Raw genomic sequence first — 72,089 nt, 5'->3', positions numbered from 1 at the left:
GAGTCTAAGATTGGTGATCCATCATTGCTTGTTACCTGCCCTACAAAAGGGGGGGGTGGTGATGGACGGAGCATCTGAACCAATTAAACACTCACACCCAGTCAAAAGATCTGGCTTTGATCCATCAACGTTCTTTAGCCCACTCTGCCACCCCAGTTCAGACACCCCTTCTGTACCTCTTTGTTACCTGCCCTGGCATTGGATGAAATGGACGAGCCACCTCTTGAGCTTTTTGAACCATATTTTCTCCCACTGACAGTAACAAGCTATTCTCCTCTTCTTCCAGGGGCGCAGAGATAGCTAGGCTTCTATTGTCCGCCCAGTCAAGATCCACACTTTCGCTCCGAGACGATGGAGACATCTGACATGGAATAAAATTTCCCCCCTGACCCGCAGAAGTCCACCTCAATCGCTACTTCTGCTGAGGGGTTCTGATTATCAGTTACACCTTCAACTCTAGAATATAGAGGAGCTACAATCTCCGTGACAGGGTCTGGGGAATCTGAACCGTGAGCATGGTTTCTGCTATTTTCACACAGTGCATTCACTTGGTCACTAGGGGGTAAAGCTAAGGGGGAAATCTCCAAAGAGTTAGTTACCATTCTTGGTACACCAGAGATAGTGCTGTTGCTGTTGCTGTTACTACTTAGAGCAGGTGGGATTGGCGCTTGATCTAACTTAGTTTCAGAAACAGTTTTTTTTAACAAAAAATCCCTGGAATTGTTATCTTTGACCCTACAAGGTCCGCGGGATCAGGGGCCAGAACAGCGCCTGTATGTACCTTAGCAGTAGAGTCCCGTGTTTCTGTGGCTCCTAACTCGAACACTGTGTGGTTTCCATTCTAAACATTTGGGGCGTTCTGTGGGCAACCGCTGGAAGCCTGCGCCCGAGAGATCTGTACTGGTGTGGGCGGGGTACTCGCAGCAGCCGCTGCACGTTTCTTCGGTCCCTTGGCAGTCACACTGGAACTGGGGTTCTTGGGCCCCATCCTGGCTGAACCAGCACTCCGCCCCGGAGTTTCCAGGTAGCTCCAACACCGCAGACTGATGGCCTCAGCCCCTTTCTCCTCCTCCGGCTGCCGAAGCACTTCCAACTGTCGAAACCTGGTTCCAAAGCCACTGCAGGCGGCTGGATGACAGCCACAGATCCCCGCGGTAAGTAAGGAAAGCCGGCGTTTGTGGCGAGGTTTTGATAGAAACAACAACAAACTCAGCATGCTGGACTCTCGTTTGATTACGCTTTGCTTTGCTTTACTTCTCGGGTCAACTAGAACGCATTCTAGAGCCCCTTAGCTTCCTCTCAGCATCAGCAGACAGGGGTGAGCAGGGGGTGAAATCGAGAAGCGCACCCACGTCCTGCTTCCCTCGGTCACGCCCGTATCCGCCATCTTGCCGACTGGCCTACAATACCATTATGTTTCAAAATAAATAAGGCAATACTGACGTGAGTCTTTTTGTATCCAAGGGCTAAACATTCAAGAAATGTTAAGTGAGCTGCACATTCATGCCATGCAATTGAACCGGTTGCAAAAGGGAATGCTACCTTACACAACATGGACACGATGGAATTGAGCAAGCTACCTTGATGCCCTTAACACGTTGATTAGGTCACTTTTTTTTCCTAAATGGATTATGCACCAAACATTGCCATTTTACGCAAAGCATGCATATTTTGTAGCCATATTAAAGAGTGCCTGCACAATTTGCTTGAAACTCCTTTCTGCCAATTACATTTTAATTTAGATACAGGTGAAAGGGAACCTTTAGTTTAGTATTTCTTTAACCTCTGACCATTTTAGTCTCTCCAGCTTTATAACTCCTCTCGAAGATGAAGGGTAAGTATTAGAGGAATAAATGGAAGAAGACCAATCAGGGAGGAATAAAAGATCTGCTCACTGCTACATTATAGAACCTTCTGGCTTTCTCTGATTACACCACCCTTTTTGTGAAGGAAGTGTAAGGTGAAATGCGGTGAAAAAATGTATGGTATTGGTGACAAAGGTAGTAAATTGATGCAGAATAGGCCGTACCAATGGAATTGTGCAGTCACGCCAGTAGTAAATTCTGCTTAATAATAGATTTGTTGCATGGTGAGTATAATTCACCCTTTGCTGTACAATTTGCAGATTTCATAAAACATTAAGCACTGTTGCTCTTGGCAGTTTGTGAATTTAACAACTCTCTTTTTTTAATTGGTTTATTGCCAATTTGAGGCTTCAAAGAGGTATTGAATCTCTCCAGTATCGTTTTAATATCCATAATGTACTGTAGTTAGCGTGGTGAGATGCTTTCATTCCTTCTTTACCACACAAAGCAAAAACCCTATACATTTGAATGAACTTCATAGTGCCTGGACAGAAGGTACATGCTTTGACATGAATTTGTGTACTGATAAAACACATTTATATTTATATCATAATGTTCTGTGGTGTTTGGGTTTTTCTGCTTTACTATTGTATTTTGTCGGTGCTTTTGTTTTACAGGTCATTTGCAAAATGTTCCATTTTACCTGTGCATGCATTCAATGTATTACTGCAGTTGGAATGTATGGGTGTATTTTATGGCTGTACTAAATTGCAGTGTTTCAGGTGTGGGTCGAATTCTCATGTATCAAACTTTAAGAATTGTCCAGCTGCAGCACAGAAATGCTGGAAGTGCAAAAAGATTGGCCACTATGGCAATGTTTGTAGAAGAGGCACGCGGACGCGCGATTGAAACGAGGGAGTCTTACTACATTGTGTGAGCGTCGCAGCTTATTTTAACGGGAACGTGGGGATACTCTTTTTAAATTTGATATTTTTTAAATTACTGATTGCACTGTGTGAAAATCTGCTTTTTTGCACTAGGCCTACCTTAGATCAGGTTACTCTCTCTGGCCCACCGTGGCTCCTAGTCGTTTGCGTGGAGATTGAATAGCACGACATTCGGTTTTGGGAGGTTGGCGTTCTAGTAGCGGCCCCTACCCCGAAAACACCAGATGTGGGGCCGAACGCGCAGCGGACGCGCGATTGAAACAAGGGCATCTTACTACATTGTGTGAGCGTCGCAACTTATTTTTACGGGAACATAGGGATACTCTTTTTAAATTTGATATTTTAAAAATTACTGATGGTACTGTGTGAAATTCAGCTTTTTTTGCACTAAACTACGTTAGAAGCCTACCTTAGATTAGGCTACTCTCCCCGGTCCACCACGGCTCCTAGCCGTTTGCGTGGAGGGAGAATAGGATGACATCCGGTTTTGGGAAGTTGGCGTTCTAGCGTTCCTACCCCTATAAAACCGGATTTGTGGGGGAACGCGCAGCGGACATGCGCAGCGGGCGCGCCGGACTCTTCAGCGTCCTGAAGGGGGCTGGGGCGAGAAATGCTACAGGTGCCACCATCCCTCACGGTGAGCTTATTACCTACAATAGTGTAGATTTAAGGAGGCATATTCCCTCATTAAAGTGCCACAGTCGTTTTGAGCCAGCTGGGGACAGTATCCTACTGACGTGCAACCATTGTAACTGGACTACATCTACTTGCCCAGTTAGGGTGACCGTGTCCATAGCAAAGGGGAAAGAAACGAGTACACCAATGTCTGGAACTCATAGGCAGGAGAATATAAGAGCCTTCTTACATAACGTACGTTCCTTAAATAAAAATTACAAACACATATTTGACCTTATACTAGAGTCAAGGCTGGACATTTTATTTTTGACTGAGACATGGCTCACAGACACCTCCAACCCCACATTAGCAATAGCTATATCTCCAGGCTATTCAATTTTGAGAAGGGACCGCACCACGGGGAAGGGGGGGGGGGGGGTTTGCAATAATCACCAAAAGTGATATCTCGGTTAAACTAATCCCCATGAATGAAATAGAGGGGCAGAGTGTCTTGGCTTCCACTGTACTATCTCTGCCCATCAATCTTTGGCGGGAGTCTTAATGTATAGATCACCTGGGCATGCAGGGACGTTTTTGCGGAACATTACCAAAGCAATTGCACCGTTAGTCCCGAGATTCAAACATTTCCTGGTCTTAGGAGACTTCAATGTCCATATGGACAATTTAGAGAGTTCAGATACAACCTTACTATGCGAGGCCCTGGAGCTCACTTCTCACCCTCTCTCCATGAGTAGTAAGATCGAGGAGGATGCCGTTAATCTTGAGAATTGGATAAAGCAAGGCATCGGGACTCTTGCCCCGCAGTCCGTATGACCTCAACAGACAACAAGGCTATTCGCGCCTTGGTTTAAAAAAACATTTTGGAAATGCAAGCGTTCTTGTAACCACTTGGAAAGAGGGTGGATACAATTTTTTAGTTAACACAGCAAAGCTTTATACAAAAGGGCGCTAAAAATGTATCACGTTAGAATTTTGGAGGAAAAGAAAATTTTCTTCTCTGCAAAAATTGAGGCATCCGGGCATAAGAATAAGGAAATCTTTAAAATTGTGAAACATTTTACCTCCCCTAAAGCAGCTGTCACTAAACGCATTGTGTCGGACAAATGGACAAACCAGTTGGCTTCTTTTTTCCACGAGAAAATCTCTGGCATTCAAACATCTTTTGCATCCTCCTATGTGATGCCGGCCAACTCTCTCTCTATATTTTGTGCCCCCATCGTGGCATGTAAAGCTTCTATCCTTCAGGTCCCTCCCATTACTTTAGAGCAATCTCTGAAGATAATGAAAAACCTAAAATTTGGATCCCCCTAGGATCCATGACCTCTAAAAATACTCGTGACTGTGGCGGATATTATTAATCCGGAGGTCAATGCAGTTTTGAATCTGTCATTGAGCAGTGGCCAGGTGCCCTCCATCTGGAAGAGGGCCAAAATCCTTCCTTCGTTAAAAAAGCCAACTACGGATCCCACAATAACATCTAACTACAGACCTATTTCCCTCCTGCCTTTTTTTCCCCAAAACTATATAAAAATATGTGAATTCTGTGATCACCGAATTCTACAAAACCAACAACCTTCTCCATATGAGCCAGTCTGGTTTCCGTGCAAACTGTAGTACGGAGACGGCTTTACTTGAGATCTCTGAATCCATCAAAGAGACTCTTGATACAGGTGGGAGAGCGGCTCTGATTTTGTTGGATCTGTCCGCTTCTTTCTACACTGTGCCCCACGACTGACTCCTTCAGAGATTAGGGGAGTGTGGCCTAGGGGACACGGCGTTAGAATGGTTCTCCTCCTTTCTGGAGGAGAGAAGCCAGAAGGATTGGACTCCCCGTTTGCAGCCCATATGCCTCCCATGAAAGTCGGAGTCCCTCAGGGCTCCATCTTAAACCCATTGCTGTTCAATCTGTATATGGCTCCCCTTGCCCCTCTGGCAGAAGCCTGTGGTGCAACAATCATATCATATGCTGACCATACTCAGCTGTTGTTCACCTGTAGAAAGGGTAAGGATTTTGACGGAGAGAGGATTAACAAAGGCATAAGCGAGGTTTTTGCTTGGTTCAACTTAACCAGCTACAATGTAACTCTGAGAAATCCAAAGTGATTCTCTTTGGTTCATTCATCCATAATGCATGGAGATGATGGTGGACAATCGATATGTCTCCCCCTTGGACATCAGCAGGAGTAGTGAGAAATCTAGGGGTAAAAATGGATGACTGTCTTGATATGAAAATACAAGTCCAATCGGTAGTCGGAACTTGCTATGGCATCCTGAAAATGCTCTGGAGATTTCTGCCCCTTCTATTGGTACCCTATAGAAGGACTGTGGTCCAAGCCCTCATTACTTCAAGATTGGACTATACAAATGTCCTATATTTGGGCCTACCGGATAGTCTTCTGAACAAACTCCAGGTCATCCAAAATGTAGCAGCCAGAGCCATTCATTTGTTGATTCCCAGAGAACGGATTTCTCCATATTTAAAGAACTTACACTGGCTTCCCATTCGCAGTAGAATTCATTGTAAGGCCCTTGTGTTGGCCTTTAAAGCCCTTCACGGCACAGGAGCCTACTACATTAGGAAACAGGTGCCCTTCTACACTCATGGTAGAAATTTAAGATCGTCACAACAACATCTGATGACGGTGCCCAATTTTTTCCGCTCCCGAAGAGGTGGCCGTTCCTTCCAAGTACAGGTGGCCCGCCCTTGGAATCAGCCGCCTGTTATACTCAGCCAATCGACTGATGTATCGCTCTTTAGGAAACAACTGAAAACATGGTTATTCCAGAAATATTCCCGCCTAGAGAGCCTGTCCTGTAACAGTTCTTACGCATGTTCTGCCGAGCGCCAAGACAATCTATCGAGCAGCTGTGTGCTTTATAAATACTGAATAACATAACAGGCAAACGTACTCCCGTTCTTTATGTTCAAGACCATACCATGGAAAATGAACATGAGACTTTTGGCTGTTGATTTGTAGATGTTAACAATGTCCACGCTGATAAGACTATCAGTGATCCCTTAGTTCAGATAAAAATTGACAGTGTCGACATTCCTCTTCTTATTGACTGAGGAGCAAGAATTACTATTATTTCCATTGATAAATACAAATAGAACTGGGCATATAAAGTTTTATTGCCTCCTGACGTCACCACAGCATCTGAAGGCAGTAAAATCGACTTGGCAGGATATTTCTGTGGTATCACTTTCGAAACCAAAACCATTCCTGGGAAAATGTATGTAGCCTTTAAAGGTATCAATGTACTCAGTTGGTGGCATCAAGCAGAATTTGTCATGATTATCAAACCAGGCCATAAACATCCTGTGTCTCTTACTAATGCTGTCTCTGTTCATACTTTATGGGAGGAGAAATTTGGAGATGTCTTTTGCTATAAAATTGGTTTGATTAAGAATTTCAATCACACTAATAAAGTTAAGGAAGGTGTCTCTCCAGTGAAGCACAGGTTAAGTAATGTTCCTCATAGTGTAAGAAATTAGCTAACCCAAATGTTAAAAAATATGCAAGAAGATGGAATTATAGAGAAAGTGGATGCCACACTCGGCTTTCTCTCACTGTTCTTGCCAAGAAAATGGCAAGTTACGCTTATGTGTGGACTTGCGTTCACTTAACAACACTATATGGGTGGAGAATTTTCCTCTACCTCGCTTTGATGACTTAATTACAGCTGTGTGCCAGTCCAAATGGTTTTCTAAATTGGATGTACGGGCGGCTTACCATCAGGTGGAACTGGATGAATCATCCAGACATTTAACAGCCTTTGTCACACCCGATGGTACATTTCAATTTCGCAGAATGCCATTTGGACTGGCGTCTGCAGAGTACGTCTTTCAAAGGTTATAAGCAACATATTCCTAGGAGCACCAAATGCTGTTGTTTTTCAAGAAGACATTTTATTCATACTGTGTCAGAGGAGAAACACAACAATGTAATTGAGCACGTTTTAACAATTTTACAAAGTAATCTAGTCATTGTCAGGGAAGATAAATGCATTTTTGCAGTTTATGAAATTGAATATTTGGGCCATGTGCTCTCCAAAGATGGTGTAAAACCTAAACCGAGTATTGTGGATGGTATCATCAATGCGCCGCATCCCAATGATAAGGATCAGGTACGCTCTTTCATTGGTTTGTGCAAATTTTATTCAAAATGTGTAAACACTTTTGCTAGTCTCACTGAATGTTTTAGGAGCCTGTTAAAAAAAAGGAGCTGATTTTGTTTGGACATCCACTTGCCAAGAGCATTTTCAACTCATCAAAGAAAGCATTCTCTCTGCTCCGGATCTTCAAGCATATGTTGAAGGTCGTGATACTTACATCATTGTTGATGCCAGTTCTTATGGTATGGGTGCTGTTTTGTCATAGATGATAGGCATCAATGAGGTTACCATTGGATTTACCTCAAGCAGAATGAAAGATGTGGAGTTAAGGTATTCTGTTATTGAAAAAGAAATGCTTGTGTGTGTGGGGGGAGTAGAGAAATTCAAATCTTATTTGTGGGGGAGAAAGTTTTGGCTTAGAGTGGATCGCAAGCCTTTAGTGGACATCTTGTTTGGCAATAAACTTAAGAAAGCCACCGCCAGATTAGCTAGGCTGGCTACCAAATTTCTGGAATTTAATTTTCCCATACAACACCTAGCTGGAGGTAAGAATGTCAAGGCTGATTTCTTGTCCAGACTTCCCATACAAGATGTTAAGTGTAATGGGAAAGAGGAGGAGTATAATGAAGAATACATTATTGCCACTGTTGATGACACTGTGATGTGTGCCAACCTGGAAGATTGGCGCAAAGCTTTAGAAAATGATACCGTTTTAAAACAGGTGATGAATTTTGTAGTTGAAGGTTGGCCCAAAGAAAGATCTATTGATCTGGTTTTACAACCTTTTTGTAAGGTTGGCAATGAGTTATCTATTGAAAACAATTTGTTAATTATGGAGGGAATATTAATTCCTCCTTCCTGTTTCAGGAGAAGAATTCTGGAAACGGCTCACTCAGGTTATTTAGGTATGACTGCAACCAAACGCAGAATTCGCAATAATTTTTGGTGGCCTTCTGTGGATTGTTGAAGTTTTAGTGAATTAATGAACCCAACGCTTGTACAGCAATAAACATTTATCTACATCCTCTTCGTATTCCAAGCCCTTAGTGTCTCCAAGCAAAGTTTGGCAAAGAGTCACCTTGGATTTTCTAAGACCATTTCATGTTCTTCCCAATTGCATGAAGTATTTCATTGTTTTGATTGATCATCTATCCAGGTGGGTGGAAGTCAGAGGTGGTTCTGAACCTAACAATAAATCTGTGTTGGTTTTCTTCAAGATGTTTACAGTAGAGAGGGTGTCCCTGAAGAACTGTTAACCAACAAAGTGATGCAGTTTACCTCAGTTTGCATGCAATCATTTTTAGCAAAAAGATGGATGTAAAGCATCTTCGCACTCCTCTTTATTTATCCCAAGCCGATGGTACAGTTGAGAGATTCAACAGAGTTTTGGTTGAATGTATACAAAGTGCGATCAAGGCGAGAGTGGATTGTGAGACTGTTGTCAGATATGTTGTGTGGGCGTACAGAACTACTGCTCGTTCTGTTTTGGGTTTTGTACCTTTTGAGCTAATGAGAGGAAGAAAAGTTGTTTCCACTCTTAACCCATTTTGGAAAATGGAGCTTTTGAACAAAGAGTGCAATGGGGTGAAAGAAGCTGTCAAAGCCAAACGTTTGAGTGATGAAGCTAGTCTCCACAGGTATGAAAGGTTCAAACTTCCTGTTCCCATAAGGGAGGTCAAATTTTCCATTGGGGACTGGGTTTGTGTCAAAGATCCCTTTTTGTTACAAAAGTTAACGTTTAGAGATCCTGCATGCATTGTTAGCATTAGAGGTCAAGCTGTGAAACTCGACAATGGCCAGTGGTGGAATGTTGGCCACTTGGCAAAGACCAAAAGAAATGATGTTCGTTCTAGTGAACAAAAGAAAGTTCAAAACTATCCTGTTGTCAGAAGGAGCTCAAGGGCTAAAAGGATCCCCAGTAGATTAAATGATTAATACTTTTTTTTCCTTGCTCTTCTTTTGCTTTGAATTCTTTCTTTTTTCTTGTTAAAGGGGGAGACATGTGATGTTAGGGTTTTTCTGCTTTACTATTGTATTTTGTCATTGCTCTTGTTTTACAGGTCATTTGCGGAATCTTCAATTTTACCCGTGCATGTATTCCATGTATTACTGCAGTTGGAATGTATGGGTGAAGGTCTGGAACACCGTTGTGCCAGTTGGTGCTGCCATCCTGAGCCCTCATTACCCATTTACCTTACTTCTACCTTTATTCGCAATAAAACTCTTAATACAACTGAAGACTCCGGGAAAGTGCTTTGCAACGATTGAAAACTACTGGTGACTACTTGCGAACATTCTACATGTTCTCAAGGAAGAAGGCATTTTAAGAGGGCAGTAGACTTTTTTTTTAACATGTTATTAAAGGGTTTTATTTACCGCTCAGGAACATCACATTGCACATCAACAAGGTCAACATCGCCCTTATTACATAAATATGCAATGCAATCGTCAACATTTCCTCTCCCCAGGTAGAAGTTCCAACAATCCCTCATGCGCCCACCCTCCCCACAAGCACCACAATGGTTAAGTAGCTGATTGAGAGTCAGTATTATTTGATGGCTCCTGGTTCCCTGATATGCTGATGTGGAGACGGGCAGTGAGAATCAAGCAGGTGAGTGCGTAACATGTAGGTACCTTCTCCATCTCTTTACATGTACGTTTGAAACAGCCTTCATATTTTGTCAAATTTTGCTTGTGTGTCATGAATTGAGGGGGAAAGTTTCGCCATTGCCTAAATTCAACAAATTTTGCACCACCGGAGATGTAAGAGTGGTGTTGTTTGTTGTTTCCATGTGCTAAGGGCACTGTGGCAGCCAGAAGGAGCTGTGAGATTAATTTATCCATTGAAGTAGTTAGCTCGAATATACAGTTGTCGCCTGGGCCACCTAAAAGGGACAGCTGGTATCCGTGATATGATGATAATGTCTTAAAGTTTCCCCCAGGATGTCTGTATGTGGGTGCAAGACCACCACATATGAATGAAGGTGCCCCTCTCTCCGCATCCCTTCCAGCAGAGCCCTGAGCTCCAGACAGTGGCGTGGAGTCTAGTTGGAGGCAGATACCATCTTGTCAGCAGTTCATACACATTCTCCTTATGAAACACACTAATGGAGGCTTTTTCTGCCCAGCACCAAAGTTTGACCCAAGTCTCCTCTCCAATCCCCCTCCCCAGGTCTTGCTTCCATTTTGTGTATAGATCCAGAAGGGAACATTGGAGCCAAGTGATGCTTTTTTGTATGATATTGTTTGCGAAAATGTTCTCTAATGGTGTTTATACCCGTCCCTCCCTGGAACCCGCCTAGTGCCGGAGCTGCATTATTCAAAAGGAATCACGCTGATCTAGGTTCTAGTTCTCAATTAGCTCCTCCGTAGTGACCAGAGTTTCCCTCCACAAACCACTCCTCCCGTGTGTGTGGACACTCTTTCTCCCACGCTTTAAACCCCAGCTGGCCCCTTGGGATCTCTGGGTTATGCGTGACTGGGGTCATGGGGGAAGGAAAAGACGTTGGACCCATTTTAGTCACAACCTGGTGCCAGTATTCTAAGAGAATTATTGTGTTTGGAGACGTGGCAGTAATCCTGCGCTCTTGCCCTCGCTGGAAGCCAAAGCAAACAACAGAGGTGGATATCAGAGAAACTTTGATCAACCAGCTTTCACCCCGCCAGATGCCAACATGATTCCAGTCTAATGTGGGGTGTGTCTAGGTCACCTGTATCTATGTTTTCACAGTTGGAAATCCCAGGCCCCCTAGAGTGTCTGGCTTCAAAAGAGTAATCCGTGGGATTCTGGGGAAACGGTTCTTCCCCAAAAAATGCAACCTGTTTTTTTCTGTATAAAAATTATCGTGAAGTCATGCACCCTAAGCGGCAGACACTGTTAAGTCCAGTGTAGAGGAGACGGGCCAAAAAAGTCATTCTACACATCCTTTGTCTGAGCCATGAGATTTTCAGTTTCCCCCACCTCTAGAGATCCTTAAATTGTCTGTGTAGGAACGGGGGAATATTTTAAATGTGCCGATCTCTGTGACAGATAAACCCGCAGAAATTTGAGCAACTCTGGACCTTTGCTGTGTAAGCCCCTTGATGCATACCCACCACGCTTATTCCCTCAGATTTAGATAAATTCATCATAAAACCCTATACGGTAGATAAAGACTCCAGTTCCTTATCAAGGGCAGGGAGGGAGGTAGAGGGATTCATTAAGAAGAAAAGCATATCATCTTCATATAGGGCCAGTTTGAATTGTTGGTTGCCCACCGTTAAACCTTTTATTGCTGTGTTCTTTTGCATTTTTAGTTGTGAGGGGTACCATTGCGAGGGTGAACATAGATGGCGACAGCAGACGGCCCTGTTGTGTGCCCCTAGCCAACCTTAAAATCTGGTATAAATCTATGTTTACTTTTAACTTGGTCTTGGGGAACTTATAATTAGCCATGATCCCTTTAGTCATCTTGGGCCCTAACAGTGTTTTCTGGAAGATCTTAGCCATGAAGGACCAGCAGACTCTATCAAAGGCCTTCTCCACATCGAGCGAAAGAAGAATCATTGGTTGTCACTACTGCTTCGCCACCTCTATCAAGAAGGCAGCAAGCCTGGTATTGTCCCTCGCATGTCAGGCTTTTCTAAACCCACTTTGTTGTTTTGATATTATTTTGGCCAGATTTCTTGAAGTCTGGAGACTATGATGACCATGAAAATGTTAACATATGTTTTCATTTATTTAATGGGTTGATACGAAGAGCATAATAACGTATCCTTGTCTGGCTTCCCAGTCAGCAACAGTCAGAACTTCAACATGGTGGGATGTCAGTAACCCTGAATATATTTTAAAAGACGCCAGGAAACCATCAGGTCCTGGTGCCTTCTGGCCAGGTGCACGTTTTATTGTGTTTAAGACCTCTTCCTCTGAAATCTCGTCCTCCAGATTGAGACAGTCCTATCTCAATTGTTGAAAATGGAAGCTGCCCAAGTAATTATCCTGAGCATCTCAGTTAAAGCCCAGTTCAGTAAACTATAGTATTCCGTAATAGCCGAAAGGATGCCCTCTTTATTAGTATAAGTCACCCCCCCCTCATCTTTTATTGCCTCAATATGGTTTCAAGAGTGGAGTTGCTTCACTTTTTATGCCAAAAACCTGTTGGCCTGATTGCCCTTTTATAGTACTTCTGGTTAGTGTAGAAGAGTTTAGAAGAGTTTCTTTGCCTCCCCCTTGCCTTCCTGAGCACCCCGTGAGTCTTCAGAGTGGTGCCTATTTTGTTTTGAGCCTCAAGACGCCTTATTTCTGTCTCTAGATCCTGTTTTATCTGTTTTTCCAACTGCTCAAATGTTGCTGTGAGAGATTATTACTGTTTTAGCGGCATCCCAGATCATATCCCAGCTTTTCTCAGGTGTAGTATTCTTATGCAAATACTGTGCTATTGTTATGGCCTCCCAAAACCTTTCCTGCACCACCTGGTTTTGAAGTGCCACTTCGCTAGACTGCTACTGTCTAGGCTTCTCCAATAACTAACTGTATAGTGGTAGTTATGTCCGCTTCCACTTGGTCCATCAGAGCCTCGACCTGTTGTGTGCAAGAAGCAATATCTGCTACAGCGCTGCCAACGTCCCATTTCCAAGAGGAGAACTCCCTGCAAAACACTTGTACCAGGGTAAGGATATTTGCTTCCGTGACTGGCGCATGCAGGGATGGGTCATCCTCACATTGAGAGTCCACAGATGGGTGGTCTGAGTACTCCCCTGCCGCACCCCTGTCCCCTCAGTGCCCATGAAGCATGTCCCTCATGTTGGTGGACAATCCGGGTTTCCCTTTAACTCGCGCCTAAATTGGACTCCTGATTGCCAGCTCTTCCGGACCTACCACCTGTGCCTAAGCTCTCCTCCACTCAGGGACACACAGATCGGCTCAGGGGGAGGCCTACTGGCATCCTACTAGCTCACTGTGCCACAAGCTGGCGTCACGTCGTTCCAACCCTGGGTCTGTACTCCTAGGCTCCAGGAAATGGGGAAATGGGGGCAAGGTGAGGCGCTTCACCCCCCTGCTTCCCAGCTATGTGGCGAAGCATACATGTCTTAAAGTCAGCGGGTGTAGATAGGCCCCAGGCTCTAATTGAGTAGGAATGAGTGGGGGAAGTCCAGGCCCCCCACCCCTTAACGCAGTTAGCCTTGTGGCTGATGTTAGCTACCCCAGAGATAATAGGGAGGGGCAGAGCTCCCCAGCATCACTTGCAGATTGCCCCCCCCACGCACCTTCCTCTCACCTCCTTCGATAAGGTTATCCACAGTCCAATACTGGTGAGCGCACTACGAAAAGTCTCCAGGCAGCTCCATGGGAGCCTCGCATGAAGCCTACAAACTCACATGCCTCTTCAGCCTGTCCAACGGGCGGTCTGGTCTCTCCGCTCGCCGGAACCATGCCTACCCATGCAGGAATGTCACCCTTAAATTCTGACCCCTTTTGCTACGCCTTCTAAAGTCCTGCATTTCTTGTATTTTTTCTCCTCCCTCCTTCCCCAGGCAATTAAAGCTTTTTAAGTATTTAGGCATAATATCTATGTCCTGATGATCCGCGAATTTTAAGTCGGATCGAAACGCCGTTGACACTCTGAAACACCTTATACATCACAACCTTGGGTGTACTTAATTGTAAAGGTGTCTGATGTGATTTGTTGCCTTTTGACATTACTTACTTGCCAAGTACAACAAACCGTGAAGCTTTGCCTAAAGCCCCTTGTATGTTGTTTCCCCTACTTGGAAATGTTTTCCATGCGTTAAGTAGGTCACAGGCTTGTGTCCCACTTTTTGTATTGTTCTGAAAAATTTCTTTCTATTGCCAAAAGTAAATATTAGACCTCTGTCCGGCTGAACATGTCACTCCAATATAGTTACGATTGAGTCTATATTCATTGCTCTTAATATTCTCCCTTCTCCTGGGACCACTGTTGCTTATAAGAATTAACTCCCAAGGTCCCTGGTCGATCTTTTTGGCTTCCCTTGTTGCTTTAAAATATAATATGGAACCATGCCCACAGCACTCTCTCCTCACAACCATAGTCCCTGCTTTACATCCATGTCCAAGGCACCCCAGCGTCAGGGCAGATTGCCAACTCCCGGCGAAGGACACTTGGCTATGTCAGCAGATGGCGGTGGGCATTTTGATGAAGGGCTGTGGCGGAGGCCACACCTATCGTTTGCCTCTCGCAGGAGCATGAGCTGCTGCCAGGAACCCAGCAGCCCTGCACTTGTTCTGAAGGTTTCCTGAGGTGGGACAGCAGTCTCCTCTCCCGGGAAGCTGCATTTCAGCCGGTTCAGTTTGAACTCGAAGCAGCAGCTCCGGCGCTTGTGCCACGGCCATGGCCGGCCCCAAGGGCAGTAGACTTTTAGAAATACTGCAACAGTTTTGCATCTCTGCAGTCGGACCCTACGCCCAAACACCCCTGGGAATTAAATCCCTGGGAATTAAATCTCCACTGCATGGTCTTGGATGCCCAACTTGCATTCGCTTTTCTTCTTTTTAAATATAATTTTTCGAGGACTTCAGTACTCCCACGGTACCAGCTACAAACTTTTTCCAAACCATGGCACCTGTGCAGAAGCTTGCATGGTGCCATGGTGTGGAAGTTTGTACAGGAGCTCCTGCAGGAATACCATGCTGCCCCACTGGAGTACTGTGCTGGGTCTCGCAGAAGTACCGTGGTAACAGTGGCCCGAATCCATTTAATAATTTTTTTTATCTCTGTGGGTCTTTCCGGGTCTCTCCACACGTGCCTGGTGGTCAGTGTAATGTTTGGAGACTGCTTGCGCGCAGTCTAGTTGTTGCGCACGTAGCCGTGCGCTAGCGCGGGCGTGATACATCATGCCGCTCGAGCTATATAATAAAGGAGGCGTGGCCCCGGAGTTAGTCCGGACCACGTGGATAGCAACAGCAGTGTCCCGGGTCCCGTTATTGCGCGTTATGCTAATGGCGCTGCGCACTTCGTGGAGAGAGCCCGACAATGGCGACGAGGGTTACTCGAGCCCATGATGTGCCCTGGAGCACTGTTTGACCTGCTCTGCAGCTGCATGTTTTGCACTCCCGGCCCATGCGGGCCCCGCACGCTGCAGCTCGGTACGAGGCCATCGGCCCCAAGTGGGAGTGGCAGCACGTGCCGGAAGACGTCACAGACGGACCCAGCGGCGGCGAGCATATGGCGGGATGAGCATCTGCGGTGGCCAGACCCCTTGAACAAGGTACCTGCGCAGTCATACGCGCACTAGGCCTACCTATGCCCTGCGACTTCATCGGAGTATAAGGGAACATGCCCCTAAGGCCTGCAGCATAGCCTCCACCAGCAGGGCAGAACACAGCATCTCCCAGACGATCCCGGTGGCCATTCATACAGGGAGGAGCACCAAGCCTACTTTGCCCGCCCCTGCGTTCCCACACATCATCGGTTGGCCGTCTCCCTCCACCATGGCGACCATTCCGCCCATTGAACCGTTTGTCGTCGACGGGGCCCCAGCTTCCCTAGCCCCACGATGAAAAGACGGGACGGAGAAGCTGCAGTTTTACTTTGAGTGAGCTGGTACAGCGAGAGAAAGGTGCAGGGCGCTCCTTCTACATCTCGGAGGGAAGGACATTCATCGGATTTATAAGACCCTGGTGGAAGCCACCCCTCATACCTATGTCACGCTTCTCAATGCGCTAAATGCACATTTTGAGCCAATGGCCAGTAAGGACTACGAGCGTTTCATTTTCAGGCAGGCGCAACAGGAGGCGGAAGAATCCCTCGACGCATTCCATGGTCGTCTGAAGGAATTGGCGAGCACATGCGGCTTCCGCGACGAGCAGGAAGAAATTCACAGCCAGATCATTCAAGGCTGCTACTCCTCCAACCTGAGGGTGAAGATCCTCCAAGAGGATGGAAAACCACTAGCGGACATTTTAAAGCTAGGCCGCTCCAAAGAGCTGTCACAGGCGAGAGCGTCGCACATGGAGGCAGCGCTCCACAGACCTGTCAAGACGGAGCAAGTTAATGTGGCCGAGCAAATCAATGGTGTACGGGCAAAGCAACGCCCTTTCGGGAGAGGAAGACCACCAGAACGTCGAAAAGAATGCGGATACTGCGGTGGCGCACCACATCGGGCACAAGACTGCCCAGCGCGCGGGAGAAAATGCGGGTCGTGCGGGTCGTGCGGGCGCATGAACCATTTCGCATCAGTGTGCAGATCCTCCAAGCAAAAGCTCGAAGCAGCCCATGCCGTAAGGGAGGACCCAGATAGTGAAGACATGGACGACGACGCCAACAGCTATCCAGTTCACAATGTGTTTGCCATAGACCAGCCGCTGAGGAAGAAACGGCGGCTCCCGAAGTGCAGAATAATAGTACAACACCAAGAGGTGAGAGCAACAATCGACACAGGAGCCTCGATTGAACTCATGGCGGCAAATGTCTACAACCAATTGCGAGAAAAACCGGCGCTGAAGGCAGCCAAGATCAGAGTCTTTGTCTATGGACAAAAGACACCAATACCGTTAATCGGGTGCTTCCAAACGGAGATACAGCACCAAGACCGGAAGACACCGTCAACCATATACGTCACCAAAGAAGGCAGTGGGATGCTACTCAGCGGCCAAACAGCCGAAGATCTCCACCTGATATCCTTCGCTATGGCGGTGTTGGAGGAAGAACTGGACACGATTCTCGAAGAATTTGAAGACACATTCCAGGGTATTGGATGTCTCCGAGGAAAAGAAGTATCTCTACACATCGACCGGTCCATTCAGCCTGTCGCCCTCCGGCATCGACGGATAGCATTCCACCTAAGGAAAAAGGTGGAACAAGAACTGGAGACCCTGCAGATACAAGGCATAATCGAGAAAGTCAGCGGGCCCACCCCATGGGTGTCGCCGATTGTGGTAGCGCGAAAACCCAAACAGCCAGGACAGGTCCGCATCTGTGTTGACATGCGCCTGCCCAATGCAGCAGTGAAGAGGGAAGGACACTTAACACCCACAATAGACGATATCCCGGGAGAGCTAAACGGAGCAAAGTGGTTCTCCAAAATGGACCTAAGATCAGGGTATCACCAGCTACCCCTACACCCGGACTCCCGATACATTACCACTTTCACCACCCACGTGGGACTCCGGCGCTATCGACGACTTAACTTCAGAATATCGAGCGCCGCAGAAGTCTTCCAAAACACGATTCGGGAGGTCCTGAGCGGGCTCACAGGAGTCTTGAACGTCAGCGACGACCTGCTGATATATACGCTAACACTGTGGAGGAACATCACCAGAGGCTCAGAGACGTGTTGCAGAGGATTAAGGAGTCAGGCCTTACGCTGCATCAGGAAAAATGTCAATTCCTGCAGAACAAAATTAGCTTCTTCGGATACACATTCTCCGACAAGGGAGTGGCCCCAGATCCTGAGAAAGTAAGAGACGTGCAAGCGGCCGCAGCGCCGACCAACACATCGGAGGTGCGGAGCTTCCTTGGGATGGTAAACTTCTGTGGGCGGTTCATCCCAGACCTGTCCAACCTCACCAGACCACTAAGGGAGCTCACCAAGTCCACTACCCCCTGGCAGTGGGGAGAAGAGGAAGAGCTAGCTTTTTAAAACACCAAGGCGGCTCTGTCAGCCTACATGACTCTGTCCTACTTCGACCCTGCCAAAGCAACCAATATAGCCGTGGACGCAAGCCCATACGGATTAGGAGCGGTGCTAACACAGAGCCAGGGCAGAGAGGACTGGGCACCCATTGCCTTCGCCAGCCGGTCGCTGACTGAAACCGAACAACGGTATTCTCAGATCGAGAGGGAGGCGATCGCAATCCACTGGGCCTGCAGACACTTCCATGTATACGTCTATGGGCATCCATTCACCGTCTCTACCGATCACAAGCCTCTACTTCCACTATTCAAGGGATCAGTATCCAAACCTCCACCCAGAATAGAGAAATGGATCCTTCAACTTCAAGAGTATGATTACAAGCTGGAATTCAAGCCCGGTGCAACAAACCCGGCAGACTACCTCTCCAGGCATCCCAGGGAGGCAACTAACCAGGAGAAAGAAGATGCCGAGTAAACAGAGGAATACGTGAGAATAATCCTGGAGCGATCACGACCACCACCCATGAGCATCGACATGATTGTGGAGGCGACTCGCAGTGATGAGGTTCTCCAACTAGTAGCAAACGCTCTACGACAAAACGACTGGAAGACACTTCAAACATCACTAAACAAGAGGACACCTGAAGCGAAGCGTGCTCTGGAAACCATCCTCAAGATAAAGGATGAACTGTCAGTGGACAGCCAAGGATGCCTCCTCAGAGGACCACGAATCGTGATGCCAACGAGTCTGACCCACCAAGCTATTCAACTGGCTCACCGTTGCCACCAGGGAATGGTAAAGACAAAAAGTAGACTCAGGGCAAAAGTGTGGTTTCCGGAAATGGACACAAGAGTCGAGCAGACGGTCAAGGAGTGCCGCTGGTGCCAAGCGGCAGGACCACCCGAATCACCTCCCCCGGTCATCACCGAAGATGACCCGGAAAAGCCCTGGGAACGAGTAAGCACAGACTTTGGACACCTTCCGGATGGCCGCTACATGCTCGTTGTCATCGATGACTTTACCAAATATCCAGGGTCCATCAGGATTCAAGCAAGCCGGGCCGAAGACGGCTGTAATGCCAGAAACCAGTCCCCGGAAGCTTGTTTCCTTTCCAGTAAAAGAATTGGCTTGGTAGTTTGGTCTGCCCTGTTCCCATGATGCACTGGGCCAGGGACAGACTAATTTGCATGTAGCCAGGTTCTTAGCTGGGATGGTGCAGTGAGCTAAAAAACGGTGATGGATCAAGCCCTGATCTGTTGACTGGGTACGAGTGTTCTGCTTAATTCAGATACTCTGTCCATCACCACCCCCTTATCTGAATCGATTCTCCAGCACGTCCTCCATGGAGCACTCACCTTTTTTTGAGTATGCCACTAGGCTGTCAAAGTTTCACCTTCAGCAACTCCACAGCAAACCACCTGATCTGGCTATTTTCAGATTTGTCTAGCTTTCACTTCAGCATCTGCCACCACACCAAGTTCCACTTCACCAGCTGCCACCACTATAGTTCACTTTACGTGGTTCACAGTTCCCATAAAGCAGCACCAGCAAGCGGGATCAGCAGTAGATTCCTCATGCAGCAGTGATTATCATGCTTGCTGCTGGGCCTTACCCCACTCCTCTCCATAAATCAGTCATAGACTACTTGGTAACCCAACATGACTGAGAATCATCTTGTCAGGCTAGCAGTTGATTTGTTGGTTAAATTGGGACCGCCGTAGCCTGGCTACTTTTTCATTCTGTTTTACTAATAATCTGCCATTCGGCATTTGTCTTTAGCTTCTGGAAACATAGGAGCTCAGTCTTAGTTTTGTGAGGCAACATTTTACGTAGGAAATGATGGGATTGTGTAGAAAAAAAATCTATTTTCAAGTAATCCATTTTCCTGGCAACAATCATAACAAATGTAGATACAAGAGGTGCTTGAAGGTCCCTGGCATCCAAGGCTCAAGGGGTGATTCTGCATTGCTGCAGGATGCTACAGGCTTCAGAAAGTTCAGCTCGAAGAGTGAATATAGAGAAGCTACTATTAAGGATAATGGGTTAATCTTTCCTCGCCTCAACCGTACACTGAATAATTTAGATTTAGATTTAGATAATAAAGAGTTGTGTATGTGCCTTTGATCCAAGCAGATTACCCGCTGTGCGTTTGATGCTTACCGCTTGACAGAGAACAGCGCGATTAAGCGAAGCACCTGGACCTTAGAACATGCTGTTTTAGAATTTATTAATACTTGTTTTTAGATTGATTAAATAATTGTATTTAGACTGATTGTAGCTGGAAACTTCACTCTGATACTTACCCTGCACTTGCACTTGCACTTTCATGGACCAAGGTGAGCTGGTGTACTCCGCCTGTCAGAGTGGGTTACCGAGCACACGCCATCTTGGTCAGCGTTCTAGTTGACCTTGCTCAGAAAGCTCCTCCTTATTTAAGTAAGGGTTATGAAAGCGTGCAGCCATAGAGATTACCCGCTGTGCGTTTGACGCTTACCCCTTGACAGAGAACAGTGCGATTTAGCAAAGCACCTGGACCTTAGAAAATACTGTTTTTAGAATGTTTTAATACTTTATTTTTAGAATGATTAATTGTATTTAGACTGATTGAAGCTGGAAACTTCACTCTGATACTTACCCTGTACTTGCACTTTTGTTGACCAAGGTGAACTGGTGTAATCCACCTGTCAGAGCGGGTCCCCGAGCACACACCATCTTGGTCAGCCTTCTAGTTGAACTTGTTCAGAGCGCTGCTCCTTATTTAAGGAAGGGTTATGCAAGCACGCAGCGCGTGCACGCAGCGGGTGCACCGCTGGCGCGCCAGAGACAAGCTCGTCTGCCCCCGTCCGCGCACCTACCGCGCACAGCGCCATCCACGCTGCCGGTCACCTACCAGAAAACATTAGATTATGCTACTCAATGTAGCAACTTTTGCATATTGGTATGCTGGATGCTAAGAGTTTAAAAGAAGCTACTCTGGGTAAGGGAAACAGTTCGATGGTTGACAACACATTGAATAGTCTGAAATGTGGTTTAGTGAATGCCAGGTCCCTAGTTAAGCACTATCACAAGGTCTTTATCCTGTTGGAATGCCATGATTTGGATGTACTATTTTTAACTGAAATGTGGATGTGAGCTGACTCAGTGGTTGAATTAGGGCTAGCCTGCCCCTCAGGGTTTAAGTTTTCCACAAACCACGGTTAGAGGGGAGAGGAGGGGGGGTTGGAGTAATATTCAAAGAGAAGTGGAACTTCGCTCCTCTACACATTGACAACGTAGAGGGTATAGAACTATTAGGGTTCTCATTGAAAGAGGCTAGGGTACAACTGCTCTCAGGTTTAGTGTGTTACAGGCCTCCAGAAGGTCAAAGTCCCCAGTATCAGGCACTGATTGACATTTTCTATAACATGTCATTGACCCACTCCAGGATGATTATATTGGGTGACTTCAACCTTTGGGATAATGGGAGTCTTTGCCCGGCACTGAGAGAAATAGTGCAAACGAATGAGAGTCTTAACCTGCAACAACTGGTGCTAAAACCAACACATCAAGATGGCCATGTCCTAGAACTAGTATTTGCTAATTGCATGAAGGTTAAGGTGGTCGAAGTCCTGCCTCTACGTTGGACCAATCACTCTTTGATTCAGTTGTTGCTAACTCTACCAAGAGTGAGCAGCAGAGCGACTCAGTATGGGAATCTTCGTCAGGGAAGGGAATGGACTAGGCTGCAAAAAAATAAACATGGTCCGCTATTTACGGAAAAGAATACTTTTGATTCCAGTAAATCGGTGGAAGAAAATGATCAGACCTTCTGTGATCAGGTAAGCCATACTCTAGACCAGATCATACCAGTAAAGAAGTTAAAAAATACAGACAAACCATCAGCCCCTTGGTACAGTGAGGAATTGAGATTACTACGGAAACAGTGTAAACAGGCAGAAAGAAAATGGAGGAAGCTTTATGACGAAACAGATAAAAAAGCCTTGAAAATGCAATTGGTCTTATACAAAGCAGCAATCACTAGGTCAAAAGCTGAATACTACGCTAAAATTATTTTGCAAGCACCTAATAGAACTCTTTTTCATTTAGCGAAGGACCTATCTAAACCTGCTTGTGTGAGTAATAAGACCATAGCGACGCAAAAGCTCTGTGATAATCTCGCATTTTGTTTTGACGAGAAGATCAACAAAGTTATTGATGGTCTTAACCTAAATAAAGTGACCAGCGTGGGTAATAAAAATGATTTAGTCACACCAATGTTGTCCGGGAAACAGGAAGAGGGAATAGGCAAAGATCGACAAGCCATATCGGAGTATTTCCAAATTCCATCTGAGGAAATGGTTAATAAACTAGCCTTGAGTGTCTCCTCCGGCTCCCCGCTGGATCCTCTCCTGATGATGATATGGAAAGAAGTCAATTCAGAACTCTTCCCCCGGCTGCGTCAAATCTGCTGCCAGTCTCTGGATAAAGGAGAGATACCAGAAGGCTCGAAGCAGGCAATGGTGACTCCGTTACTTAAGAAACCTACACTTTATCTTCTTTGCCCCTCCAACTATAGGCCCATCTCTCTGATACCTTATCCGGTAAAAATTCTGGAGCGAGCAGGTAGCAAATCCATCTCTCTCTTCGTAGAAGAAAATCATCTGCTAGATGAGGTTCAATTTGGGTTCTGTTCAGAGTACAGAACAGAAATGGCCTTAGTAACAGTCCTTGATGGCCTGAGAATGTGTGCCGGCAATGGTAATCTGGTCGTATTGGTGCTACTGGACATGTCAGCCGCATTCGATACGTTGAACCACGGCATCTTACTGAAAAGACTCATGAATATAGGAGCTAAGGGTCTGGCACTGAAACGGCTTCAGTCCTATCTGACGGGTAGGCAGCAGGCAGTGACCATTCCACCTTTTGCATCTACAAAGAGCACCATCCTACACGGGGTGCAGCAAGGGTCAGCAAAACGTCCGATTTTATTTAATATATATCTGTGCCCACTTATTCCTATCATTAAATCCTTTGGCATTGAACTAGTCAATTATGTTGATGACACACAACTTGTGTTCTCGCTGGAAGGGAATCAGGCAGTCTCTATGGATACATTTCATGAGTGCATGCAAAGCACTACAAACTGGCTTAGAAATATTTATTTACAATTTAATGGAGATAAAACGGAAATTGTTTATTGCACCATGAATAAAATAGCTTGTCCTCTCCCCACCGATTTCCGGTTTACCCCTACAGACAAATCGCTAATTCCAGCTAAAACAGTGTGTAATCTGGGGGTAATGGTGGATAATAATCTTCAGCTGTTCTTACAAGTCAATAAAGTAGTTGGCAATTGTTTCTCTTTGTTTACAGCCTTACTGAAGATCCTTCCATTACTGCCAATCACCACCAGGACACAAGTGGTGAGGTGTGTAATCCTGAGCAGTCTGGACTACTGTAACTCCCTGTGTCTAGGAGCACCCAATTCACTGATACTGAAGCTACCAAGAAACCAGACAATAGCGGCAAAATTGTCTCTAAGAGGCAGCGTAGGTCCTCCACATTTTTAGCTTTAAGGGATCGCCACTGGCTACCAATCCGCCAGAAAATACAATTCAAATCCCTCTGTATTGTTTTTAGAGCAGCTCACGGCCTGGGACCTAAACCACTACACAGAAAATTCTCATGGTATGCTCCCTCGAGAAATCTCTGCTCATCACAACAAATCTGGTGAACCCCACAAGATTTAAAAGAACTAGGAAGGGAGGCAGAGCCTTCAGCTCCACAGCTTCCCGGCTGTGGAATGATCCCAATATTAGCCAAATTCAGGATCTGCTTCAATTTAGGAAGAAACTGAAAACATGGCTGTTCCATATGGAAGAGTAAAACTAGAACGATTAAAGGATAATGATCTGCCAGGAAACCCCTCCAGTCCCTTTCCCTCTTCTTTTTCGTTTTGCCCGCTCTGTTCTTGGGGTTAGCCGTTTCTACGCACAATGACATCATGGCAACTCTTACCGCCAGGATACCCGTTGGGAGACAACGCACTATATAATTCCAGCTTACATTACAATACATTACTGTTGGACTTGGCCCTTCTGGCAGGTTTACCCCTAAACGTTTTGCTTTTAGTTGTGACCTGGTGTTAGTGATTTTTGGCTTCTGCACACTTTAACACTGTGTCCCAGTGTAAAGTGCGTGCGTGTAGAGAGATTGGCCTGCCCTCCCATAGGAGTGCATGGGGAATGTGATTGTCCATGGTAGTTCCTGATGCGTGGGGAGTGCAGGGTCAGGTTTGGTATGTGTGAACTCGTGAGATTGAATGCTGCGCGATGATGTGTGCAGCGTTAAGGTGTCTAGTATGGACGTGCCACTTCTAGAAGCTGGCATGTCTGTGTAATAAATGTGAAGTGACTGTCTGGCTTGTGATTGGCTGGAGCTGGCTGGTGTGCCTGGCTCCAGGAGTCAGGATGGGTCTGCCCCGGTGGTAAGTGGAGATATCTGCATGTTGATGGGAGGGAGGAGTGCACCTGGAACCTGAATAGGGCTAGGCTTTCCCTCCACAATGCTGGCTCCGCCCCCTGTGGTGCGACTGATGTCCCTAGCCTATCCAGTGAATGGGGAGAGGGGCTGAGCACAACAGAGTGCTCCAGAACCAGCTGCGTCTGGTTTTCCCCCCACCCTGCAGCCAGAGACAAAGGAATATGTGTATAAAAGAGGGGCTGTGACCCCATGAAAATGTTCTTTCCTGATCCTAACTTGAGGGGGGCCTGCTGCTGCTGGGTGCCAGGACGACCGCCACTGGGGACTGCCTCCCTGCCTGGAGGACTCTGTGAGCTGGCCCCTGGGTCCAGACTTTGACCCCACCTCCTACAAGACTTTTGCTGGACTTTGCCTGGACTGGTGACTTTGGTTGCTAAAGCGCCTGGCAAGCGCTTTGTTCCTACTTTCCAGGAGCGCTGTTGCTTTCACATGCAGCCCGGAGCTGCAATCCCCTTTCTTGAGGGATTCCCTGGCATGGGGATCCCCCCTTTTGCCGATCTTCGGCACGAGTGTCACCCCGCTCATTCGCCGTACTTTGTGGAACTCTGGCGGGTGCCTACTCCGCGTATCTATACTGTTTTTGATCCCTAGCGGGTGCCCACCCCGCCAGGGACTTTATATCTTACCGGGTGCCTACCCCGGATTGGTGCTGACAAAGGGATCAACACTGCGGGCTGCCGCTGTGCCCATGGCGACCTGGAAACGCCCCAACAGGAAGCAGGAAGCAGCGGGAGCCTACCCCGCGCTCCTGCGTGTGGCTGGAGAAAACGTGTGGGAAAGACGGCTACGGCAGGAAGGTCCCAGCCGTCAGAGAAGTGCTGTTGTCAGCGAGGCTCCCCGAGTGAAGGGAAAGCCCCGCAGCCCAGGAGAAGAGCCACCCCAGGAAGCAGCGCCGGAAGAGGAGCCCCTGCCACAGGTCCCGGTGAGTGGGGCTGTGTTGTGCCACTTGTGGGGGGCTCCATGCGCTCCATAGTGTGACTGGCCCAAGCGGAGTGACCCGGCCCATCTCCAGAGCGGGCCCGCCGTTGCGGGCCGCTCAAGCGTTTAGGGGGCATTTGGTGTTCAGAGCCCCGTGGCTCCAACGTTAGTGGCAGTATTTTAGTCCGGAGCCCACGAGGCTCCACGGGGGCATTGTTATTTCGAGCCCATGAGGCTTGTCGTGCATTGCAGTCATCAGAGCCTGAGAGGCTCCTGGGGTTATCTAGAGCCTGCAATGCTCCCACGTTGATCTGAGGGCACAGTTGGTTCAGAGCCCACGAGGCTCCCACGTTGTTTGTGGGCACTGCTGTTTATTAGAGCCCAGAGGAGAGCCAGGAGGCACGCTGGTGCCAGGCTCAGTTCCCCAGCTGCCCAGCACTTAGTGGGCAGCTGCATCGTTTAGGCCTGTTGCGCATCCTTCTTTGGCTGCCTGCGCAGCCAGCCCAGACATTCTGGACATTGGGCATGTGAGCCCCTGAGAGGTCAAGTTGGCCTGGGGTCAGTTATGTGATTTTTGGCGCAAATGTGATTACTTGCCTAATGTGATTTATGCATAATATGCAATGCTTTTTGCCTATACCTCTAAATGTGTTTTTATGCTTAGGAGGCTGTTTAGTTATACTAGTGAGTTCATGGTTCCCTGCGTGATATATGCCTAAAGTGGTTAGGATTGCATAGGGTGTACTTACCTTCTACCAATGGTTACTGGTTGTGTGCTATATTTGCTATTTGGTGCCACAATTATTCTATGTTCTAAAAAGTGCTATTTCTACAAAGTGCTATTTCTGACAGTGGCCCATTTGGCCCTGTCCTGTGTATATAATCCCCTGTAAATACTGCCCAGTGCCAGTTGGCACAGTGTAATTATGTGATTATGGTCTAATGTGTTTATGGTAATACAAAGGCTATTTTTATATATAACCTTGTGTGGAGTTCCTTTTGTGGGGGGCCTAGGATTTTGTTGCTGGTGGGTGCGTGCGCAAATGCTTTACACATTGCCTCCGGGATCAGCCTTACTGCTCGTTTCGCATTGCCAAGGGGGTGAGCAGGGGTTATCTTCCTTGCCCTAACTAGAGTGGTGGTTTCTGCCTGGCTTTAGCGCAAGCCTTAGCCAACCAGAAATCCAGTTTCTAGCAATTACATTTGTCCTGTTCTTCATTCAAGAAATGGAAGGATGGCGAGTTACACAGCTTTTGAGATTGTACAACCTTGGCTTAAGGGTTCCTGACTTAAAAGATGATTTTGAGAAGCTTCTTAGATGTACTCACCATATATTGAATGTTACATAAATCATCTCCAACGTATGGCATTTTGGAGAATCATAGATCGGTCCAGGCGTGAGTGGGGTTTTAGTTTTTGCTGAAATATCTAATATTGTTTTGCAATGGTATCTTAAATGCAATAGCACAATTTTCACTTCACGTGAGTAGAAATACATCAATAATGGATACGGCACCTTGTCTTGTAAACTCAGTGTCCAGGCTATGCTAAGCTGAATGCTGGCTCCTGAGATGTATTGCAGCAGGTGTTAGACCTCGAAATTGCACGTCACAACCACATACGTCAATACCAAGTCTTAAAGTCTTGTAGAAGGCATAAATTAGGATAATTGAGTAAAATGAAGGTAAAGGAGTCAAGAAAGGTTCCATAACTTATAGGATTGGGACCCGTAGATTAGTAGGGAGCTGCATGAAAGTTTAGGAGGCAGGTTACATTAGTGGTTAATTGGTGCTGGTGAGAACATCAATCAATCAATCAATCAATCAGGGGAATTGTAAGCGTACTACTCACTCTTGAGGGCCTCAAGGCGCTGGGGGGAGGGGGTAAGCTGCTCCGTTCAGTTGAAATATCAGGTCTTGAGCATCTTCCTGAAGATGTTCAGGGAGGGGCCATGTCTGATGTCGAGTGGGAGCTCATTCCAGGTCTTGGCTGCGATATAGGAGACGGTTCTTCCACCTGTTCTGGCTATGCGGTTGCGCAGGATTTCGGCGAGGGCGAGGTCGGCGGATCCGAGGTTTCTCTTGGGTACGTGGAAGGAGATTCTCTCGTTGAGGTACTGGGGCCCAGTGTTGTGGAGGCATTTGTAGGCGTGGGTGAGTATTTTGAAAGTGACTCTCTTCTGAACGGGGAGCCAGTGGAGGGTCCGTAGGTGTTAGGTGGTGTGTTCGTGTCAAGGAATGTCGGGGACGAGTCGGGCTGCGGTGTTCTGTATGGTCTGGAGTTTGCAGAGCAGAGACTTGTTGATCCCGGCGTAGAGGGCGTTTCCGTAGTCCAGTCTGCTGGTAATGAGTGCGTGGATGACGTCCTTCCTTGATTTAGGGGGGATCCACTTGAAGGTCTTTCGGAGGATTTGGAGGGTGTTGAAACAGCTGGAGGCGACAGTGTTGACCGGTCGGGTCATGGAGAGGGAGGAGTCGAGTATGATGCTGAGGTTTTGGGCGTGGTTCATGGGTGTGGGGGGGCTGCCGAGGGCGGTAGGCCACCAGGTGTTGTCCCATGCTGAGGGGGAGAGTCCGAGGATGAGGACTTCTGTCTTCTCCGAGTTGAGCTTCAGGCAGTTTCTGCTTATCCAGGATGCGACATCCTTCATTCCTTCCTGTAAGTTGAGTCTGCTGGTGATTGGGTCCTTGGTGAGGGAAAGGATGAGCTAGGTATCCTCAGCGTGGTATACTATGCTGAGTCCATGCTGTCTGATGATGGCAGCGAGGGTGGCCATGTAAATGTCGAAGATCGTGGGGCTAAGCGATGATCCTTGGGGCATTCCGCAGTTGATTTTCGTAGGATCGGAGAGGAAAAGTGGTTGTCTGATGAGGAACGAGCGGCTCCAGTCGAAGGCTGTTCCTTGTATGCCAGCATCCTGGAGTCTGGTGGTGAGTGTGTGGTGGGAGATAGTGTCGAACGCTGCCAAGAGGTCAAGTAGGATCAGGGCAGCGGTGTGTCCTTGGTTGAGGAGGGTGTGAATGACGTCTGTGGCAGTGAGTATAGCGGTTTGGGTGCTGAGTTTGTTGCGGAATCTGGATTGGGAGGGATCTAGTATAGAGTTTTCTTCGATGAATTTGGTTAGTTGTGCATTGAAGGTCTCGTCAGTTACTTTGGCTGCAAAGGGGAGGAAGGACATGGGTCAGTAGTTCTTGAGGTCCATGGGGTCTGCTGAGAGCTTCTTGAGCAGGGGACTGACTTCTGCGTGTTTCCAGTTGTCGGGAAAGATGCAGGTGTTGAAGGTGGTGTTGATGGTGTGTCGTAGTTGGGGATCGGTGGCGGCTCTGTGGAAAATATGCGAGGGCAGGGATCCGTGGGGGCCCCTGAGTGGATGCCTTTCATGGTCTACGTGGTATCTTCGGTGGTGACGGGTCCAGGAGGAGATGGTGGGCTGGATGGCGTTGCTGGAGCAAGAATTGGTTTCGGAGTTGGGTGTCTGGTCATTGAAATTGAATTGAAATAGAGTGCCTTGATTTTTAGATGGAAGTATGATCTGAGCTTGTTGCAGAGGTACTGGGTATGGGTGATGTCCGTGGTTTTGCTGGGGGGCTTGGTGAATTCCTGGATGATGTTGTAGAGGTGCTTGGAGTTGCCGGCGTTGGCGAGGATCTTGTTTTGGATGAAGGTCCTTTTGGTGGATCTGATGCGTTGGTGGTATTCAGTCATGGCGTTTTTGTAGTGGTGCACGCTTGTCTGCGCAGCTGGGTTCCATCTGTGGAGTACTTTGGCTGCCACTTTGTTTTGTTCGACGTGGTGGGGGCATCGGGGTTGAGGGTGGAGTTGAGTTGTTCCTCAGTGAATTTGCTCCAGATCCTTTGTGGGAGGCGTGGTGCAGATTTGGACAGCGTGGGTTTGTCGATGTGGAAGTGTACGCAGTGGTGGTCTGTCCATGGGGGTAGCGTGGTGTTGCTGAAACAGATGTTGTTACCTCCTGCAAAAATAGGGTTGAGGGTGTTTCCTGCCTTGTGGGTGGGCATGGTGACGAGCTGTTTCAGTCCGATGTTGGCGAGGTTGTCCAGGAGGGCGGTGGAGTTGGGGTAGCTGGGGTTGTGGAGGTGGATGTTCAGGTCTCCGATGACTATGTAGCCCATGGGGGCGATGGTGTAGTTAGCGATGAGGTAGGTGATGGTAGTGGCGAACAAAGCCTATTAGTCCGGGGGTCTGTAGGTGTGTGTGCCGTGGTTCTGGGGCTGGTCTGGATCTGGAAGTGAAGATGTTCGGTGGTGGGGAAAGAGTCCTTTGTGGTGGAGGTGGAGAGTCGGAGGGAGCTCTTGTGTGCGATGGTGAGTCCTCCTCCTGGGTGGTTGGGGCGGTCCTACCTCTGGACCTTGTATCCCTCGGGGGTGTCGGTGGCAATGTTGGGCGAAGGATGTGTTGGTCTAGGTTTCTGTAAAGAAGGCGTCGTCTGACGAGAGGGTGTCGAGGCGGTCCCAGACGCACACATTGAAGAAGAGGCACTTCAGCGTTTCGGTGTTGTTGGCGTTCAGTGCGGGGGCCGTGGGGGTGCGGTCAGAGTTGGAGGATTAGCGGCAGTGACGGCAGGAGAACTGGCCGTGGGTGGTGTTTGGTGTCGACCGCTAGCCATTGTTGTTCCTTCCAGGGTTGAGTGCGAGGAGGGCAGTGGAGTTGTAGCGGTGGGAGGTCGCAGATCCACGGTTCCTGGCACTGGCCACAGTTGGGTCACGGATGGACGCAGACGGGCTTGCCTTTCGCGTGCCTTCGTACATCACTTATTATAGGGGACCTGGATTTTTTTACTCTCTCCTGTGGATATTGGCTTTTTGATGGCCCATTACTGTTCTATAAAAGTGCAGTGAGAGCTACAGTCTTTATGCATCATTAATTGACTGTCAGTCATTCCCAGCTGTGGCCTGCCACTCCCCTCCAGGCTTTCCTTAGTCTGGAGTTCTACCCGATCTCGCCACACCTCTCTCTGGCCTGTGTCTTTTCCTGCTCCAATGCACTGCTGCTCAGCTCTGTGGTGCTGGATGTTTTGAAGGTGGAGAGTCGCCCTGCAACGTCCATCAGACAGGCCAAGTACCATGGACAGACAGACGCCAGGAAACACACTTCTCATTCTCCTTGAGCGCACCACCCCACCAATAATTTGGCATTTTGAGAGCACGCTTGGGAGAGTCAGGAGGTAGCGTTGGTCTAGAGCTACAGTGAGTGCTGTCTCTCTGAACTTTTCTCACTTCACAGCCCTCTAATTTGCATAAGGAAGGCGCTTTTTTCTAAGTAAGTCTGGCATAGTAGCTACTGTTCGGGCACTAACGTAAGATTTTTTTATTTTTTTGTGTACTGCGACCTCATTCTGTGTGTTTGATAGAGGAAAGAATTAAGTGGGATGCATGGCATACTGATAGCCAGCCAGTATCATGTGCTTCGAAATTAAAATTAAATTAGCCTGACAAAATCATCACGTGTTCGGCATAGCCATGCTACACAAGAAATGGACGCTCTTTAGTTCACTCTGGCCACTTCTTACCCACTCATATTTAATCCTATTAGTACTGGGGCACATCTGGGGCCATTGAGCCCCAATATGCAGCCCTCATAAGACTAGGGTCCAGCTGGATGCCTCGCCTGAAGGGATAAGAAGTATAGCACTAGAATCAGCAATCGTGCTGAGCCGTGGCTGATTCAAGATGGCGACTGAAGTGGAGATGCGTGTGCCACATGCGGCTGCCTGAAAAAGTGAGAAGAGACACCCTGGAGATGTCACGACCCCTGCAGTCCTGCATGCGACTTACAGCAGGCTGTGGCCTGCAGACCCTGAGGTACTGGCTAGGGATTAGCGACATGGACGAGGGAGGTCTAGCTGCTCCCAGAAATGTTGGTGGGCCTGCAAAGGAGGTCCACGAAGCAAAAATAGACCACGTAGTAATTGACCTGAATATTCTCTGCGATGACCTCCGCAAAATGAAATCTAATGAGACCACCCTGACCAGTGTGTGTCCGACGGTGAAGGAGTTGAGAAGTCGGGTGACGGCTTTCACGGAAAAGATAGACCAAGTGGAGATTTTAACTAAATTCTCCCCTCCATCCCTGGGTTTTCTGACCACGTAGAGTAGCTCCTTTTTTCTGGAAATGGAGGAATATTTGGGGCCTTCAAGAGCTATAGAGAAACAGGAATAGGATAGCGATGGAATAAACATACTACTCCTTGATACACTACTTACATGTCTGACTGCACAACAGTTGGTTTACCCATCGATAGTAGTTGATGCAATTGGGATAAGGTACAAAACTGTCTCCGATCCTCACCCAGAGACTATGCCCTGAATTACTACCAGATTCTGTATTCAGGTACTCTTTAGGGGATACTGTTAGGTAATATTTCTAACACCACAGTCATACTGCACATGCATACACAGTATGGAGGAGTTCAAAGTGGTAGTCTGAGATCATTGCATGGGCAATCAAGTTGGATTCCACAAGGCGCTAGAAGCAGAGCTCACCCACTTGGAAAGCACACTTCGAGACTGTGCGCTGGCAAACCTATCTCGATGTCCAGACCTAATAGAGATGCAACAACAGCACACAGAAGCAGTGAAGTAATTGGGATTATTCATTTATAAGGAATATACGGCTCAGTCTTACTCTGAGGGAGGCAGAGTGGGAAGACTCTTGGCATGGCTGGTCAACTCAGAGCTCCGCAAAAGAATATTGCAATTGGTTTATTGAATCATTCGTTGATAGTTGTCTACAATATATGTACAAATATTATACCGAGATATTTAATACATCCGACCTTGTCACGGATGACTCTATAGACAGTCTCAAATGATGTAGGCAGATGCCAGGGCAACAGATCACGGAACAAGAGATAAGATGGCCGCCAAAAAACTAGCTATGGGGAATACTCCAGGTTTGAATGGTCTCCCATAAGAGTTCTAGCATATACATCTCTTATCACCCCCATACTTGACAGAGTTGTACAAAGTCGTCTGGAAGAAGGTGCACTGCCATCTAGCTGCAGAGAGGCTTTATTGATTTCCCTCCCTATATCTCATAAGAATCCGGACTATACCTTCTCCTATCAACCCTTATCCAATTTTAATCTTGACTAGACAATACTTAGAAAAATGTGTGCCAGCTGCTTGCAACCCCATATGCAGTAGTTCATTCATGTAGACCAAAATCGGTTTATCCCACAGCGAAACACCTCCTTAAACATTAGGCGCCTTTTTCACGTGTTGGATGAGACCCCAAAGGAAAACTTTCCAGAGGCTGTGGTTCTCTCCATAGATCTATGAAAGGCCTTTGATACCATTCAGTAGTGATACATGCATGTGGTGATGCATCGTATGAACTTAGGACCAGAGAGGGACAGATGGATAGCGCTTTTGTATGCTGAGGCGCAGGCCAGAGTTAAGATAGAACTGAATCTTTCAGATTCATTTGAGAAAAAGACTGGCATTAGACAGGGATGTTTGCTATCCCTCCTGTTGTTTGCACTGGCCATTGAACATTTTGCTAATATTATCAAGAAAGAAGGAGCATGCCACTGCACGCCAGGGAACATAACATTTGCCTTTATGTGGATGATATGCTTCTATTTTTGCCAGACATGGGAATAGGTGTACCTAGGAAGTCTCTAGATGCTGCAGCACCAGGAGACGGATGGGACTAAGCACAAATTGGGAGAAGATGTGTGCCTTCCCAGTGGGTGGTAAAGACCAATAAATGCTGTAAGTGGTCCAGGGCATTAAATGGAACCCCATGTGTTTCAATTCCTGGGGGTTAATGTTTATCATCAGGGCATAGTTAGCAGCGTAGGCAATGTCCATGAGGTACTGCGCTTTTTGAAGAGTGGTATTACATTCTGGCACACACTGAAGCTCTGCATTATGATGAGAATAGCACTTACAAAAATGATTATATTACCAAGGGTATTCTACTTATTTTTGAACCTCCTGATCTGGATCTCTCAATCGTGGTTCTGGACAATGGCCACACTACACGATTTATTATGAGTTAGAGCTGGGGGCCTGGCCAAGATGGTGGGCACTCTTAGCTGAGCTCCCGATTGCCGGAGCCCACTTGGTCAGCCTATCCTGTTGCTGGCTGGCGATGGGAGATCCGCAGCAGAGGAGGAGTTGAGGAGACATCAGCAGGCCTGGCCCGGCCGAGTCTACGGCACTGGCATACCAGGGTGGCGTGGAATCTGTCTTACTGGTGCGGCACGGCTGAGGATGTGAAATGGCAGAGGTGACCACGGATCCCTAGTATAGAAGGAGGCAGCTGTGGTCAGCATCACCCAACAGGGGGGCCAGGTGGAGTGCCACGGAGGTGAGAGGTGTGATCGGAGCTCGCTGTGGATGAGCGAGGCCTGGGCATCCACAGCAGCTCCAGTGCAGAAAGGGCCTGGGTTGATGCTTGAGGGGGAAGACTCCTCAACGGGATCTTCAGCAGGAGAGGGAGGAGCAAGGAGATTTTACCCCCACCCGCTTCTGCCGGGCACTGACTTCAGTGCAAATTTCTCTGTGGACAGTTCGGGGGAGGGAACACCCACAGCAGTCCACAATTTTAGGGATAGATAGACGATTCTACGAGTGGTGAGGGGAAGAGTGGTCTTGACCTACCATCCCTCCAAAATCCTAATTTAAACTACAATCGTCAATTGCAACAAGAACGACTGCTCTGGGAAGAGAAATAGGAACACACAAAAAGGGTCAGGACTGACTACTTGGGCCACTGGGCTTGGCCTCTGCAATGCATGGAGAGTATACCAATACTCTGGGAATTACTTTAATGCAGTAATGTTGCACAGAACAACCGGTCTGGGAAGAGAAACTGTAACATGCAAAAGGAGTTAGGACTGGCGACTTGAGCCGCTGGACTTGGCCTCTGCAATGCCTGGAGTGTATGGCACCCATCGGTGCGAGAATACACACATATGCAGCACATAGTCACGTATTGACCTCCTCCTTCTGGCAGCGATTGTTTTACTCGCGACCACAAACACACTAATTTTACCTAATGGTATCTTGGATTACTCCCTGGCGGTCTTAACAGTGGGGGACACAATGGGGCCTCACTGCCCATATGGCTGCTGAAAACTTGCCACTTCAGGGACAGACAGGCCTCACGTTACCTCTCTAATAAACTGAAGTTTTCCTTTGAGACCAACAAGGGATTGGTAGGTTCCCCAGGAATCCTATGGGGGTCAGGAAAAGCCTTCCTACGTGGTGTGACCCGGTCGCACCTCAAATCCCATAAGAGGTGTAAGCAGCAACATATAGCAGACGTGGAGGCCCATACTGCCTGCCTGGAGTGGGAGATGGAGCTAAATGAAACGAGGAGCCACCAGGTTCTGTTCAAGAGTGCGAAGCTGTGCCAACTGTACCTTGAAGAAGCCAGTCAATGTTGACTGCTGTCCTCCAAGTGGATCTATGAATTAACTTTAACTCTATCAAATTACTTTATAGACTGGCAAATCAAGGAGAGACTGTCCTGATAATCCTGGGGATTATAGGACCCTCCGGTACAAGGTTTTCTGAGGCCAAGGCAATTGCCAATGTCTTTGCAGATTATTATCAGGCTCTGTATACCTTCTGGAACCGATTCCCCCTCTAAGAATCAGACAAGCCTGTGAAAGGCAGCCTGCCGCTGCCATCCATCTTGGTGCTGGAACGTACCAAGAGGGAATGCCCCATATCGCTTGAGGAGCTGGAAGAGGCCCTTGCAGCCATGAATGCAGGAAAAACCCTGGCGCCGGATGTGTTCCAATTAGAATATTATCGTACGTTCCGCTACAGGCTCCCCCGCTGCTTCTTGCGATGCACAACAAGGCCATAGATAAAGGCCGTTTCAAGGAAGAATTAGATGAAGCTATCATTGTGGTCCTCCACAAAGAGGACGTCCCAGAGGACTGCTCCTCTTACTGGCCCATATAGCTGACTAATAGCGAGCTTAAGATCTAAGCCAAGATACTCGCCAATCATCTTCTTAAGATGCTGCAAGCTCTCATCCACCCTGATTAGTGCAGCTTTGTACCACAATGCAGCATGAGATGTATCCAGGCACTGCTGGCATATCGTGCTACTGAGACTGAGCCATATGCCTTTCTTCTCATTGACTTTGAGAAAGCATTTGGTTCCCTCAATTGGGAATTTTTATGGATGTACTCCAACAAATGGGGCTACATCCACAATTCATAAAATACTTGAAAGTGTTATACACAGGCCTCACAACCCGAGTCTGTGTAAATTGTACTTTATTAAGAGCATTTCAGATCCAATTTGGTACCAGGCAGGGGTGCCCTCTTTCACTCTTGCTCTTTGCGTTGATGATAGAGCTATTAGCAACAAGGGTCAGCTGTGTTGCTCAGGTACGGGGGATGGGTGAAGAGGACCACATCCCCTTCTTTGCAGATGATGTCATACTTTTCCTGTCCCAACCTGAGACAACAGGACCCTGGCTCCTTTACATGCTCAACTTTTTAGGTCAAGAACCTACTGTTTCCTATCAGTAATGTAGTGGTGTTGGGGGACTGGCACACCCAAATCTCTTCCCGTCAGCTCGGTTTCCAATATCCAGGGATATACATTGCTCCGCTACCTAACATGACCTGGTCAATGAATCTAACCCCATTAGTGGCTGACATGAAAAGGGTCCAAAAATGATCTAATGGACAGCCACCTAGTATTCTGGGGTGGTCAGCCCTTTTCAAGAGGATACTCCTACCATGCTTCCTATATACTATACAGAACTTCCCATACTTAATACCCAAAAATGGTTTACGAGCATCCAGGCAGCGATGCGGTCCTTTCTCTGGTCGGGCAAAACTCCACATATAGCCTTCAGTAAATGAACTGAGTTAAAGTACGATGGGGGCATGGCCACTGCCGATGTATGGTTGTACTATTGGGCATTGCAAATGGTGGTTCTTATTGACTGGCTACATATAGACGAGGCGAACACCGCGGTTAGGAGGGAAATGCAAGCAATGGGGTGGGACTCAATCACAGACATGTTATATGGAGACCCGAGTCCCAAATCTTTTGTGGAACTGTCGAAGGTGATCCTCATGACACGGAGAACTGCCTCACATTGGACTGGGTGGAAAGGTAAGATATCCTGAGACACCACTATGGAGAACTTGGTGACTGCAACACTTATCCAGCCTGCAGGGATTTAGCAAATTGGATTTAATTAAAATCTCAATGCTCAATGTTTGACGGAAGGAGATGGACTGGTGTGTAAAATAAATATTTTTCAACGGTGTACATTGCCAGGGGGCGCCCGCACAAACACAAGAAGGTCTGTGGCCGATGGTGGTCGCACTACGGTCTAAACTGATTGAGACTCTCTGTGGCTTTGGCAAGCCTATGTTGTTGCATGTAATGACCAACTGCACAATTTAGTTTTGTTTCTCTTGCTGCATAGAGAAAAATACACATTTTTGCTGAAAAATAAAAAATATGGGATGGAGGTAGGAATCATGTTTCTTTTCACATTATGCAGGGTACAACCAGAATGGGTGTACTGGATGCCCCTGATTTAGAATTATTTCATATCACTGCCCAAAAACAGTGTCTGGCTTTCTGAGTGATTAGTCTCCAACTGGAAGAAATTGAGTGTTTCGATACACCGTAGTGGGATGGGGCCTTGGTCGCCATTATGTTGGGGAAATGATTCTCCTTGGGACCTCGCCCAAGCTGCTGAGGATAGGCTTGCGCTGCTGCTAGAAATGTATTTTTTTTAAAACACCCAGTGGCAGATTTACTAGCCCCTTATGCCACTTTTGCGTCACTTTTCCCATGTTAAAAATGACGCAAAAGTGGCGCAAGGGGCTTGTAAATCTGCCCCCTAGTCTCCAATTATATGCAGAAGTGACACCTTTGGCCAGCCTCACCACGAGGAGAGTTCTTTACGACACATAGATTGAGTAGATGGACAGACGTAGAACTACTGGCGGTGGACGACTGTTGCGAGGAGGGTAAACTGAGGAGTCTGGAGGCGCTCATCATGGATGCTGGCCTGCTGGCTTCACAATTCCTGATGCATGTGTCTGCATTTGACTCGAGCAATACAAACACACTGAACCATCTATGCATGAGGTGCTGCAAATCCTCCTTACATGTGGAGGATGGCGTATTTTAGTTTCCTGGCTTTACAAATCAGTCTTACGTATGACTAACACCACTTAAACGAAAGTGGGAGGCTGAGATAGGTTGAGTCCTGTGAGAAAAGAAAGGGGCTAGGATACTTGAACATGTTCACACAGTATCATGAAACATTAGATTCTAATACTCCCAGTGTAATTACCTCCACAAGACCTAGCTCACACCATATAAACTGAACAGAATCTATAGGACACGAGATAAGGTGTGTCCAAGATGAAATGAACTAGATACTGACTGCAAAAGGAGAGCTGGAGTGTACATTAGACCAGACAGAGCTCCTGCAGGTGGAAGTATTTTCATTGGGTCTGTCTCCCACCTCAAGGGCAGAGGGAGCAACCTTCAAGTTCTTGAACCCGGCCTTGGATCTCGCTAGGAGAACGCTTGCGATGCACTGGAGATAATTTGGGCAACCCCCACACTGCAGGTAGATGAAAGAGGTGGAGCGTAGGACAATAGCGGAGGGGTCCACCCTGAGAGAAGAAAGGAGGGGTCGATGTGACTGCACAATTGCTGATGACTGGACGACTGCTTTGGCAACTTTTGTGGGACATGGGAGAGGTGTGAATGGTATGTTAAGGAATACTGCCAAGAAAATAACATTTGGACGAGCTGACACTGTCTGCAGTGCGCCCAAATGCTTGATATTTGTATAAAGAATAAGGGAATGATGGTTGATGGCTTTTGAATGGATGCTCGGTGATAGTTTGAAGTTATTGCTTTGTACTCTAAATCATAGTGTTCTGTTGTCTTTTTTTCTCTTTTGTTTAGTATCGCCTAGCAGCAGCCACTTCTGCGATTTTTCACCAATTTGGAATGAACATATTTATACTTATATAATCTGTTAGACTCAACTTCAAGTCTGTAAATTAGAAAGATTGAAGTAATAACCGAGAATCGAACTGATCTCAGATGTGTGCACGACCTGATTTGGAAATCGCAAACACTAACAAAAACTTTTTTTTTCAAGTCACCTTGCTGTGATCCACTTGTGTCTCATAATTAGAATTGTGTATTCTCACTGTACAAAATGATGGTTCCGACAAATCCTCTTCTGTCTGCCTTTTAAAAACGAAGTCATGAAAAAAGATGTCTCCATTCATTGTTGAGATATGTTTTCAATGTACAGGTCAATCTATAGGTGTAGTAGGAGTATTGTTTGGTAGCATCTGTGTAGTGCTTGTATAACACTGACAAGACACTTACGGGCAAATTATCAAGAAATGGAGTTAAAATTATCGCTGTATTAGCGGCAGAAAACTGCGGCGATAATGGGCTTGATAATATGCCCTTGAGAGTTCCAATAGAAGCCCATGTTTTGGTGTCAACATGGGCCTCTATTGGAATTCTCAAGGTCATATTATCAAGCCCATTATCCCCACTTTAGAGGCAGTTTTCTGCTGCTAAAGCGGCAATAATTTTAACTCTGTGCTTGATAATATGCCCCTAAAGTGCTTATGGGTGGGTAGCACAACGCTTTAGTGAAAGAGGGCCTTTATTTGTTTTTTTCTTTGCAGTTTTATATAGCCCAAATTCGACCCAAAGGTATCAGAGCACTTTCCATGAACACGAGTTGCATTACAGACGGACACATTAATTTTTAGGTAAGGGGAGATTAAGTGATTTGCCCAGAATCAAAGAATGTTTTTGCCTCCCCCCAGACTCGAACCTTACCCAGCTTCAGGGTAGGTCACTCTAACCATTAAACCCTTAGGGATACTGAACTTATTTATAGCCAAATATTTTTTTTCACTTCCATCAATTGAGATTCCAAAGTTCTGTTTTCTGTCTTTAGCGTCTTTACTTTTGTGTTGAGCCACATTGTCTTTAGTCTGTGGTTCAGGCAAAAGAAGGTCTTGACTAGTATTAATCTATTGAAGTCTCTGTAATGCCTAGCCTTCTTTTATACATTTGGAATAACAATGATGTGATAGTCTTAAATCCATCTCATGCCTCTTTATTCCACTGCAAGATACCCCTTCCCCATTTACCTCATTCTTGCAGTTCTTACTTTCTCCCTTTGTGACTTTTTTCCATACATCTCTTCCTCCATCTTTCCTGTTTTCCCCTCTCGTTCTTTGTAAATGTCTGATACTGAAAAATAAGTCAACACAAGGAGTTGATGGACAGAGCGCTGAAACTTTTTAGACACTCACCCCCAGTCACAGATATGGGTTGAATCCATCATCGTTATTTAGCTCACTTCACCACCCCAGTTCAGACACAGCTATATGCAAATCAGTCAGGACCCTGTGCCTCATGGGAACAGTCCAGCCCGAACTGCCAAGCTATGTCTTCTCTGGACCTGAAACAAGCATCCTGGGACCAGTTTTGGGCTAACAGCCCTCATCAGCCAGGCTAGCTTGAGTCCAGTGGCAAAGTGAGCAAGGGACCCGAGTCTAGGCATACCCTGCCAACTTAGGGCCAACAAAGCAACCAGAAGGAGATGATGGACAGAGCTCGGAAACTTTTCAGACACCCCCCAGTCACAGATCTGGGTTGAATCCGTCATCGTTCTTTAGCTCACTAAGCCACCCCAGGTCAGACACAGCTATATGCAAATCAGCCTTGACCCTGTGCCTCATGGGAACAGTCCAGCCCGAACTGCCAAGCCATGTCTTCCCTGGACTGTAAACAAGCATGCTGGGACCGGCTTTAGGTAACAGCCCTCATCAACCAGGCTAGCTTGAATCCAGTGGCAAAGTGGGGAAGGCATCAACGTCAAGGCATACCCTGCCAACTTAGGGTGAACAAAGCCAACACAATGAGATGATGGACGGAGCGCTGAAACTTTTCAGACACTCACCCCCTCACGTCTGAGCATACCCTGCCACACTTATGGTGGCCAAAAGCGGTACAAAAGGGGGTGGTAATGGACGGAGCATTTGAATCAATCAAACACTCACCCCCAGTCACAGATCTGGGTTGAATCCATAATTGTTCTTTAGCTCACTTCGCCACCCCAATTCAGACACAGCTATATGCAAATCAGTCTTGACCCTGTGCCTCATGGGAACAGTCCGCCCGAACTGCCAAGCCATGTGTTCCCTGGAATGAAAACAAGCATCCTGGGACCAGTTTCGGGCTAACAGCAGCCACAGCCCAGTCAGCCCTGCTCACAACAACTGACAGTGGGGGCTGAAGCCCGTTCAGCCCTTTGGGTGCTGCACGCCTGATTTAGAAGAGCCTATCTATTGTCCTATAATTTAAAGTCCCCAGGCACCTCTTTATGGACACTAACTTCCTCCCCACTTATCCTACTTGTAAGAAACTGGGTTATAGTTGGGGGAGGGGAAGTACCCACCTCAAGTAATATTCACAATCCATGACATGGTGAACCATTAAAGTCACTAAATAAACCCAGTTCTTAAATAGTAAAAGAATGAGTGCTGGTGCCCAAATCTCTGCTCAGGAGCCCATAGCTGGTGCAATTAAATGTTGGTGCACCAGTTACCAAGTCTGCGTAGTCTTAAATCCATTTCATGCCTCTTTATTCCACTGCAAGATACCCACTACCCCGTTTATCTCATTCTTGCAGTTCCTACTTTCTCCCTTTGTGACTTTTTTTCGTACTTCTCTTCCTCCATCTTTCCGCTTTGTCTGTTTTCCCCTCTCATTCTTTGTAAATGTCTGATACTGAAAAATAAGGGCCAGTCCCCAAAAATGAATGTCGGTGGCCTCTACTGACAAACACCAGCGTAAGTTAAGCACTGAATAAACCAGAGCTCAACCCCCTGGTAGATATGGCACAAAGCAGATAGTCTTAACTTAGAGGCAATGTGTAAGTATTTATGTACTACTAAAACAGTAATAAAGTCAAAAAGCAAAACAATAAAAATCCCCAAAACTAATTAGAAAATAGGGTAAAATCTAATTTAAAAAAATTACACCAAAATGACAAAAAAACAACAAGGGGAACCAGAACTATGGTTCGCCCTGGTCAAAGATTTTACTGCCTGACTTTAGTCCTTTAATTCACAATCCAAAATAGGAGTACACTTCCAAAGCCTCTCTACACCATAGGGGCTTAAATATTTCCTTCCAGAAACTGCATGTTTATACATTACCAAATAACTGTAAACCATTCCCTGAATTCTGATAGCAATCTGCACTGTATTGTAAGGACAGCTTCCTTTTAATGAACTTAAATCTTTGCCATAAATACACAAAGTAATAAGTTTTGCTAATTGACCATTTACAATTGAAATACTGGTATCTGCTAATGCAGATTTTCCACAGTTTTAATGGGAAGAAAGAAATCATGATTTTATTAAAGGCACAGAGGCTATTATTATGCATGCATCTTTTATTGCCTCATACACAGCAGCAACAAGAAACATTGAATTAGAATAGCAACAATAGTCTAGAGCATTTAGAACATGCATATATTCTCAGAATGTGCAGCCATATTTCTTCTTTTTGAGCTGCGAATAAGACCCAAAATGTTCATCTTCATGTAAACCTGTAACAAAACTGGAAGCAAAATCGTCTAAATCCTTGTTATTCCTCATTGAAATACATCTCCTTAACTTTGACCTGAAAATACACATTTAAACACATCATACAGGCTGGGCATAGACTTGGGAGAGATAATATTAGCCTTGGTGCCTTTAATAAAATCATGATTTTCTCCCCATTAAAGCTGTGGAAAATCTGTATTTTTTGGCAGGGTCCGATGTTCAAATCTCATTCAAATTTTTCTCTGCAGCATTTTCACAGGTTTAAAATAAAACTTTTAAACGTTGAATCACTAGACCAATCTGCAGCCTTTATAATACAACTCAAACTGGATCCCATCAAGAAAGCCTTACTAGCCATTATCCCTCTTGCTGAATGCGCCTCAAATATACTTATATCAATACCTGCTAATGCCATCACTTCCTTAACCCACCTTGCTAAAGTAGGTCAATAGCTGTGAACATCCTCTGTCCCCTTAACTTCTCAGTTCTTTCATCATATTCTTTCAAACAACGTATCACCCAAAAATTGTCATGCCCTTCCATGCTAGGATAAAAAATGGTCCTGGACATAGTCTTAGTCCTCTTTCATAGCTCAAAATACACATCCTCAGGTTGAAAACTCCTAGAAGTTACATCTAATGCTCTAATATCAGTTACTCTCCTAAAAGAAACTAGACAAAGTAAAATCGTAATTTTCCAAGATAACTACCTCAGAGACAAACCATCATTTGAGCCCCAATTTTCTACCTCCCTCAGTACCCGAGTAACATCCCATAGAGAAGCATACCTTGCTGTAGGAGGTGACTCCATAGTGCACTCTTAACAATTATCTTCACCAAAACATGCTGACCAACTGGTACTACATTCACCAACTCACGTCCTGCTGAAATTGCAGACATACTTAAATTCACCAAATTATATGCCAGACCTTTCCTGAACAGACTTATCAAATGATTTACTACCTCCATTACACAAAATGATATGGGATCCAAGTCCTTTTCGACACACCATCTACACAATTTTCGCCATACCGACCTGTATGCCCTAGTTGTATCTGGCACCCAGAACACCTTGGTAAGTTCTGTATCCTCTTTTGATAACCCAGACACCTGCCACACTCTCCTGAAATCAGCCAACCTATCAACGTTTATGTCCTGCTACTACCATCTCGTGAGAGTTCCCTTGGACATCCAACAGAATTTGAGGGAAGTATGGTATCAAAACTGGATCATCCATCACTAAATTCATCACAGCTGGGAACAACACCTGAGATTGCCAAAATGGAGTGATCAACACTGTAGAGCCCTGTAATGTAGGGGAGCCAGTAAAATTGCCTGAATCTAAGCCAAAAACCTAGTAATCTCGCCATCTGATGCAACATTATCCAATCTAAATTCGTTACTTCCTTCAATTTTCTGTGAATCCTCTTCACTTTCTCCATCGGCAACTTCAACACACATTCCAAGGTCTGTATCTGGAATCCTAAAATCTTCATCTCCTATGATAGTTTCAAACAAGACTTGTCTCTGTTCACGACAAACCCCAAATCCTCCAGCATTCACACAGCCAACTCTGTCTGTTATAAAGCCATTGTTTCCTCCTCCACCATTATCAAAACATTGTCCAGATGCACAATCAGGCGGACACCCCTGGATTGCAATCAGGGCACTAAAGATCACTTTCATAAAGCACCATGGGACTGATGTCAACGCAAGCAGTAGACTCCTGAATCAACATCGACTCCTATTCCACCTGAAATTGAGATACTCCCTGTGCTCCACACACACTGGAATTGTCAAATACGCATCTTTAAAGTCTAATCTCGACAAACCTCTTAACATGTGTATCCCTTCCATCTTGAAGTGGGTGTAACTCACCCACTTATTCAATTCTTTCAGATTTATTACCGGTCTTGTCCCTGTGTCCTTGTTTTCGACTAAAAGGATGTTGCTCACCAAACATCCTGTAACCTCTTCCGTCCGTTCTATTGCACCCTTTTCCAATAGTGACTATCTATCCTGGCATCCTTACAGGTCTTTATCCAGCTTTATCCAGTCCTTGTCTCGGGTCTTGTCCAGTTTTATTTAAGAAACTCATAATTTTTGGATCCAACTCGGGAGCACATGCGACTTGAAACTTAAGGATTGGTCTCGGATGCTCCAACCTAAGTTGAGTCCGCACTTCCTTTGGCATTTTCCTGCAAATCCAATAACTCACATTTTGTGCCAAATGCTTAGCTGGTGCCCATTGCGGTGACAACCGATGCTGTATCAACAGAGGATGAAACATCTCCTTTCTAAGGGGATCCACAAAAATTCCCCACCTCTAGCTTAATCTTTTTTCCATCTAACTTCTGTTGCTTACCAACATTTTCCTCAACTTCTGAATTCTCAAAACTGGAGGAACATGTCAACTCCACATCTCCACTAGTGGATGAATTGTCACATGTCACCACAATTCGGCTTCTCTTTTTAGCCTTTATAGCTTCTCCTTTAGCCTTTATAGCTTGTCCTTCCTCAGGTGGTTTACACCCAGACCATTTACTATCCTTCTACACATCTACATGCTTTCTTTTTTCTGTCTTTTTTTAACATTCTGTACATGAACCACTGGCCACTACTTCTACCTCCTTCATAGACCAGAATCTTTCCTCATCAAGACCCTTCATCTTATTTGCTTGTTCTTTGATTCTCTTCTCCACACAACTTGCTATTTTATTATCCATAGACAGCCAATTCACCAAACATTTTTTCCATATATTGCTTCATTCTACTTTCAAATCCTAAATCTTCATTCTGCTCCATGCGAGCCTTTTTAATTGTCTAAAATGATTAATATCTTTCCAACCGGCAACTGACCAAACGCGTCACTTCTACCTCTCACCTGCATGAAAACAAAACTGCTGGCAAGTCATAAAGTACTTCAGACATGGTCATTCCCCGAAATATGGCCGCTCTAGCTCTCCATAATCAACATAATAAGCTTCCCTTCCTTTCAAATGAGTAGGGCGGCTCTGCCCGATCAAAAAAACAGTCCTTTGTGCATGGATGCGTGTCCTTTGTAGCGCGATCTGTAAATCCCTCATGCTCCAACCTCAGCGCTCCTCTTTTGCGCTTGCACGTTGACGTGTCCTCAGTGAACACAAGTTCCAGAAACTGGTAAGTGCTTACCTTCAAACTTCTTTCCAAACCGCCCCATACCCTAGCATTTCAACCATCATGTAACATTAAAGGAGAAAAAAATCTGATGATCGCCCCAGTTACCTTACAAAATACACCAATGCTCAGAAAAAATGATTCCTCTCATTCAACATCACTGTTGCCCTGGCTTTCATTCTCCAAACAAAGCTCTCCCCAAATATACTACTCAAACTCTAGCACAAACCAGATCTGCTTCCAGTACTTAATCTCAACCTTAAGCCCCATATCTTTCACCATATAATCCTTTCCAGTCTCTCATACACTACTAAGAACAGGAGAATGTACTTATTTGTGCATGCTCAATTCACTCAAAAGAGTGTAAACAACATTTTTTATCAAGCAAAATTAAACATAAGGTAAATGACGCTTGTCAAAAAGTAATACATCATTAACACTGTTCAGTAATCAATGTAACACAATATCATATATTCTGAAGTCTTCAGCTGTTGTTTTGATGCTTGTTTATTCAATGTTCGTAGAGATTGTTGCAAATGTCACAAAATCCGAAACAATGGCATCGTGAGTTCAACTTAAAAATCGGGCTTCACGAAGCGCCCTTCATCAGGGAAATCTATAAGGTAATGATTACAACCCATTGTAATTGAAGTATACAGCGAAATTTCATAAGCTCACAAATTACAGCTAGGAAAACTAAATCAATTGTCAAGCAGTGACCTATCAGCATGGATTTCGTTCACATAGTGAATAGATACCAAACCACCAAATAGAAAACAACGAAAGAGAAAATGGAGAGACCTCAGCAACAGAGTTAGAAGGTCAAGGAGAGTGCTGTGGCCCAACTATTAGTGCATGCGTGTTTAGACGAGAAATAGCCAAGGTGGTCTATTAAAGGGGTGAGAAGGGTAGGGAATATGTGTGGAGGGGCTCTTACCCCTTCGAGGTAACGTAACACTATACGAGTGTTCAGAGTTAGCCTCAAGTTAGGTACTAGTGGATCAGTGCTGGATCGCGCCGTGTGGGCGCCCTCAGGATCATTCAATAAGGCTGCAGTGTGGGGAAACAATGGAAAATCACATGAGTTTGGAAGCGTGCGGGTAATAGGAAATTGAAGTGGGTGCTTAAACTGGGGACTCACCCGCCTATAACGAATGATGGAACCTCGGCGTGGAGGAGATAACTATCAACGCGCTGTGCCCTGTGGGGTAAAAAAACGCTAAAATGAGCCATCTAGTAGACTTGCGCCTGCCGTTGAGTGTTTGAAGAAATATAGCAGTATATTTGACTCACCTAAAGTGGCAGCAGCTCGGGGGAACAACTCGCAACCAGGATCTCAATAAGCTACCCGGGCGATAGAAACGCTACAAGCTTGCGCTTCTGCGTGGCGTGTACACAAGGAATGCAGTCATAGAAAACGGACTGTCAGTAAGCAATCGAGAGTGGCAGCCATTTTAAAATGGGAAAAGGAAAGTGAACTAAAGAGTAAATGAGAAAGGTGCAGCATGTTTGGATATCGAATAGCATTAAATGAAGTTAAATTGAAGAGGCACCGAATTTACTTTTGTGAGGTACATAGTGTTCGATGATAAACAAATGTCGTAGTCACTGAAGATTATGTCCAGCGTTCACAAAACATAAATGATGAAATCGGCATCATATTGTTTGTGGTGCTAATAAAGTTAATAATGAGAAAAAGTGGGAAAAAACAGGGTCACAATCAGTGTCAGAAAGACCATAATACAGCATGCGTATATTAGTACAAGCTATGCAAGACATATCGACAAAAAGGCTATTAGCATGATGGCATGTTCACCAGAAACATCCTATGTGTTACTATACTTGTCAATATAAGAAACATGCTAACTCGAATTTAGTGTTGAGCCCTGTAGGGGTCAATGATTGCATATACCAAATCCAATGTGTTTCACGTTGCGAGAGAAGCTTTGCCAGATCACGCTCAGGGTTGTGTTCAACCACCTCGAGTATGCCAAATCTTACTTGAGCTATATTATGTCTGCGAGTGTGCCAATGTTGGGCAATTGGGGAACTGGCCGTATTAGTTCTTATACAGCTCTTGTGATCCGTAATCCGTGTGCACAAGGCTTGTTCTGTTTTACCTACATAATATAGGTCGCAAGGACATTTTATGTAGTAAATCACATGGTGGCTGTTGCATGTTGCATTATACTTCAAGGTGATGTATTTACCTGACCTGGGGTGGTGTAGTACTTTACCAGTGATTGCATTATTGCAATTTGAGCAGTTCATACATTTCATCAAACCTTTGTATGCAACTTTTGCTTTAGATGGGGATTTGTTTAGATTTCTTTGAGGTTTTGAGATCTCTTATATGCAAACATAGGAGGTGTTGCAAACATCCCTTTAAAATCTGGTTCAGATTGTAATAGAGACCATCTGTTGAGTATAATAGATTTCACCAATTTAGATTGAGTGGAAAATGTGGATACTCCAGGTAGTGAATTTGACAATCTTTCGCTTTAAGTACAAATGCATAGCAGGGCCTTTTTTCCTGGTGCATGCTAGCAGATGATTGGATTACCTTAAGAGTATCTACATACAATTGTTTGAGTTAGTTTACTGAGTGCATCTTTGGCTGCGTTTACCCCCTCATTTGTGTATGAGCAGCAAAAAAAGAAAGAAGATGGCTGTGCATTCTGAGAATATATGCATGTTCTGAATGTTCTAGAGTATTGTTGGTATTCTAATTCTATGTTTCTTGTTGCTGCTGTGTATGAGGCAATAAAAGATATATGCAAAATATTGGTCTCTGGTCCTTGCTATAAAATGCTGTGGCAAACATGTCTATTAATTACAAATTGCATGCAGCGTTACATTTTTTAGTTTACAATGAATGTTTAAAATGTGAATTCCTATGTTAAAGTTCTATGTCAACCAAATTTAAAACAAATTATGGAAAATACATTTGTATATGGTATCCAATCTTTTGCTGTCACAAACTCTGATCTGAATTTGATGACAGCCTCTGTGTGTGTGTGATGCTGAAAAGGATTGGACAGATAGAGTATTGTGTCCTGTTCAACAGATCTTATTCCTGATTTAAGCGAAATAGACCTATACGTACTTTAGTTCAATTGAAAGCCAGTCTAGTTGTTTTTTAGTAATTTGAGATTAACCATAACATATGAATTACTTTTTGTTGAATCAAGAGAACAGTGGTGGAACACTGTGACATAATGATGACATATTGTGGGCATCCGAGGTATGATGATGCTCACCCAAAGCACAATAGTGGCTTGGCATACTTGAAATACAATAGACATTCTGTTGTATTCCCATTTAGCATTGTTTGTACCTTCCCCTTTATACTTCTTTACTCCTCTATCATTTCTTTCACCACGTTTCCTAGAGACAACAGCTACATCATCCTCTTTTTCCGCATGAGATACATCCACAGCACTCACATTTTCTTTTACACTTTCTTTTTTCTCCATTTCTTTCATGCATGCACTCGACTCTTCCACAACCGTAGCTATTTCTATCGCATTTTGCAAAGATGGGTTCTTTGTTGCCCATAACTTTTCCTGCATTTTCTTGTTCTTACACTGGACAATAAGTTGATCCCTTATCATCTCATCTCTTACTGTCCCAAAGTTGCACTTTATCGACAACGCTCTTAATCTCGTAACAAACTGGTCGATATTTTCATCTAGTCTCTGCGGCTGCGTATAAAATTTATGCCTGGCCATAACAATATTCACCTCCTTTGAATATTGTTTCTTTAATCTTGCCTTTGCCTCAAGGTATACATTAGTAATCACTCTCCCATCCGCATTTGTACCTGCTGGCAAAAATGTTATATGCATGCTGAGCCTCCTTACCTAGAGTGCTCAACAACAACGATTTTTTTCCTAGCGGCACTGAAATCTGTCCCATCTAGTGCCTCTATATAATTTTCAAAAATTTCGATCCATTAATCCCATTCTATAGGAGGATCGCCACTCTGCTGCAAAAACAAAGGTGGCATCACCACAATATGACCTTCTTTTTTCAAGCTAGGTTCTAACCTGGTATGACCCCACACCAACAATTCTATAAATTCAACCTCTTTTACTTCTTTCACTTTCTTATTCTTTTCCAATATGTTACATGCAAGATTTCTTGTACCAGGTTGTTTATATACCTGGTTGGAAGAATTGCCAGGCAGATGGGTTGTCGAGACTTCCTTTGCCGTGGCAAGATGTGGATAGGTCTGGTGTGGAACTAGCCCAATGTGAGGGTGCCGTAGAAGCTATTGATGAAGTTATAAGTTTGTGTTATGGTGCGATAGGGAAGACGCAGTGGATTGAAAGTATGGCAAAGGATGAGGTTTTACATAGTGTGAAGGAGCTAATAGTTAAAGGATCTAGGTGGGAAAGCACTCTTGCAATTGACGTTAGACCATATTTGAAGGTTTTGGACGAGTTGTAAGTTCATGATAAGGATGAAAACTTAGTGATGAAGGATGACAAGTATATTCCACAGTGTGATTTAAGGTTTCTCTTATTCAAGTTGGCGCATGAGGGACACCTTGGTCAGTCTCTTAACAAGAAAAGAGTGAGAGAGCATTTTTGGTGGCCGGGAATGGATCAGCAGATATCTGAGTGGGTTGAAAGGTGTGTGGCATGTTTAGAAAGTGAGAAGAGACTGAAGGTGGGCAGCCATGAAAATCATGGCAAAATAGAGGATCCAAGGTTACCATGGCACACTGTGTGTTTGGATTTTATTGGACCTTTTAGTGGATTTGGGGTGGATCTGAAATTCGCACTTGTCATGGTTGATGGATCCTCAATGTGGCTGGTTGTAAAGTTTTGAAGTGAGATTACAACCAAGTCTACTTTTAAAATTATGTCTGAGGTATTCAAGGAAGAAGTCTTTCCAGTGAAAATAATTACTGATAACGGAACACAATTAACTTCTGGTGAAATGTTGTCCTTCTTAAAGACATGCGGGATTATACATTCAAGAACGTCTCTGTATAACCCACAAGGGAATGGTATTGTGGAGAGGGCGAACAGAATGGTGAAGGGTGCAATACAGATGGCTGTACCCTCTGGTGGTGATGTTAAAAGTATGGTGAACAATCTAGTGTGGGCGTATCGCACCACTGAGAACAGCGTTTCAGGGGAAGTTCCTTTCAATTTGATGAGGGGGCGAGGAGCTGGTACTAAGCTTGTTCCGGCATGGATGAAGGAATGTATGGGTTTGGAGAATTTGAAAAATTGTGGAAAGGAAAAGGTGTATGGTGGTGGAGGAGTTGTAAATAAAATTTCTGTAAATGACCTAGTGAAGGTTAAACCTGGTCGGATCAGCAGCGGTTTGACGAAGTTCAGGGGTCCATTTAAAGTGAAATCTGTACATAATCGGTTTGTAATGTTGTATAATGGGGAACACTGGAATATGAGGAGGGTTGCGTTGTACAAAAAAGGTACAAAGAATGAGGATAGTGAAACTTGTGTTCATGATGATACCCACATTGGTCATAAGGGTGATGATCATACTTCTGTGTGTGCTGAAAAATTAGTTAACGATAGTGTTCCAATACAAAGATGCAGACGACCACCAAGTTATTTAAAAGATTATTTCTGTGAGGATGTTTAGTGTGTGGGGCATTTCTTCTTTGATGGTTTTACTTGTTTTTATATACTTTTATTTCTTTTCTTTCTTTTCTTCACATTAATGTATGAAGGGAAGAGGATATGTTGTATTCCCATTTAGCATTGTTTGTTATGTTATGTTATAAACGCTTTTGTAGCGCGCTCTATTACTAAAAATAGTATCCTGGCGCGGGAAGGTGAGAGCAAAGCATAGGGTTCTTGGGAGGACAGAATAGAGGTGGATTACAGAGTGATGTTAAACAGATGGGTTTTCAGTCCTTTCTTAAAAGTCGCAATGGTAGGAGCAGTCTTGATGTGGAGGGGGAGAGCATTCCAGGCCTTCGCGGCTCTGACCGCGATGGATTGGCCGCCTAGTCTACAGTACTTAAATTTAGGCACGGACATTTGGCACTGATTGGCAGAACGGTGGAATCGGTTAGGAACATAGAGGGTAAACCTTTTCCTCAGGTAAACAGGGCCAATTTGATGGACAGCGCGATAGGAGAGGACAAGAGTTTTAAACATGATCCTATGGGCAGCTGGGAGCCAGTGGAGGCTGCGAAGTAGAAGGCGCACACTGGAGCTCTTGGGTATATTGAACAGGAGTCTTACGGCGGCATTTTGTATGACCTGGAGATGGTGGATCAGATAGGCCGGTAGCCCACAGAACAGGCCATTCGCGTAATCTAACCGGGAGAGTATTAGAGAGCGAGTAACAGTCTCTTTAGCCTCTCTAGGGAGGAGGGGAAACAACCTACGAAGGGTATTCAAAGTAGAGAAACAATCCCCCGTAGGTTTTTTTATGTGATCCTCAAATTTGAGGTCATTTCCGAACCAGACTCCTAGGTTTTAAGCTGGTCCGCCAATAGATTTTGGACAGGGCAGATCAGTGGGCCAAAGAAGGTCACTAAAATTATCAGGGAAGGAGCCATACAGCAGAACCTCGGACTTGCCTTCATTGCATTTTAACTGGGCAAGTGCTAGCCATCGGAAAACTGATGATAGGCAAAGTTGGGCCACCGATGTATCCAAATTGTTCTTAGGCCAGGTAAACAGAAGTTGGGTATCGTCGGCGTAGGCCATAATTTTTGCCCCTAGATGTTCTGCTAGGTAAATTAATGGGGTAAGATAAATGTTAAAAAGCAAGGGGCTCAAGGTGGAGCCCTGTGGGACTCCAGTAGCGAGTTTCTTTGGGGAAGAAGCGAAGGGAGGCATCCAGACTTGTTGAGTCCTGTTATCTAAAAAAGATGTCAGCCAGTCAAGTGCAGGGCCGGTGATGCCAATAGTGGCTAATCTGGTAAGTAGGAGGGAGTGAGGTATCGTTTCGAAGGCGGCAGAGAGGTCTAATAAAATCAGAGCCGCTCTGCCACCTCCGTCCAAACACTTCCGGATAGCCTCAGATATTTCAACTAGGGCTGTTTCAGTGCTGTAGGCAGCCCTGAATCCGGACTGTGCTGGGTGTAGTGCCTGGGAGGTTTCGACAAAATTATCCAGCTGTTTAAATGCGATCTTCTCGCAGACTTTGGCTAGAGCTGACAGTAATGATATAGGCCGATAGTTGGAGGGAACGGCAGAATCCAGCCCGGGTTTTTTCAAAAGTGGAAGAAATTTAGCTTGTTTGTACCTTCCCCTTTAAATAATATGTTCCATTTAGATCCTTAGTGTAGTAGATGTTCTGTGCAGTGCATCTGGTTGGCAGTTGCGTGCTAGTCTTGGTGGGAGCACCAACTACTCTCTGTTACTCGAAATAAACATTCTTATTTTATTATCTACTATTGGTACCAGTCTACTTCCTTCACAACACATTCTTTTTATGTGATGCTGATACATGTTCATGTAAGGCAGACAATGTCCATGTGTGCCATATTGACATTATCAACCTTGAATTCAATAAAATGTAAGAATCTAATATTTCAGGACAAAAAAATAATTTTATCATGAAAATTACTTGCTTTTTCTGTGACAAATATGTTCATTGATCAAAAAATAAAAAACTTCTGTGTCATAGGATAGTGTATATATTTTCAGAAAATGATAAGCTTATGTTGGAGGACAAACTAATTGAATGTATGCTGAGTTTGGAAGACCTATTACTGATGTTTACTTGGCACCAGAGGGCTCTATCTACTGTGGTTTTTGGTTCATGACTTAGTGGATGCATTTCATTACTTATATTTACTACCCCTTAATGACATAACATGCACTGCTGTTTAGCGCCTAATCTTGTGATATTTAAAGAAGTTGCGCTGCTGTAAGAGTCTTTAAGATCAGTCCCCCTCTGTGTTTTTGTTAATGTTATGTGTAACTTTTAATTTTTTCAACTTGTCCTTTCTAAATAGGTTGTCAGTTATAAATATGACAACTAATAATATACTTGTAAAGAGTAGTATGGGGAAAAATGGAAGGGTGCAGTGAAGGAAGAGATTAAATAAATGCATACGTTAAAAACTAATAGGCGATATGAAATTACATACCCATTTTTTAGGTCGAGCCTATAGCTCTTGAGTATGTACTTTGTGGGTTCGGACTCCCTCCCACCTCTTTGGATTGGCTTTTGTCTTAGTCATTTAAAAATCATAGCCTGCAAAAGGCTAAAGGTTGGTGCATGCCCCACCTTTTTTCAAGAGTTAACTTCCATGGAGCATTGCCACAGGACCGGGCAGCAGCGCACACGCTGCTTGAGTTCCTTGTTCTCAAATTTCATATTTCACTGTACTAATTCACCACTAATCCTTTAGGCACTTCACTGCCTCATCAGGGGTAGCAGGCACTATATAAATGCAAACCTTTATCCTCCTTTATTCCTCCGCTACACTTCTTTATCCAAATAACTGACTAACGTATCCACCACTCAAATTACTTTCATATTTCAATATACTAATTCAACACTAATCCTTTTTGGGTTCCGGAGTAGCATGCTACTCACCAAAAAAGGGCTTCAACACCCCATCAGGGGTAGCAAGCGCTATATAAATGCAAACCTTTTTCCCTCTTTTATCCCTCCGCTACCCTTGTCAATCCAAATAACTGACTAACATGTCCACCACTCAAATTACTTTCATATTTCACTATACTAACAAGAGCTGTATAAATACAAGCATTTTTAGGCCTCGCCTATCCCATTCCGCAATTAATGAATAGGGGAGAATTATAGTGGGCAAAATAAGTTCTCAAATCATCGGTGGATTTCAAACAGTTCACGTGAACACAAGCATGCGCTTTTACCCCCGCTCCCGAGCCACCTGCCTGCCTCCGAGAGCTTCACTTCAAAGGGCTCCGCTCCCCCGCCCACTGCTTCACACTTCCGTGTCTCGCATTTCTCCTCCCTCCCTCCCCACAGCAATGCCAAGAGCTTGTTCGGAGTTGGAGCGAATGTTGAGTCTGGGTTTGGTACACTGTTGCATATGAAGAAGCAGCAGCAAATGCTGAAACTAAATAATTTATTCACAAAATCTCTCGGGCAGTCTCACAGTACTTCTACGCCTCGTCGGGGTATGTAAGCGTGCTGTACATGCAATTTAAACTAACGTGGGGATCTTCACACGTATCCATCTGACGCATCATGTAGATATTTCCATGCTTCGTCCGGCTTGTAACCTGCAAAGCTTCTTTCTCAGAGGCTTGCGAATCCCGACTTTCAGCATAAAACAGCACGGAGCAGGAATACCACATCTTTCACTAATATGGGTTTGGAAATCACCGTAAGATACAGCAACCTCTCCTAGTGATGTCCCTATGACGTTTCAGTTTAGCAATAGGATTCTTATTCCACCGCTCGTTTACAGGACCTTCCCCCAGCGCCTGCCCCCTCCCCCATCCTATCCTTAAGTCCACGGGCAAAACAGCAGAAAGGGCACTCCAGCGCCCCAGCCCGGAGCCCAGGAGCCGAGGCTGCAGCCCCTTCCTTTTCTTGTAATGCAAGTCAGCCGATGAAACTAATTTAGCGATGTGAACGTACATAATACATTCAGGCACACCTATGTAGCATTTCTGACATCTCTCACACAGCCCCATATCAATCATAAGATATGTTTTCTTACGTGGTTTATGCCATTTTCACTAGTATAAATAAATCAAGAAAAATATCACATTTGGAAACTTGTCCTAAGAAGAAACCATGCACTTCCTGAAAGAACGATTTTCAAATTATGCAGCAAGACGCGTAATCACTCTATCCTTGCTGCACGTCCAAACATTTTGGCAAGGTTCATTTCCGCTTCTCCCAGGCGCTCATAAAACATGCACAATTGTGCTAGTGACACAGGAACCGGACTCTGTGTGTGTTGGGGCGTTAACACCAGGCCTATTGGCTTTGTCAATGCTCGTTTTTAATGCAGGCACTTAATTTAATTAGTCAGGCGTGGCACGCAACTAGTGATATCTGAGTGTTACATTTTCAGTATCTTTGGTTAAATTAGAAGATTTTTTTTTGTGAAATGAGAAATACAAGTTTTGCTTTTTGAAAGGTGTAGACGTGAAGAAAAAATAAAATGTCTTCCAAACCACATTTTCCCACTACATTTTCCAAGTTGTGTATAGCCGGAAACATATACACAGATGAAAATATTTTTTATTTAAAAAAGTTGCATCAAGATAGTCAGTATTGCAACTACGGAGCAAGGAATAGGGACATTCAGATAAGCTGCCTAGACTAGAGCACAACAGCGGTCCAACTTTTATCCATAAGAGTCACATCTTTGTCAGATTTTCAGCATATCTACGTCAGATAAATCCATGTGAAATAAATCTGAATAGGAATCCATGTTGTTGTTGAAAGGTTCTAATGAAAAACAGTATGGCATTGAACCTCGTGGAATAAGACATGACACCCACACACTTTCTTCAAGTGAGCACAGGGAGTGATTCACCTGCTTTCTACAGCATTCAATTTTCAGTTGCCATCAATTTTCAAACAAACGGTTCATGCTAAAAAAAATCAGCATCATTCGCTTGCGTACACATGGATTATGTTTACACCACTGTCCAATCGCAAAACATTAAGAATTCTTCCCAGAGGCACTTCTGCTTTATTGGTGAGGCACTCGGGTTACTGCAATGTAATGGAGGATGTAGGTAATACACATGTCCCGTCTCAAAATACGTTTATGTCAGATGAATCTCCAGATCTGCTCATTAGCTATGATTCCTGTCACAACATACAGGTTACCGATTAATGTGGGGTTCAGCTTCATAAGTCACCTGGGTATTCCAGGAAACATCAGAGTTTTAATACGTCATCTCTTATGTCTGGCACTATTGTGATACGTTAAGGTATTTTTTTTCTTTCTCACCACAATGGTTGTATCCGTATCCCACCTTTCTGCTCATTCCGTGTTCTCCCTTTTCCGTTCTACCATCTCCTCACCCACCCTTCCTTCACCCCCTAACCCTCTCTATGCCACCTCACCCCACCTAACTCTCTCTGAATGCAATCTCCCCACTCTCCAACTCCACCCTCCAACTCCAACTCCAACTCCACCACCAACTCCACCTCCGACTCCACCCTCCAACTCCACCCCACCCTTCAACTCCAACTCCACGCTCCAACTCCAACTCCACGCTCCAACTCCAACTCCACCCTCCAACTCCAACTCCACCCTCCAACTCCAACTCCACCCTCCAACTTAACCCTCCAACTCCAAATCCACCCTCCAACTCCACCCTCCAACTCCACCCTCCACCCTCCAACTCCACCCTCTACCTTCCACCCTCCAACTCCACCCTCCAACTCCACCCTCCAACTCTACCCTCCAACTCCAAATCCACCCTCCAACTCCACCCTCCAACTCCAACTCCACCCTCCAACTCCACCCTCCAGCTCCAACTCCACCCTCCAACTCCAAATCCACCCTCCAACTCCACCCTCAAACTCCACCCTCCACCCTCCAACTCCACCCTCCAACTCCACCTCCACCTCCACCCTCCAACTCCATCTCCACCTCCACCCTCACCCTCCACCTCCACCTCCACCCTCCAACTCCACACTCCAACTCCACCCTCCATCACTCAGGAACACCACCACACACCCTCCAACTCCACCCTCCATCACTCAGGAACACCACCAAACCCCCTCCAACTCCAACTCCACCCTCCAACTCCACCCTCCACCCTCCAACTTCACCCTCCAACTTCACCCTCCATCTCCATCCTCCAACTCCACCCTACATCACTCAGGAACACCACCACATCACTCAGGGACACCACCACATCACTCGGGGACACCACCACATCACTCTGGGACACCACCACATCACCCTAATATACCACCACATCACTCTAATACACCACCACATCACTCTAATACACAACCACATCACTCAGCCCAACCACATCATCACTCAGCACCACAACAGTACTGTCCTTGCTTGCTTCCAACAAGCATTGCCATAGCCAATAGGACTCGCATTAGGAAAGTGTAAGCTATTGGCTTTGTGAATAACGATGCTATTAACTCATATATTTTCAAAGCCGAAACATTAAAAAAATGTGTCACACTTTCCTAATGCGAGACCTATTGCATTGCAAATGCTTGTTTTCCTCTTCTAGCCTTCTGAATCCAAATACATGACGACTAACCTATCCGCCACTAACATAACTTCTAATTCAACACTAATCCTTTATGGGTTCCGTAAAAAGCACTTCGACGAAATGGGTAGTAAGCGCTATATAAATGCAATTACAACACAATACAATTACAATTTGGGCGAGAGTTGTATTGCCTCCGGATCAGTATTTACTCAACACTGAATAATTATAGTCTGTGTCTACACATCAGAAAGGCTAATTAATATCTTTCTCAACAAAAAAACTGTTCTCAACGCAGCCTGGAAACCTGAGAGTCAAACAACTGGCCAACAACATTCCTGCAATGGTTACCTTAGTCCACTGAGCAATAAGACCCAACCTTCATGCAATGTGGGCACATACCTCAAACGCAGACAGCGTCGTTTATAATAAACCATGTCCGCATTTATTATAAACCAGGGCAATACTAGAGTCCATCGCAGAGTATTCACATATAGCTGTCAACTACATAAATATGCAAGAAGCTTTATGAATCAAAACTGACGAAAATAAAAATCATTTAAGATGATGTTGAAATAGCATCGTTTAACCCCAAGATGGCGCTACAATACTAGACTTGGTGTTAACATGCGACGAATAGAAGCATTTCTTTGGCTGTGATGTAATTAGTTTCATAGTAGCGGATATTGGCCCTTCATAATACACTCTTTAAAATCTTAAAAGATCAGGCAATATTTCCAAGTGGGAGATCTTTGAGCTTTCCGGTAAAATGGGATCACTCAACAAGGTACCGAGAAAATCTTTGTGTTGCTGGTTGGCTAGCCCATCACAAATAATGTGATCCTGCCTGGTATCTCAGCATACCCACTGACATACATACCAACATACCCAATTAAGACGGCAGACTCCAGATTTCTTAAGCCAAAAATTGCATTTTTTTTAGCTTCCTCCAGCCGGAAATTGCATTCACTTCAATGGAAGTCGAAAGGAAAAAAACACAGTCTCCGATTTTGTGTTTAAAATCTTCCTCTTTGCACAGAATACTTCTATAATTTACAACAGAGGGATGACAAGGATGTGTACGTTTTCAGGGTCCTCTTCGCTGCACGTGATTCACAGTCCTGCCAAGTGTAATGATGTGGGGGCCGTAGGCCCACATCGCTAATAATGAATGGACGCAGACACAGTTTAGATCGCTAGTTAACTGGCCATGAGCACGTGCGCTCAGCCCCTTTTATTTGCAGGGTCATCTGACTGATGACGCCTGTGGTGGATGGGTGTTCAGTGTGTGATAACATACTGGAACACTAGAATGCTGACTCTACGTCATTACATCCCTCCCAAACTTAGTGAGAAGTCAAACAAAGAAAAGTCCGAAACCTGTGGGGGGAAATACTGTTCACAAATAAAATTACGACTCAATAATGACGACTCCCACGTAGTCTTTTTCCGCTGCTGGTCAATCATTGCCGATGGTTTCTTTTCTTGTCTTTGCGGACTTGCAGCTCGGAGGTGGGCTGTACAGTCTCTCTTTTCCTGTTCCACATCCTGTGAAAGTGTAGATGGGATGATAGGGGGCATTTGTGTGTTACCTTCCTCTGTATCATCCTGGTTGAGGTGTTCTGTCCAACTGGTGTCTGTTTCTGACAGGGTCAGTTGCAGGGTATCACACTCACTGATACCCCTCTCTCCTGGGTGTCCACTCTCACCGGACGACCCGGAGGCCCTTTGCTGCCAGGATTCCACTAGACCGGTGGGCAGCTGCCTTGCCGCTCCAAGCGCGTTGGAGGAGTCGCTACGGGTCCCTTCTCCGTGTCCAAAGCTCCACCTGAAAAGGGTGTTGTTGGCACTCGTTCCGTTGCGTGCTACCCTTTGTTCTCCCTGGATCTCCAGAGCAAGCTTCAACGGTCCATCTCTCGTTTTGGTATCCGCTGCCACCGGTGACCCTGATGCCTCTGCCACTTGGATATCCACGGCCCTGTGTCTGCTCCATCCCAGAGGTGGTTGTTACCAACGGACCGGCCTGCTCGCCTCTGGCGTTTCCCGGTGATCTTCGGGTTGCACAATAGATGTGTGCTCCCAGTGGTGCTGATACTTTCCAGGTGCTGTGTCCGGATGTCCATGCATCTCTTCTTTCCCCATCGGGTGTTCCCCTTCTGGTGTGTGTTGTGGTGTTCCATCACACACCCTTCTGTGTTCTTCTCCTTTCCTCTTCGGGTGTTCTCCTTTTGATGTGTGTTGTGTTGAACTGTCACGCTCACCTCTTTGCTCTTCTCCTTTTTTCTTTGTCGTGACGCTGTGCCACTCAGGATGTGTCATCCTCTCTTGCTCTTCTCTTTTCTTCGTGGTGTCGTGCCACTCACTCTCCATCATTTCTCTCCTTCCCTTTTGCGACGCGGTCCAGTCTTCTTGCTTTCCTTCTCATCCTGACCAGACTTCTCCGAGTTGAAGGAATCCCCTTATTTTGATGTTGTTTGTTTTATCCCCTTGCGCCCTACATTAAGCCAGTTTTGTGAGAGAATTTTCTTCTCAAGCGCTAATAGGATTTCCTTTTTGATCTATATCACTCATAAGTGGGAGTGTATATATTTTTGAGAAAGGTTTCTTTTGCCTTTCTTAGGGTACGCTGTTCTTCGTATATTGTATATGTTGTATATGTTGTATATGTTTTATATAGATGTTGTATATATGTATAATTTGTGATGTGTTTTCCCTCAGATTAATTTTTTGTGCCACTTTTTCTTGTGATACGCTTGTATGTCCATATCAAATTATGTATAATTATATGTGTTTACATTAAGTTGTAAAGAACAATACAATTTAATTTTTCTTGGTTCCAAACATTAAATGTGAAATTTATCCTTTAATACCGTTTTCTCTACTTTCCTCATCTTTTTGATGACCCCTGCTCCGGTATGGGAGGGTAATGTGGGCAGAACCCCTTTAATATTTCCCAGACTTCTCCGAGCAGCTGCTCGTTTCCCTCTGGTTTTGTCCCAGCACTAGGACACTGTTGTTACTTCTCTCCATGACTGGACCTGTCGTCGCGGCTTTCTGTCACATGAAACTTCGGATGTCAAGGTGATGTTGTGGGACTTCGCCTCCGTCACCTTCTGGTATTCTTATCATTTGCTCTGACCTCTGGGTGGGTCAGCATCCTCCATTGCGACCATCTGACGGGTCGGCTTCATTGGTGCGACCAGCTGGGTGGTCAGAATCTTCCTTGTGACCACTGGGGTGGTCTGCTTCTCCCTCCGTGCGACCAGATTGGGTGGTCCGCTTCCTTTTCCATGCGAGCAGACTGGGTGGTCGGCTTCTTCCTCCTTTGCGACCAGACTGGCTGGTCGGCTTCTGGATGCGCGATTAGTTCGCTTCCGCGACTTGCTGCTTTGGGCTCCTGTCATGGCTCCTGCCTTGCTGCAAATTTGCACCATGCGCCTTCGCACTTTCCTGTTGCCGAGTTTCAGAACCACCGTCGGTTTGTGTGGTGGTGCTCCTGTCTTTGCCATACTGCTGCAGCAATGGCCTGTAGCCACCAGGCATTGCTGTACTTTCTTCCGGCGTGGTTTAAATGCTTCTGGAGGGTTGCGTCACCGCTCCGTCGACCTTCTTCTGGTCACTCCCTTTCGCGCTCTGATTGCTGCGCTCTTCTTTCTTCTGGGGGTCCCAGTTTGCTGTCCTCATCCGCTTTGGGTAGCATGGGCACAACTGTCTCTGTGTGGAGTTCCTGCGCTCCTGACGCGTTCCTGCGCCGTCCCTTTGCAGTGGTTTGGTGCCACACTGGCATGACAGGTCACTTGCGCATTGTTTGCTGTACTTGGCAGTACTCGCTGTCCAGTGTTGCCTTTTCTGTTACACTGTCCCTTGTTCCATATGTTGTATAGCTGCCTCTTCTGAGGAGTTGTTTTGTCCTTACATTTAAAATGCTGCAAATGCCTTTCTCTCCGTTCCCAGAAAAATTGTGGACCACAACAGTGTAGTCCTTGCTGCAGGTCCGTCCGTGCCTACTTTCCTTTCAGTGCTCACTCACCGGGTAGGTCGCTCTTTATGCCGCTCTTGCATGACAGAGTCTTGGGGTCTGCTAGTTCAGTTTGGGCAGTTACGCATTTTCCTTCCTCAGCTTTACTGTGTGGTAGCTGTCCCAGGGCTGCTGAGCATTTCACCTGGTGCTCTTGTCCTGCCCTTTTCCTGTGTGCACTATCTTTGTGCCTCCGTACCTTTATTCCTTCGTGTCCCACTGTAGTGGCACTTTATTGTTTGAATAGGCGCAGTACCATGAGATAGCCACTAGATGGTGTTGCTGCTCTGGTGTGAAGGCCCGGCAGCTTTGTCTATGTTGCTCCTTTCATGCTGTGTGTCTCGTGGTGATTTTCCTGCTCTGCTCTTTGAGGGGCTCACTAGCAGGACTCCACCACAAACCCTGGTTGCTCAGCATGCCGCAGCGACTTTTCTGAACTTTCTTCCGCTTTTGGCTGGTGCTGGGCGCACACCGTTCCAGCTTGTACTCTCTCGCACGGTGGAAAACGTATTCAAACAGGGCTTTTAGTACAAACATCACACATTACAAATGAATGGAAATAAAAAGTCTTTGTGTCGTGAAAAGTAAAAGCGGGCGTGTCGAGTTACTTTTTATTTTTACTTTTCTGAACACCTTGCACTATATATCTGCGTCACACGACTCATAAATCTACGCTGCGGCTGGGACTTGGAAGGCAGTACAAAAGGGGGTGGTAATGGACGGAGCATCTGAACCAATCAAACACTCACACCCAGTCAAAAGATCTGGGTTTAATCCATCACCGTTCTTTAGCCCACTCTGCCACCCCAGTTCAGACATGGCTATATGCAAATCAGTCTGACCCTGTGCCTCATGGGAACAGTCCAGCCCGAACTGCCAAGCCATGCCTTTCTTGGACCGTAAACAAGCTTCAGAGGACCGGTTTCTGGCATTCCAGCCATCTTCAGCCCGGCATGCTTGAATCCAGTGGCAAAGTGAGCAAGGGACTCACGTCTGAGCATACCCTGCCACACTTATCGCGGCCAAAAGCAGTACAAAAGGGGGTGGTAATGGACGGAGCATCTGAACCAATCAAACACTCACACCCAGTCAAAAGATCTGGGTTTAATCCATCACCGTTCTTTAGCCCACTCTGCCACCCAAGTTCAGACATGGCTATATGCAAATCAGTCTGACCCTGTGCCTCATGGGAACGGTCCAGCCCGAACTGCCAAGACATGCCTTCCCTGGACCGGAAACAAGCTTCCGAGGACCGGTTTCTGGCATTCCAGCCATCTTCAGCCCGGCTTGCTTGAATCCAGTGGCAAAGTGAGCAAGGGACTCACGTCTGAGCATACCCTGCCACACTTATAGCGGCCAAAAGCAGTACAAAAGGGGGTGGTAATGGACGAAGCATCTGAACCAATCAAACACTCACACCCAGTCAAAAGATCTGGGTTTAATCCATCACCGTTCTTTAGCCCACTCTGCCACCCCAGTTCAGACATGGCTATATGCAAATCAGTCTGACCCTGTGCCTCATGGGAACAGTCCAGCCCGAACTGCCAAGCCATGCCTTCCCTGGACCGGAAACAAGCTTCCGAGGACCTGTTTCTAGCATTCCAGCCATCTTCAGCCCGGCTTGCTTGAATCCAGTGGCAAAGTGAGCAAGGGACTCACGTCTGAGCATACCCTGCCACTCTTATGGCGGCCAAAAGCGGTACAAAAGGGGGTTGGAAGGGCCTGTTCTGCATTTGGAAAGGGCAGCGTCCCCTTATTGGGCCCACCTGGTCCCCGGAAGAGAACAGAACATTTATGGAAAAAGACACTCTCCAATATTGAAACCACCCTCCAACCCAAGCCAAGACACACTTACTCACAGGCCCTATAAAACGTTTAATATTTTAAAATTCTAAAATATTTCGATTCACTGGAATGATTAAAACATAGGGGCATATTATCAAGGGGGTTTATCTCCGCTTTTTTGGCTTTAAAAGCCAAGAAAGCTGAGATAAAATTATCTCCCTATTACCATGCTGCCGCTAACACCAGTTAGTGACAGCTAATAGGAGATAGCGACCATCTTGGGCCCCGCTTTGCATGTCAGTGATATTTATCACTAATGACATGCAAAGTGGGCGTGCCAAGATGTTAGCGACTGGAAACAGTCCCTAACATCGCTATCTCCTATTACCAACTTTTGGAGATATTCGCGCTAAGCGCGAATATCTCCAAAAGCTAACACCTGCTCTGAGCAGTTCTTAGCCATGTTATCCAATGGGAGGTGGATAACATGGCTAAGAGCATTTGCTCGATAATGCATGAATATCGCTGACTTTTCAGCGATATTCATGCATTGCGGCCGTTTTTTATCGCATTTGCGATAAACCTTGCTAATAGCAAGGTTTATCTGCGATAAAAATCGTGTAAAATTTTCCGAACTACAGCGGCGGCTGCCGCTCGAGTTCGTGCAGAGTAACGAACGTCTACCTAACAAGGCATAATCCTTGTAACTCCTGATTTCACGCACACCGGCACCCCCCATACTTCATAGTGGTGTATCCACCAAGGAAAACCCACAGAGAGTTTCCTGACATTGCAAGTCTAAGCAACAACGACCCCCAATCCTTGTCCTGAGGAGAACCCTCTACTAATTCTATGGGTTCGAAACGCGTCGGCGTCCTGCTCCACCCAGACACTGCGAATATTAGGGCATAATAGGAACAGAATTCGCACAAATTCGACATGTCTGCTTAGTTTTTTGTGTGTTCCTATTTTTGTACCATATGTTAAAACTAACACGTGTCTAGGGTGGTGGAAACAAGTAGGCTAGTATTTCATTTCTCTGTCCACTTGTTCATTTGTAATTCAGGATTGGTGCCTCAGTATAACACTACATTTTGAGGCATAGCACAGTTGTTTATTGTATTCATAATCACTATATTTGTATGTTATAATGTTATGTTATGTATTGTATTTTGGTTTCAATGCATTTGTGTACTTTCTGTGAATGTGGTGTGTAATTTTTGATGCCAAAAACATTTCAAAAAAACTTTTCTATAAAATATAAGTGATCAATCACGAATGGGTTGTCCACCTGGTAATTACTTATACTAGGTGTGCATTTGTTTGCTTCTATCCAGACTGTCCGGCACTTTCTTGTGTTTGTTATAAAAGAGTGGTCCAGCCGGTCAGAGACAGGACCCAGCCTTTTTTTCTTTCCCCTGAGCAGTTCTTAGCCATGTTATCCAATGGGAGGTGGATAACATGGCTAAGAGCATTTGCTCGATAATGCATGAATATCGCTGACTTTTCAGCGATATTCATGCATTGCGGCCGTTTTTTATCGCATTTGCGATAAACCTTGCTAATAGCAAGGTTTATCTGCGATAAAAATCGCCGATGTGCGGCGATAATTTTTGTCTCTAAACAAGTTAGAGACAAAAATTATCGCTAGTTGTTGGTAATATGCCCCATAGTTGGGTCAGTGGCCTGTAAGCCTCTGAAAGGAAGGAAGGGATTTCAAACTTTGAAGCGAGAATTATTATTATTGTTGTTGTTAATAATCACCACCGCGTTTTTACTAGTTTCCAACAATAATGCTAACGCCGATTTATTGTGAAGAGATTGAAAAAAAACACGATCTATGGATGTGAGTATTGCAGTAGGAATCCCACAATTATAAATGTAGATTTGGACGCAGTCAGAGGGGAAAGAAAATGGTTTATGTAGGCCCTAAAGCAGAGAGACGACCAGTGCTTTCTCTGCTCTATTCACGCATATAAATTAGTTTTAAGCCTCAAGCTCCTTCTTTTTAATGTTATAAAAGCTTCAAAACCGAAGGGGTATAATAACACATTATTGTGCGTGTTTTTCTCTTATTGTTGATTCATATTCTGTCGGTATCTTTCAAAACAATATTTCATTAAAGGTGTGAGTTGCTGCCATTTCCTCAATTTTCTTGCGATGAAGCTGTTTTAAACTGTTTCCAATATCCAGCAGGCAAAACACCTGCATAATTCTGAGTAGCCGATTCCCAAAGTCGCTCCCAAAAGCCTCATACGTAATACGTGATACGTTAATCGAATACGACGCATTGCACTATACAACCTCTCTCAGTAAATTGTATACAGTTTCCGATGCATGACCTAGTCTTTAAACTCAGCTTCCGCCGCCAAAGACCACGGTTCGAGTCCCTAGCTCAGAAGGCAGAATAATGTTTTTTTTTCTCCCCGTGTTTGAATTTCTTCACTGCGGAGAATGAGGTAAAGTACTGCCAATACAGTGTCCACCACCAAGCACTGCCACCAACATTTTACCTCAAGTGACTTGTTACACTGACGTGCAGCACATCTCCTGCAAACAGCTCATTCATAAATGAATTCACATATGTCCCTACACAAAACACATAGGGCCAGATGTAGGTAGCCCTTTACCGATCGGAATCGGCCGAAAATACCGATTTTCGGCCGTTTCCGATCGGTAAAGGGCTATTGAGATGTAGGTGCACATTTTCGGTAAATTTACTGATTCGGTAATATGTACCGAATCGGTAAAATAATTACCGATTCGGTAATATTTACCGATTCGGTAAAATTACCGAAAATGCAATGTAGGTAGGCAATGTACCTTCTGCACATGGCTTACAGAATCGGTATTTTACCACGGAATACAAATCCATGGTAAAATACCGATTCCGGTGTGCATGCACGTGTGCATGCACACCTATGTCATGTGATAGGCAGACCTGCCCTTAGGGCAGCTATGCCTGCCACATGGCACCTGTGGCTGTTTTGGGGGTGCCAGAGGGTGTCAAAGTGACACCCCCTGCACCCTTGTGAATTCTTTAATTACCGATTCGGTAAATACCGAATCGGTAATGCCTAATCATTCCTATGGGCTTCAAAGCCCATTGGAATGAATGGGCATTAACGATTCGGTATTTACCGAATCGGTAATTAAAGAATTGTTAAGGATTCGGTAACAAATCCAGATGTTGGGACCTACATCCCATTTACCGATTTTGAAATACCGAATCGGTAGCATTCGGTATTTCAAAATTGGTAAATGGGATTTACCTACATCGGGCCCATAATGTACCGTATTCCGAGGTCTGAGTACCCCGATTAAACTCTTTTATTCAGGTTGGGAAGTGGAAAAAAAATACCCGTACACATTGCAGGACAATGCAAATCAACAAATGAAGAGACAATAGCATAAAGACAGCGGAACTTGAAGGACACATTTAACACAGCTGCGTGTGGACAACTTCACAAGGCAGCAGAGACACAGCTTCGGATATAACAAAACCACTTTTCCAAAAATATGCTATTTTTAATATGGAGAATGCCATGAATATGATCTATGAATTGAACTCGCCGGACAAATGTTTTTTTATTGCAACGTTTTTATGTAAGTCTATTCAACTCAGGAAGAGTATGATTTTTTAAATTCCTTATGTGTTTTTTAACTTATGTGCTTCTCTACTGTTAACATTTTGCTTGCTTGCTTTTATGGTCATTACTTTTGAATACACTGAATAAAGCTTCATGAAATGAAATGAACAAAAGCACACATGTAAAACAAAAAGAGAGTATGCGCGAGAAACAATGACACACAGCAAAGTGCTTCAGACTGCCATTTTGACGTTACCGCGTCCGTTAATAATAATAACAACAACAACAAGTACATCGCACGAACAACAAATATAGTGCTTACTGAGTAATTGAAGGAGGCCGTGTCCCTCCGCAAGTAAACAATCCAATCCCGGTGGGCGGGGGCCAAAAGCAGACAGGGCGGCAACCCTCTTGCCTCCGGTGCAATCATTACACTGTGTTTTACATAAACCATGACTCAAAACGATGCGCACCAATCAAAATTGCAGGCGGAGCAGCGACACGACTTCTGGAACCGTATCGATTCCAAGAAGCATGCGCGCTTCTAACGCAAGGCGAGACCTAAAAAGGGGTAAAGATGAAAACTGCACAAGCGCGTGCTGGGGAAAATTAGTGTAGGCCGCCAATGCACACGATTAATGCAGGAAAATAACAGCCAAAGTGCACGAGTTTCTTTTTCACTAACTGCTTGAAAATAACGTTCAAAACTTAAGAAAATGGAAGCAAAAGCATTCATAGAGCGTTTAATAGTGGAGTTTATAAAATGACAACGATAATCACACTTATATTTGTTTTTCCTAGAGTGTAATTTACTGCTCTGAAGAGTAGGCCTCAAGAACCTTTTTAGGTTTAATTTGCTTATTAGAATGTAGAAATGAGAAATATGTAATCTGTCCTTCGTGAGTTCCTTATGATGGCCAAGGTTGTGAGGAGGAAATAATGAACACTATAAATGAAACTTCCTTGCTGAGCGGAGTATGTGGACATTTGTACTACAAGATTGATACATTAGCGAGATGGAGAAATGTGCAAGCCGCGGCAGAGTCTATCTGAATTTCCTCAGCTGAAGGTTGATGACAAAAGCTGTCTAAAGACAAAGGAACTGTTGAAAAATGTGCCACCACGAGAGTGGAGTGACTAGACACCCTTAGTGTTTAACCAATAAGATTCAATAATTACTTATGTGATGAAACATGGGGGGTTGGAACTTATTGAATTTAGGGTATAACTATTCATACTTAGAGGGTAAGGGTTAGGCGCATTCATTCTTTAGTTTACGTGAGGAAAGAGCCATGTTGCCGTTTCCTAAGCTTTATTGGCAGGCTGTTGTTCTGTTGATTCTGACTCTTTGACTTAGCTCCTCAATTCTTTTATTAGGTATTAAATTAGGTCCAGATGATTCGAATCTGCAAGTTCCGAAATGCTGGATCACAGGTAATTGGAATAATTATCTTTTGTTACATAAGTGAGCAACTGTGTAATTCGGTCTAGACTAGGTCTTTTAGTTGAAGGGGACATTTACCCACTGGGTGGGGATTATTAACGCCACTTTGCTTCACTCCCCATTTGATCTAATGGGGTGACCCAGTGACCCTCAGAACCTGGGTTCTAAGCTTTAGACAAAAACAGTGGTTCTGTCAGAACATAGGACAATTTCTTTGTTATGCTTAATTATTTTCGATAATTTTTGTACATTTCACATCATTATTCATGGAAGTACTGTATGGAACATTTGTAAAAAGAGCACACACCACAGTTCTTCACTCTCGGCCGGGTGCTAGAACAGCCGGTGACGGCACCACGCAGGTCACAATCAGACAAAAGCTCCGTTGTACAGAAGTACACAGCACTCACGGGGACAGTTCCAATAGTTTTATTGGACAAAAGACACTCTCGCAAGACGCGTTTCGGCCACCGCCTTTCTCAATTTGAGGCCGGCGCCACCATCAGGCAGAGTTTAAATACATCCAATCAATAAAAATAAAGAAAGGACATTTTTTGTGCAACACCAGCCACCATTTCTAAGTGGTGTAAGTTCAGTTACAATCACTGTCGTAATAGTGCCCTGGATGGGCAAACACAATACAAAACGCACACATTTTAAAATAATTTTCAAAACAATTTAGCCCTGAATGGGCATATCCACAGAAATGTATATGCACATAATTATGAACATCCTACAGTTTTAAGAAAGAAAGAATCAATGCAGAAGAAAATCATAAATGAACTGCTAGCTCCTCCCCAGCGTTCAGGCCACCTGGTTTTTGGTTCGGTTCTCAATGATATGGCGAAATTCTAACCTGCGTAGCTGCAGCAACCTATTCCCTCCCCTTATATCTGCTGGCACCTGATCCATGCAGTAAAAGCTAAGGATCTCTCGGTTGCTTCGTTTGCTTTGGTGAAACACTTCAAAGTGTCTCGCCACTGGGTACGTGGGATCCTTATTCCGTATGGCCCTCAGGTGTTCTAAGATCCTATTCTTGGTTGGGTGAGTTGTACTCCCAATGTAACGCAAGCCACACGGACATATAGGACAGTACACCGCGTGGCTTGTGTTGTAATTCATTAAACTAGCGATCTTTTTTGGCTCCTTTATCCCAGGTACTTGGTAATGGGTCACCTTTTTACTATACTTGCACGCCTTGCATTTGAGGCATGGGTAGAACCCTGCCAGTTTCCCAAATGGTGGAGGTTTCTCCTCTTTCCTACAGTGGCTTTGCACAACATTCGAACCCAGTGATCTTGCTCTCCTAAAAGTTATTAATGGATATATATAAACATATTATTTACAAAACATATACAATATTTTTACCATAGGATAGCGAAAGGGTTACATTTACTGTAATGACTCCAGTGAGTGCAACAGTAGGTAAAGTGTTGGATAGCGTAGGTGTAAAAATTACTATTCCCACTCCAGAGAGTGCAACAGTAGGGAAAGCGTTGGATAGCGTAGGGGTTAAAATTACTATTCCAACTCCAGTGAGTGCAACAGTAGGGAAAGGGTTGGATAGCGTAGAGGTAAAAATTACTATTCCCACTCCAGTGAGTGCAACAGTGGGGAAAGCGTTGGATAGCGTAGGGGTAAAAATGACTATTTCCACTCCAGTGAGTGCAACAGTAAGGAAAGCGTTGGATAGCATAGGGGTAAAAATTACTATTCCAACCCCAGAGAGTGCAACAGTAGGGAAAATATTGGATAGTGTAGGGGTAAAAATTACTATTACCACTCCAGAGAGTGCAACAGTAGAAAAAGCGTTGGATAGCGTGGGGGTAAAATTTACTATTTCCCACTCCAGTGAGTGCAACAGTAGGAAAAGCGTTGGATAGCCTAGGGGTAAAAATTACTCTTACCACTCCAGTGAGTGCAACAGTAGGGAAAGCGTTGGATAGCGTAGGGGTAAAAATTACTATTCCAACTCCAGTGAGTACAACAGTAGGGAAAGCGTTGGATAGCGTAGGGGTAAAATTACTATTCCCACTCCAGCTAGTGCAACAGTAGGGAAAACATTGGATAGCGTAGGGGTTTAAACTACTATTCCAATGCCAGTGAGTGTAACAGTAGGGTAAGCGTTGGATAGCGTAGGAGTAAAAATTACTATTCCAACTCCAGAGAGTGCAACAGTAGGGAAAACATTGGAAAGCGTAGGGGTAAAAATTACTATTACCACTCCAGAGAGGGCAACAGTAGGGAAAGCGTTGGATAGCGTAGGGGTAAAATGTACTATTCCCACCCCAGTGAGTGCAACAGTAGGGAAAGCGTTGGATAGCGTAGGGGTAAAAATTACTATTCCCACTCCAGTGAGTGCAACAGTAAGGAAAACGTTGGATAGAGTAGGGGTAAAAATTACTATTCTAACTCCAGAAAGTGCAACAGTAGGGAAAACATTGGATAGCGTAGGGGTAAAAATTACTATTTCCCACTCGAGTGAGTGCAACAGTAGGGAAAGCATTGTATAGCCTATGGGTAAAAAATACTATTCCCACTCCAGCGAGTGCAACAGTAGGGAAAACATTGGATAGCCTAGGGGTAAAAATTACTATTACCACTCCAGAGAGTGCAACAGTAGCGAAAGCGTTGGATAGCGTAGGGGTAAAAATTACTATTCCCACTCCAGTGAGTGCAACAGTAAGGAAAACGTTGGATAGAGTAGGGGTAAAAATTACTATTCTAACTCCAGAAAGTGCAACAGTAGGGAAAACATTGGATAGCGTAGGGGTAAAAATTACTATTTCCCACTCGAGTGAGTGCAACAGTAGGGTAAGCATTGGATAGCGTAGGAGTAAAAATTACTATTCCAATACCAGAGAGTGCAACAGTAGAGAAAACATTGGATAGCGTAGGGGTAAAAATTACTATTACCACTCCAGAGAGTGCAACAGTAGGGAAAGCGTTGGATAGCGTAGAGGTAAAAATTACTATTCCCACTCCAGTGAGTGCAACAGTAGGGAAAGCGTTGGATAGCGTAGGGGTAAAATTTACTATTCCCACTCCAGTGAGTGCAACAGTAGGGAAAGCGTTGGATAGCGTAGGGGTAAAAATTACTATTAACCACTCCAGAGAGTGCAACAGTAGGGAAAGCGTTGGATAGCGTAGAGGTAAAAATTACTATTCCCACTCCAGTGAGTGCAACAGTAAGGAAAGCGTTGGATAGCGTAGGGGTAAAATTTACTATTCCCACTCCAGTGAATGCAACAGTAGGGAAAGCGTTGGATAGCTAGGGGTTTAAACTACTATTCCAACGCCAGTGAGTGTAACAGTAGGGTAAGCGTTGGATAGCGTAGGAGTAAAAATTACTATTCCAACTCCAGAGAGTGCAACAGTAGGGAAAACATTGGAAAGCGTAGGGGTAAAAATTACTATTCCTACTCCAGAGAGGGCAACAGTAGGGAAAGCGTTGGATAGCGTAGGGGTAAAATGTACTATTCCCACTTTAGTGAGTGCAACAGTAGGGAAAGCGTTGGATAGCGTAGGGGTAAAAATTACTATTCCCACTCCAGTGAGTGCAACAGTAAGGAAAGCGTTGGATAGAGTAGGGGTAAAAATTACTATTCTAACTCCAGAAAGTGCAACAGTAGGGAAAACATTGGATAGCGTAGGGGTAAAAATTACTATTCCCACTCCAGTGAGTGCAACAGTAGGGAAAGCATAGGATAGCATAGGGGTAAAAATTACCATGCCCACTCCAGTGAGTGCAACAGTAGAGAAAGCGTTGGATAGCGTAGGGGTAAAA

Source organism: Lissotriton vulgaris, chromosome 7 (genome assembly GCF_964263255.1).
Source record: "Lissotriton vulgaris chromosome 7, aLisVul1.2, whole genome shotgun sequence".
Lineage (NCBI taxonomy): Eukaryota > Metazoa > Chordata > Amphibia > Caudata > Salamandridae > Lissotriton > Lissotriton vulgaris.
The sequence above is the reverse complement of the archived record's forward strand: the minus strand, read 5'-3'. Positions refer to the sequence as shown.